At 40.7% G+C, this 71366-nt stretch overlaps 3 protein-coding genes, 1 long non-coding RNA gene and 1 pseudogene across 9 annotated transcripts; 4 read left to right on the top strand and 1 right to left on the bottom strand.

The window, feature by feature from the left end:
• Window positions 1–20638: 20638 nt before the first annotated feature.
• On the bottom strand, window positions 20639–31849 carry LOC144070350 (cystinosin-like). 5 transcript variants are annotated; one of them, XM_077594913.1, is made up of 12 exons: window positions 31600–31673; window positions 31376–31431; window positions 31221–31302; window positions 30775–30865; window positions 30616–30719; window positions 30388–30528; window positions 30224–30323; window positions 30030–30149; window positions 21704–21874; window positions 21512–21629; window positions 21060–21192; window positions 20639–20696 (listed from the first exon to the last, which is right to left on the bottom strand). In XM_077594913.1, exons 1-12 carry the CDS (start codon window positions 31620–31622, stop codon window positions 20654–20656), a joined length of 1182 nt encoding a protein of 393 aa, XP_077451039.1. In that variant the 5' UTR covers window positions 31623–31673; the 3' UTR covers window positions 20639–20653. The 5 variants fall into 5 exon arrangements, with proteins under 5 accessions (XP_077451039.1, XP_077451037.1, XP_077451038.1 ...); XM_077594911.1 differs by lacking the exon at window positions 31600–31673 and adding an exon at window positions 31708–31849 and having other exon boundaries at window positions 20682–20775; XM_077594912.1 differs by lacking the exon at window positions 31600–31673 and adding an exon at window positions 31788–31842 and having other exon boundaries at window positions 20682–20775.
• On the top strand, window positions 31758–33137 carry LOC144070353 (large ribosomal subunit protein mL55-like). The gene is made up of 3 exons (XM_077594917.1): window positions 31758–31920; window positions 32542–32704; window positions 32903–33137. Exons 1-3 carry the CDS (start codon window positions 31883–31885, stop codon window positions 33053–33055), a joined length of 354 nt encoding a protein of 117 aa, XP_077451043.1. The 5' UTR covers window positions 31758–31882; the 3' UTR covers window positions 33056–33137.
• A 134-nt stretch (window positions 33138–33271) lies between these two features.
• LOC144070352 (NADH dehydrogenase [ubiquinone] 1 alpha subcomplex subunit 11-like) lies at window positions 33272–38343 on the top strand. The gene is made up of 4 exons (XM_077594916.1): window positions 33272–33433; window positions 34605–34697; window positions 34796–34918; window positions 38139–38343. Exons 1-4 carry the CDS (start codon window positions 33355–33357, stop codon window positions 38249–38251), a joined length of 408 nt encoding a protein of 135 aa, XP_077451042.1. The 5' UTR covers window positions 33272–33354; the 3' UTR covers window positions 38252–38343.
• A 129-nt stretch (window positions 38344–38472) lies between these two features.
• On the top strand, window positions 38473–39779 carry LOC144070354 (sodium/glucose cotransporter 4 pseudogene; annotated as a pseudogene). The gene is made up of 3 exons (XR_013299221.1): window positions 38473–38511; window positions 38925–39152; window positions 39486–39779. The product of XR_013299221.1 is annotated as a sodium/glucose cotransporter 4 pseudogene (transcript).
• Window positions 39780–44918: 5139 nt separating this feature from the next.
• LOC144070355 (uncharacterized) lies at window positions 44919–46734 on the top strand. Its single transcript, XR_013299222.1, has 2 exons — window positions 44919–45093; window positions 46589–46734. It is a non-coding gene; the product is annotated as an uncharacterized LOC144070355 (long non-coding RNA).
• The last annotated feature ends 24632 nt before the right edge of the window (window positions 46735–71366 follow it).

The raw sequence follows: 71366 nt of genomic DNA on the forward strand, positions 1-71366 counted from the left end.
ACATAGTATAGTAAGGCTTTTTTTCCTAAAAAACGACATAGTATAGTATGGCTTTTTTCCTTTAAAAAACGACATAGTATAGTATGGCTTTTTTTCTTAAAAAACGACATAGTATAGTAAGGCTTTTTTTCTTAAAAAACGACATAGTATAGTATGGCTTTTCCCCCCTAAAAAACGACATAATATAGCATGGCTTTTTTTCTTGAAAAACGACATAGTCGAGGAAGGCTTTTTCCCTAAAAAACGACATAGTATAGTATGGCTTTTTTTTGTAAAAAACGACATAGTATAGTAAGGCTTTTTTCTTAAAAAACAACATAGTATAGGCTTTTTTCTTTAAAGACGACATAGTATAGTAAGGCTTATTTTCTTTAAAAACGACACAGTATAGTAAGGCTTTTTTGTCTTTAAAAACGACATAGTATAGTAAGGCTTTTTATTTACAAAAAAGACCATGTAAAGTAAGGCTTTTTTCTTAAAAAATGACCATGTATAGTAAGGCTTTTTTGTTTAAAAAAGACCATGTATAGTAAGGCTTTTTTTCTTAAAAAACGACATAGTATAGTAAGGCTTTTTTTCCTAAAAAAAACGACATAGTAAAGTATGGCTTTTTCCCCCTAAAAAAAACGACATAGTATAGCATGGCTTTTTTTCTTGAAAAACGACATTGTAGAGGAAGGCTTTTTCCCTGAAAACCCTGATAACTCGTCCATGGCTTTTCCCCCTAAAAAACGACATAGTATAGTATGGCTTTTTTCCTTTAAAAAACGACATAGTATAGTAAGGCTTTTTTTCCTAAAAAAACGACATAGTATAGCATGGCTTTTTTTCTTGAAAAACGACATAGTAGAGGAAGCCTTTTTTTCTTAAAAAACGATATTGTATAGTAAGGCTTCTTTTCTTAAAAAACGACATAGTATAGTAAGGCTTTTTTTCTTTAAAAAATGACAGCAAGTAAGGCTAAGAGAGTCGGAGAATAAATCTGACTTCTGATTCTTCACCTTCTAGTTGTTGCTGTGGTCCACTGGCAAAATCATTGGGTCAGAACATGAGGTGGGAATCAGGAGTGAGTTCAATTCCATTCGTTGCAATTCTCAAATTGTTTATTGAGGTAATTGTAATATATTGATAATGATAGTTGCCTCGGGTTATGGAAGTGTGTTTAACCACGCCACCTGGAGCCGTGGGGTAGCACAGCGTAACCCGGACGTAGTAGTGTTGTGTGTCCGGTTTGTTTGTTTGTGTGTGTGTGGTTGTCGTTGGACAGTGGCGATAAAGAGCTACACGTGTTTTACCCTGGCTCCGCCGTCTATTGCTGTTATGGATATATTAACAGTTATATAAACTGCAAAGTTATTACAGTGGCGACGCGTATGGGATCCCTTTCCAGCGGTAGGGATTAAAAGTTTCGGACGAGGAGATTAAGGCGTTACAAGCGAGTGCTAAGCTAACGGCGGCGCTGCATCATGGCCAGATTCCTGGGAAATCTCGGCGAATACGAGGCACTTAAAGAAGATTTTGAATCTTATTTGGAACGTTTTGAGCAATGGATGATCATCAACGAAGTGGAGGAAGGTAAAAAAACCAACGTGTTCCTGTCTATAATAGGTGCAGAGGCCTACGGACTGTTGAAGGGCCTTTGCATACCAGAGAAGCCTAGTAGCCTCTCATATGAGGTGCTAAGTGGAAGATTAGCATCTCATTACAACCCGAAACCGCTGGTGATCGCGGAGCGATTCAAGTTTCAAAAGAGGAATCAGAGAGAGAAAACGAGTCTGTGTCGGATTATATTGTGGCGTTGAAGCAGCTATCCAGCCACTGCGAATTTGGTCTCCATTTGGACGAAGCAATGAGAGACAGATTTGTTTGTGGATTGAGAGTGGAAGCTATTCAGAGAAGATTACTCGCGGAGCAAGATCTAACATTTAAAAAAACATGTGAACTGTCGTTGTCCATGGAGATGGCATCAAAGAGTACGTTGGAGTTCGCTAGCAAAATGGAAGAACCTGCCACATTAAATAAGATTGACCAGGAAAAGACAAGCAAAAGTGCGTGGAAATACCAACCAGCCACCAGCGATTGGAAAAGTAAAACCACAATTGGAAAATTCAGACCACAGAGAAAAGAGAATCACCAACCCTGTTACAGATGTGGACTGAGCAACCACGCCCCTCAGGAATGCAGGTATAAAGGAGAGACATGTTACAAGTGTTCAAAAGGAGGACACATAGCAAGGATGTGTAAAACGAAAAGTTGGCAAGGACACACAGTATGTAAACGGAAATCAAAATGAGACAACAGGAAGTGCGGATGATGAACTGTGGGAGTCATATCGCTTGAATGCCGTGTATCCCACAAATGCTGTCTGGAATTGGAAGAAGGAAATGACAGTACAGGTCATAGTAGAAGGAACTCCTCTAGAGATGCAACTGGACACAGGGGCGGCGGTAACACTTGTTTCGGAAATTGTGTATAAGAAGCATCTCTCTCATCTGCCTTTGGAAGTAAGTAAAGTGCAGCTGTCAACTTTTTCCGGAGAGAACATTCCTTTGATGGGACAAGTGACGGCCAAGGTAAAATATGGGACCCAGGGTGGGGAGTTAGCATTAGTGATCGTAAAAGGTGACAGACCAGCCCTACTTGGCCGTAACTGGCTCCAAAACTTCAAACTGGACTGGGCACGCATCTTCTCAGTTATACCAGCAAGGGGCGGTAACGACGCAGATGTGGATACAGTGTTGCAGAGACACAAAGCAGTGTTTGCTGAGGAGTTGGGCACTATTCGAAATTTTAAGGCCAACATTACAGTAAAGCCAAATACCAAACCGATCTTCAGGAAGGCCAGACCAGTGCCATATGCATTAAAGAATGCAGTTGAGACTGAGTTAAATCGCCTAGAGAAAGCTGGCATTATCTCAAAGAAAGAACATAGTCAGTGGGCCGCGCCCATAGTAGTGGTACCCAAAGCAGACAAGTCAATTCGTATCTGTGGAGACTATAAGGTCACAGTAAATCAAAGTGTGGAAGAGGAGACCTATCCACTACCAAACGTTGAAGACCTTTTTGCCACCCTAGCTGGAGGCATTCTTTTCAGCAAGTTAGACTTGTCACAGGCTTACCAACAGCTGGAGTTAGGAAAAGACTCAGAAAAGTATTTGACAATAAATACTCACAAAGGACTGTATGTGTATCATAGACTTTCATACGGAGTGTCCAGTGCTCCTTCCATATTTCAGAATGTGATGGACCAGATACTCCAAGGCTTGGAGCATGTCACCTGTTTTTTAGACGACATTTTGGTCACAGGAAAGACAAGAGCTGAACACCTGAGGAATCTGGAGGAGGTACTGAGCCGCCTGGAGAGCTACGGGGTAAGAGTGAAAAGAGCAAAATGTGATTTCATGAAGGAGAAAGTAGAATACCTGGGGCATCTGATAGATAAGGAGGGACTGCACCCCACTGCGACAAAAGTGGCAGCCATCGTTAATGCACCCCAGCCTACAAACGTCACAGAGCTACGGTCTTTTCTAGGACTATTAAACTATTATGGTCGGTTCATGAAAGACCTGTCGACGGTGCTGCAGCCGCTACATCAACTACTGAAGAAGGAAGTTGATTGGCAATGGACTACTAAATGTGCAGCAGCATTCAAAGATGCAAAAGAACAGTTAGTAAAAAGCTCAGTAGTAGTGCACTATGACACCAAGAAACCCCTGAGATTAGCTTCCGATGCATCCCCTTATGGAATCGGGGCTGTCATATCTCACATAATGGAAAATGGAGATGAGAAACCGATCGCATTTGCATCGCGTACATTGACAGAGGCAGAAAACAAATATAGTCAGATAGAGAAAGAGGCTTTGGCCATAATTTTTGGCGTGACTAAATTTCATAAATATTTATATGGCCAAAAGTTCAGTTTAATAACTGACCACAAGCCCCTTCTTGCTATTTTGGGACCCAAGTCTGAAATTCCCACTTTAGCTGCTCTGCGAATGCAGCGCTGGGCGCTGAGACTGATGGCTTATGACTACAGTATAGAGTACAGAACGTCAGCAGAAAATGCCAATGCAGATGCGTTATCTAGACTGCCGGGGAAGGAAAAGGATAACACAGCGGAGGAAAACGGCATCTTCTATTTCTCAGTAGTAGATGAGCTTCCCGTGCAAGCTACAGAGATTGCACAGAGGACTCTCAGGGACCCAGTCCTATGCAAAGTACTGGAGCTGACTCGGTCTGGATGGCCAAGTCAAAACAAGGACGAGAGACTGAAACCATACTTTTTCAGGAAAAATGAACTGTCGGTGGAACAAGGTTGCATATTGTGGGGAATTCGAGTTATCATTCCACCAGCACACCGAGAGCGACTACTGCATGATCTTCACCTAGGACACCCGGGAGGGTGCAGGATGAAGGCCTTGGCCAGGAGCTATTTGTGGTGGCCGCAGTTGGACAGTGACATAGAACATACAGTACAACAATGTGACGCCTGTCAGAGTGTGAGGAAACTACCTGCAACCGCACCTCTACACGTCTGGAAATGGCCGACTAGAGTTTGGCAGAGAATACATATTGACTTTGCAGAGAAAGACCAACACCACTTTTTAGTACTAGTGGACAGTCATTCAAAATGGCTGGAGGTCATCGCCATGGCAACAACCACAGCAACCAAAATGATTGAGGCGTTGCGGAATATTTTTGCTTCCTACGGGCTTCCTGAGGAGATTGTTTCTGACAACGGACCTCAATTCACTTCGCAGGAGTACAAGACATTCCTGCTGAGCAACGGAATAAAACAAACTTTGGTACCAGCTTACCATCCCGCTTCCAATGGAGCGGCAGAGCGAGCAGTTCAGACAGTGAAAGCATCACTGCTGAAACAAGTACTCGAGGAGAAGAAACAAAAGGTCACAATAACTATGCAGCACAGGCTAGCTAACTTCCTGATAGCATACAGGAGTACACCGCACACTGTTACAGGATGTGCACCAGCGGAACTGTTTTTAAAACGTCAAATCAGGACCAGGTTCAGTTTACTGAAACCAGATCTCGCTCGAGTGGTGGAAGCAAAACAAGAGAAGCAGAAACACTATCATGATAGAACCACCTCCAAGCTGAGACATCTGTCTGAGGGTGACTCAGTTCTGATCCGGAATTTCCGTGGAGGGAAGGAGAGGTGGACAAAAGGAACAGTGGAAAAGAGACTCGGACCAGTCACCTACCTGGTGTGGAATGGTGTGAGCCGACGCTCGATCCACATTGATCATCTGCTGTACAACCAACCGTCCAGACCAGAGACATTGGAGCTTCCGGATGAGCAGCTGGACATCACAAACAAGTACCCTGTGGTGGTTCACGCAGATGTGGGGGGGAAAGGCACACCTGGAGCAGTAGGTGGTAGCCCGTACTCACCTGAAGAGACACGTGTAACATCTTCGCCAGGCTCAGTGGCCTGTGACAAGACAGTTACACCTGACAACCGAGCAGTCAGTTCCCCAGAGGTGTGTGGGCGCAGGTACCCAGTGAGAGATAGAGCACCTCCGAAGCAACTGAATTTGTGATCGGTCAGTTGTGAGGAACGTCGTTCCTAAAATAAAAGAGTTCCTGTTCATACAAAAATGTGAAAAGAGTTCCTGAGATTGAAATGTCAAAGACTGGAATATTGAGTCTAATGGTTGTGTTAGCAGTAATAATTTAGTTACAAGTTGAGAAGTAAAATTATAAAAAGTTAATGAGGCAAAGATAATTGTTGGAGTTGAGTGCTAAGTCTAAATAGGAACTTCATAGTTAAAGGGGGAGGAGTGTAATATATTGATAATGATAGTTGCCTCGGGTTATGGAAGTGTGTTTAACCACGCCACCTGGAGCCGTGGGGTAGCACAGCGTAACCCGGACGTAGTAGTGTTGTGTGTCCGGTTTGTTTGTGTGTGTGTGTGTGGTTGTTGTTGGACAGTGGCAATAAAGAGCTACACGTGTTTTACCCTGGCTCCGCCATCTATTGCTGTTATGGATATATTAACAGTTATATAAACTGCAAAGTTATTACAGTAATGAAAAGGATAAATACAACTTCCAACTTTACAGTGGTGCAGTGGCAAAGACAATGGGTCAGAACTTCAGGTGGACTCAAGTTCAAATCAGAAGTGAGTTTGATTCCACTCTTTGCAATTCTCAAATTGTTTATTGAGGTAATTAAAAGGATAAATACAGACACTCCTCAACTTACGAACGCAATTGGTTCCGAGCGATTGTTCATAAGTTGAATTTGTTTGTAAGTTGATTTAGTGCTATATTTTGTATTATAATTTATGTTTAAGGCCTATATAAGTATATTGAAGGTTTATATAAGTGCATTTGTATGTTTAAGGCTTGTATAAGTAACACGCATTGGTTTGTACTGAAAAAAAAAAAAAATTAATAAAATGGAGAGAATATGTACAGTACTGTAGAGAGAGAGATAGATATATGTATTAGAAACTGGCCAAAAGAAGCGACCTAATGACGATTGCACAGTTTTCTTCTTTTTTTCATCATAAATGATGCAGTAGCACTGTATGGCATCATTCAATTGATTTGCAAACTTTGTGCAACGTTCAATATTTGGGTCCTGCTGCTCGATCTTTCTGTTTAGAAATGGTACTGAATGTGCAACGCTCACCACTTTCTGACGCGCATCAAGCTTCGTTATTATTGCCACTCGTTTCAAATGAAATGGCTTGCCTCTTCCTTGCAACTCCCTCAATAGAAGCCTTTAGCTTTTTACCAACCATATTCAATATTGGATGCATGAGATATTTAATGATACAAATGAAAAAGGTTCTTTGCACACTGGAGATACATTCACGCACTTCCGCATTGCAACGAAGAAGGTAGATGCTGGGTGAGCTGAGCTCTCACAGCGCCAGGCGTCGGTATTAGCGGCGGAAAGGAGTACTACTCCGAAAAAGACGCGAAATACAAAATTGGACTTGCGAACATTTTTGGACTTAAACGCAATTTGCAGACATGTTCGTATGTACCGTTGTTCGTAAGTTGAATGTTCGTAAGTAGGGGAGCGTCTGTATAACTTCCAATCACATCATTTCAGAAGACACTGTGGTCCAGTGGCAAGAACAATGGGTTGAAATTGAAGTTGGACACAAGTTCAAATCTGGAGTGAGTTCAAGTCCACTCTTTGCAAATCTCAAATTGTTTATTGAGGTGATGAAAATGATAAATATAACTTCCAATCATCTCATTTCAGAAGTCACTGTGGTCCAGTGGCAAAGACAATGGGTCAGACAGACCTCAAATTAGTGGATGTGACTGCCATGTGGGAGATGGGGTTCGAATCCCGCTCTCGTTTGACTAATCACTACACTAGTAGTTCAGTAAATGGGTAATCCTTTTTTCATTCAAATAAAGACTTTGTCATTTTTTTCAGCAAAACAGAAGACAGTTGGGAGGGGTGGTTCCTTGTGGTGTTCGACAGTCGGTCCAAAAATGTTCGCAAGTTCAATTTTGTATTTCGCGCCTTTTTCGGAGTAGTACTTCTTTCCGCCGCTAATACCGACGCCTGGCGCTGTGAGAGCTCAGCTCACCCAGCATCTACCTTCTTCTTCGTTGCAGTGCGGAAGTGCGTGAATGTATCTCCAGTGTGCAAAGAACCTTTTTCATTTTTATCATGAAATATCTCGTGCAGCCATTATTCAATATGGTTGGTGAAAAGCTAAAGGCTTCTATTGAGGGAGTTGCAAGGAAGAGGCAAGCCATTTCATTTGAAACGAGTGGCAATAATAACGAAGCTTGATGCGCGTGAGAGTGGTGAGCGTTTCACGGGCATTGAAGCGTTCGACCGTCAGTACCATTTATAAACAGAAAGATGGAGCAGCAAGACCCAAATATTGAACCTTGCACAAAGTTTGCAAATCAATGGAATGATGCCATACAGTGCTACCGCATCATTTATGATGAAAAAAAAAAGAAAAAACCTGTGCAATTGTCGTTAGATCGCTTCTTTCGGCCACTTTCTAATACATAAATCTCTCGCTCTCTCTCTCTCTATATACCGTACTGTACATATTCTCTCCATTTTATTAAATGTTTTTTTCAGTACAAACCAATGGGTGTTACTTATACAAGCCTTAAACATACAAATGCACTTATATAAACCTTCAATATACTTCTATAGGCCTTAAACATAAATTATAATACAAAATATAGCACTGAATCAACTTACAAACAAATTCAACTTATGAACAATCGCTCGGAACCAATTGCGTTCGTAAGTAGGGGAGCGTCTGTCTGTACTATCGTTCTTGTTTATATATCATGCTTGTGATAACTTTGCACTTTATATAACTGTTAATATTACCCTAACAGCAATAGACGGCAGAGCCAGGGTTCACAAATGTGTAGTTTATTTCAACACAACACCACACAACACCCCACCTCACCCCACCTCACCCCACCTCACCCCACCTCACCCCACCTCACCCCACCTCACCCCACCTCACCCCACCTCACCCCACCTCACCCCACCTCACCCCACTCCACTCCAGGCTCCATTGGTTTGATGCAGAGCTGTGAAGTGGTTTCGCAACTTGAATTTGAAATGAAGGTCTAAGCCAGTGGATTCGAATTCTAACGCTCGATGACATACCTCCTCCTCGGTCCGTGTGCGCCAGTTCGGATTTTAGGTTATTGTTCCTCAAACAATGACCGGAGCTCCATCTCCTGCCTGGAGTGGACAGCAGTAAACCTGCGCTTCAACATCAACACCATCCTGCGAACCTGAGAACGTCAGATGGCGTCATTTTTCCAGTCCATAGTAGGTCATCAATCAAGCAGGGTTCCCACATTCAGACAAATGACAACTAAAAACACTACTAACCCTCGACATTTCGTTCGGTGACCGCAGGCAATCCAGCACGTGCTGTAAGCGGATGCCCACGGTCGACGTTAGCTGGTGATGATGTCGAGTCACCGTACGCTGCACCACCGACTGGTGCCGGATTCGCTCCTCCAAGCGGGTCTGCACCTATGACGTGGTCCCAACAGATGGTTTGTCAGCAATCCACAAGATGGCATCGAGCAGGGCCTTACCACAGCCGAGTGCTCAAATTTAGTCCGCAGCTCGTCGCAATGACGGACGGCTCGCTAATGACCAATAGGACATTTGACTCATTCATTTTGTTGTAGCTGTTTCATTTGGATATAGTATTACCACTGTAGGAGTAAAACTATGGTTGTTAACTCGATGACAATGAACAAAAGGTCTACTGTCTGAGTTTGTTCGACGGGACCAGACGGAGTTAAGGAATTAGGGATAGGTGCTAAAACTGCACGTCTAAGACTAGCGATAGCCAACTGGTTTGACTTCTCGATTCCCAGCGCAGAAGCGCCACTCTTTCTTCGGTCTTCTCAGAAAGCATCTAATGGCACATTAGGACATGGACTAGAAACAAAATCTCATCCTCATCTTCTCTGGGCAATGTTAAAGGTTCATTCCAATTTGGTATCTTGACAGTGGACATAAAAACCCACCTGTTCTAAATCCTCCTGTGTCTTCGCCAATTGAACCTGCAGCCTTTCTTTTTCTGCCTGTGACATAAAGACAACATCATACATGTCAAGTGATACATTTTCCCAGTGTTTTATACCTTTTGTAATCATTTTAAATGGTGTACGCCGTATAACAACTTTTGTGCGAGAAAAAAATGGTTTTTAAAAAAGGGCCGTTATTTGTAAAAAACGCCAGCCCTTATTTTGAAAATGTGCTGCAGTTTCACTCCAAGCCAGCTAGGGTGTCCCGAGCAATGTGTTCATGAACATGTGGTCCAATGCAGGTGCTGTTGCCCCCCGCCCGCATGAGCCAAAAGAGGATGAGACAGTTGAATCACGCATCACCTGGAGCAAAGTCACGAGGTCACCCACGTATTCATTGACTTGCTCGACCGTGGCCCGTGTGAGTGTCAAAGACAATCTGGTGACGCTGGAAAACTCGTCGCTCGCCACTATGCTCAATTGGGCTGAGCCGTCCAGCGAGGGAGAGTCGGAGGAGAGCAGCAAGTCATGCCTGCGGAAGAAAACAAAAGAGAAAAAGACTTGTTGGGGTGCACATTCCTTAGGAGATGAAACAAAAGGAGGAGAACCTAGGGTACCTGAACTCGCTGGAACTCTGTTCGCTCCCACATTTCCCAAAACACTTCATCAGCGCTTCAGGAAACGACTCGAATTGCATTTGAAGGTTATACCTCACTTTTAAACTGCACACAAAAATAAAATAAAGGTGTTTTAAAATGACACACTGAATGGAATGGAATGCAATGCTGGTCAATTCTTCCCAGACAGACCTCAGGAAGTCCTCTTGGCATAGACGGCAGGAAAACATGAAAGAATGATCCGGCACATCCACCAATTTCACAACGAGATCCTTAAACCAAAAAGAAAAGGTCAATCAATAGACACATTGCTTACCACTCCCAGAAAGCCAACACACATTTTATGTCCAAGAAGAATTCTAATTTTATTTGCAAAATGTTTGAGTAATGATGAAAAATAAATAATAATGATACAGTACAGACGCTCCCCTACTTACGAACATTCGACTTACGAACAACGGTACATACGAACATGTCTGCAAATTGCGTTTATGTTGAAAAATGTTCGCAAGTTCGATTTTGTATTGCGCGCCTTTTTCCGAGTAGTGCTTCTTTCCGCCGCTAATACCGACGACGCCTGGCGCTGAGAGCGCTCGGCTCACCCAGCATCCACCTTCCTCTGCCCAGTTCGTTGCAGTGCGTAAGTTGCGCAAGTGCGTGACGTATCTCCAGTGCGCAAAGAACCTTTTTCATTTTTATCATGAAATATCTCGTGCAGCCATTATTCAATATGGTTGGTGAAAAGCGAAAGGCTTCTAGTGAAGGAGATGCAAGCCATTTCATTTGAAACCAGTGGCAATAATTACGAAGCTTGATGCGCGTGAGAAAGTGGTGAGCGTTGCACGGGAATACAACTTGAATCGTTCCACCGACCGTCAGTACCATTTATAAACAGAAAGATGGAGCAGCAGGACCCAAATATTGAACGTTGCACAAAGTTTGCAAATCAATTGAATGATGCCATACAGTGCTACCGCATCATTTATGATGAAAAAAAGAAGAAAACGGTGCAATTGTCGTTAGATCGCTTCTTTCGGCCAGTTTCTAATACATAAATCTCTCTCTCTCTCTCTATACAGTACTGTACATATTCTCTCCATTTTATTAATTTTTTTTTTTTTCAGTACAAACCAATGCGTGTTACTTATACAAGCCTTAAACATACAAATGCACTTATATTTACCTTCAATATACTTATATCGGCCTTAAAGATAAATGATAATACAAAATATAGCACTGAATCAACTTACCAACTAATTCAACTTATGAACAACCGCTCGGAACCTAACTCCTTCGTTTGTAAGTAGGGGAGCGTCTGTACATGCTATTTCCATGTGTAACACAAATTTGGCCACAAGACATGGATGGTTTAAATTGAGGTTGCAATGTCACTCATTCTCAATAATGAAGACTTTTCTCATGGCACTTTTATTTAACATGAAGACAGTAAAGCACAGGATTTTTTGATAGATTTGAAAAAAAAATGCTGTACTCACGTGTTTTTGAGGATCACTTGTGCTCGGCTGAAGTCCCATGGTGATGCGGAGGTTTTTTTTTCTGCAAGTATAAAGGACTGTTTTCAGGGTTGATACAAGCAACTTCTGCAGACATGTAGTATTTTGAAATTGGCATCGAATTGACCAGCCACAAATGTTAAATGTGTCAGTATTTTGTTGTCTACTAATACCTTTGACTAGAATTAAACTAGACACAGAATTCTTAACGGTTAAATAGTCCAAGAAATTGAAAGGTTACCGGGTACATACCTGTCAACCTGGGCCAATTCCTCCCCGTATTAATGATTGGAATCCCCCGTATTAAGCAATAGAAAACCGTACAAATGCAACGCGGCACATATTTACTCACATAGGGTGCACGTGTGCAAGTGTTATGGTCGCGCCGCGTTGTCGTGACGCGACCGTGAATGTATTCGGACCCATAGCTGCTTAAATAACGAAACAGGAAATGATTTAATCCTTTCCTGTTTCGTGTGAAAGGGGAATGCGTGTGCGCATATCATGCTTAAAGCATGACAATATTAGCAGTTGACGATGGCGTTTTCGTCTGCTACCAGTGACCGAGACGATCCGGATTAGAGCCGAAATGCGTCAAACGAGATCCGTTTTACAAAAAACGTACTTAAAAAAAATCCCGTACAAAAGTTGTTATACGGCGTACACAATTTGAAATGATCAAAAAACGTATAAAATAAGGGGAAAACGTATAAGTTGACAGGTATGCGGGGAATAGTCACCGCCATTACTTAGACACAGAATTCTTAACTTTAAAATAGCCCCGGGGACTAAATTGACAGGTCAAAACTTGACTATCTTTGCTAAAACAACAATAAGGACCTCAAAAAGTAGGCTTTTTCTCAGATTACCTGTCGTTGGAGCCTTCACACTTAACGGTGACTTCAAAAACTTCAGTCAGTCTCAAAGCCATGGCGATAGATAGCGTGACTTATCGCGAAGATTGCCAGGGAAATTTATACGCTCCACTTCTTCTTCGTCTTCTTCTTCTTCTTCTTCGTCTTCTTCTTCTTCTTCTTCTTCTTCTTCTTCTTCTTCTTCTTCTTCTTCTTCTTCTTCGTGTTTCTCTTCTTCGTCTCCTCCTAGCGGTTTTGTTGGGAGTTTGCAAACAACTTCACAATGTATCACTACGACTAACCAGAATGGATGATTGATCTTGCAATTTAGTCAAATGACATTGAAAAAGTAATACACAATAATACTATGTATTTATTTGTACCATAAAAAAGACAACAATTGAGAAAAGCATTGATGATAATCCGATTTTATTGTTATTACAACATTAATGATAATAATAATCATAAGAATCCAAATGACAAGAAAGACAAGGCACGACTAAAACACTACCTTGATAACGCTAAACCTGAAGAAAGTTTGGCTCTGATCCGGATAGTCTCGGTCGGTCACTGGTAGCAGACAAAAACATGATCGTCGATTGCTAATGGTGTCAGGCTTTGAGCCTGACATGCACCCGCGCGTCAGTCACTACTGCCCTTTTCACTATAGAAATATAGACAGTGTCAGTAAGCAATGTACATAGACAGTAGTCAAGGTGAATAATGTGGTTTTATTTGTGTGTTTTTTGTGTGTGTCGGTCTGTTGTGGTGTGGATCTTTCACTCTCACAGTGGAACATTTTTGCTCCGTGTCTAACTTTTCCGCCAGCCCTTATTTTGAAAATGTGCTGCAGTTTCACTCCAAGCCAGCTAGGATGTCCCGAGCAATGTGTTCATAAACATGTGTGTCAGGCCCCAGACGAGATTGGTGGCTGGTTGCGCCCGCCACCCAACCACAGGTCCTGCCTCTAATGCAGGGCTGTCAAAGTCATTTGGCATGGTGGGCCACATACGGCGGCCTAGGGAGATGTCAAGTGGGCCGCACCATTAAAATGATACCATGCTCTGCTATAAATAACCCAAATATCATGTCTTTCCTTTGTTTTGGTGTAAAGAAGCACAAGAACATTAGGAAAATATTGAAATGGAATGAACTATCCTTTCATGAAACACCTCATATTTCCTTAGATAAATGTGCAATTGACTTTTATCATTCACAAATAGGCATTGCAACGGATCCCACTGATTGTACAAAGGCACAAAACTTGAATTGGTACTGAAAAATATAGTCATGCACTTTAAGATTAAAAGAGACTTTTAATGAAAGGAATTTTTAAACCACTTACACATACGCATATAAAATCAAAATGTAATCTTTGCGTGCACCTTACAAACTAAGGAGAGTGATTTGAAATGTGTAATGAAGAAAGTTTCTGTCTCAGTGATGCAGCTTGTCTTCTACTCTGATGGAAAGAGTGCGCCCCTTAGCGGATAATCCGTGAATTGCAGGGAATTAAGAATATGAATTCCATGTCTTTGATGCATTTTTTTCCACTTTCAAATGATCCTGCGGGCCTGATCGAACCTCCTTGGGGGCCGGTTCCGGCCCGCGGGCCGTATGTTTGACACCCCTGCCTCTAATGACTCGAGGGCTGCCAGGTGTGAGTCATTAGCCAGTGAGGAGTATTTAAGGCCACCAAGAACAGGACCACACTGCGGGATCGTCTGATCTGCTCACAGTGAGGTACGTACCTGCTTGTATTTTCTCGCCTTCCTTCGTTGATTTAAGACCTCTTGTTTTGCTCCCAGGATTCCGACTACGCTCGGCCTCCACGACCACGGATACGCCTAACGACACGCCGACGCCATCCCGACGCCATCCCGACGCCATCCCGACGCCATCCCGACGCCATCCCGACGCCATCCCGACGCCATCCCGACGCCATCCCGACGCCATCCCGACGCCATCCCGACGCCATCCCGACGCCATCCCGACGCCATCCCGACGCCATCCCGACGCCATCCCGACGCCATCCCGACGCCATCCCGACGCCATCCCGACGCCATCCCCTCTGGTGCCTGGCCTTTCACTTGGATCATTCTAATCAAGATTGGAGAAGCAGACTCCCACCCTCGCCTGCTTTGGGCTCTTCCACCCCCGATCATAACAGCACGATCCCGCGGGCGCAGGCCAGGCCCCCTCCGACCCAATTTGGCAACATCTTTGCCTTTGTCGGCCATCTTGTTTTTGGACTGGGCGTCGTTCTTCTTCCTGTGGGGCGCCGGGCTGAACAAGGACACGCGAGCGGTCTTCGCCACTTTGGTCTCTTGGGCGGGTGCAGGTGCCATCTTCTTGCCCTTCTTCCTCTGCAGGTAGTCGTCGATGGACTCCAGCTTGTCAAAATGGGCGTTGTGGAGTTTTTGGAAGTTTGGAGTGACCGCTTTCAGAGCAGTCCCTTTGGAACAGCATACCCAAGCTATTGCGTACCTCTGTTCTAAGGTATCGAGCATGGCTGAGACCCCTGGATGACATACGAGCACTACTCAATTCTTTGCCTCATTCACCAAGTGCACAGCTAACCCCAGCCGCTCCCCTGGTAACACCGATATCGCCGCAACAGGGACCTAAGGCCCCCCCCCCTACGGTGGAGATCTCGGCACATGCCGGCGCTTCCTGGTTCAATGGCAGTTGGTGTTTGAACAACCGAGCCTCACCCACACCTCGGACCGAGCCAAGATCGCTTACCTGATCGGCTGCCTTCGTGATGAGGCCCTAGCCTGGGCGAGCGCCGAATGGGAGCGGGGCTCCCGCATTTGTATGCGATGTTTTTGCTTGTGCTTTACTTCTGCCTGCCGTTGGACGACTTTTGACAGTTGTCAGCCGCGTCTTCACTGCTCTGGTTGCCTGTTCTTTTCTCGCTCCCTTGCGAAACTTGATGGTAGAGCATGTGAAGCCGCCCCGCGTTCACATCTGCGTCATCTGCCCCCTCGCAGCAACAGATCCAGGGCTGAGGAATGACCTCGATGCCATAGTGAGCTCCAGCGATGGCCCCCGCCATGCAGGCTATGGTGTCTGTGTCCCCTCCAAGCGCCAAACTGTAGGCTATTGTCCGCTCCAGTCCACCGTAGTTTTCTGGAAGGTATTCCCTTGGTTGCAGGCAGTGGAGAACACAAAAGATGGCAGTTGGTACTGATTGGAGTGCTGCAATGCCATTACCCAGCTCTGAGATGACCTCCTCTATGGTGACCTTGCCAGTGTTCATCAAATCTCTGACTCGATGAAGACGGTTGCAAAATGGCTTCTCTGTTTCCTTCAGAAATCTGGCATCGTTGCGTGACATCTCATCCCCTTCAACCTCGCAGAAAAACAAGATGGCGGCGCACACGGATGCAGCGGCTTTTGGCTTTCCAGTTTGGTGTATTCTTTTCTCAATCCTATCGTTATTTACCAACATCTGCGAGGCAAACTTTTCCTACAGTCGCCACGACTTAATTGCTCCTACGACTTATTGACCGCAGAGATGCGAAAGATCTTCGACCAGCCGGTGGTCGCTTAAGAGCTCTCAGACAAGGCGTCCGGAGCGTGGCAAAAGACTGGGTCGAATTCCGCATCTTAGCCGCCGAGAGTGCCTTTAATGACTCCGTCCTCCCTCCACGACGGCTGAATGTGGAGATGCGGGAGGAGCTGGCGATCCGAGAGGAGCCAGGGTCCCTCCACGCGCTCGTGGAATTGGCCATCCGGATCGACAGCCAACTAGAAAGACAACGAGGGCAGCGGCAAGGTGACTCGCAGGTGGTCGCCATGCTTGGACTTCGGCGCCTGCTTCCGGGTTCCCCCGCAGCGGCTGCGCCTCCCCCTCCTGTGGTGACGTCAGAACCCATGCAAATTGGTCGCGCTGGAGCGTCCGAGGAGGAACGCGACCCCCGATCATAACAATGTGCTACAATGCAGGTGCTGTTGCCCGCCCGCCCGCATGAGCCAAAAGAGGATGAGACAGTTGAATCACGCATCACCTGGAGCAAAGTCACAAGGTCGCCCACATATTCTTGTTTGACCTCCTTGACCGGGGCCCGTGTGAGCGGCAGAGACAATACGGTGGTGCAGAACCACTTGTTGGTCTCCATTATGCTCAATTCGGCTGAGCGGTCCAGCGAGGGAGAGTCGGACGAGAGCAGCAAATCAAGCCTGCGGAACAAAACAAAAGAGAAAAAGACTTGTTGGGGTGCACATTCCTTAGGAGATGAAACAAAAGGAGGAGAACCTAGGGTACCTGGACTCGCTGGAACTCTGTTTGCTCCCACATTTCCCAAAAGCCTTCATCAGCGCTTCAGGAAATGAGCCGAATTGAGGTAGAATGCCATACCTCTCTTTCAAACTGCACACAAAAATCAAATCAAGGTGTTTTAAAATGACACACTGAATGGAATGGAATGGAATGCAATGCTGGTCAATTCTTCCCAGACAGACCTCGGGAAGTCCTCTTGGCAAAGACGGCAGGAAAACATGAACGAATGATCCGTCACATCCACTGATGTCACAACGTGATCCTTTAACCAAAAACAACAATGTTGATAAACATGTGGTACAATGCAGATGCTGTTGCCCCCCGCCCGCATGAGCCAAAAGAGGATGAGACAGTTGAATCACGCATCACCTGGAGCAAAGTCACAAGGTCGCCCACATATTCTTGTTTGACCTCCTTGACCGGGGCCCGTGTGAGCGGCAGAGACAATACGGTGGTGCAGAACCACTTGTTGGTCTCCATTATGCTCAATTCGGCTGAGCGGTCCAGCGAGGGAGAGTCGGACGAGAGCAGCAAATCAAGCCTGCGGAAGAAAACGAAAGAGAAAAAGACTTGTTGGGGTGCACATTCCTTAGGAGATGAAACAAAAGGAGAACCTAGGGTACCTGGACTTGCTGGAACTCTGCTCGCTCCCACATTCCCCAAAACACTTAATCAGCGCTTCAGGAAATGAGCCGAGGTCACACATGTGTAGTTTATTGCAACACCAGAACAACCGGACATAACACAACACTCCACTCCACTCCTGGCTCGATTGGTTTGATGCAGAGCTGTGTTCAGAGAGGCTGGCTATCTTGCACTTTCAGCCATGTTTGATGAATTGGATCCGGAAGTGGTTTCGCAACTTGACTTTGAAATGAAGGTCTAAGCCAGTGGATTCGAATTCTAATGCTCGACGACATACCTCCTCCGCCCGTGTGCGCCAGTTTGAATTTTAGGTTATTGTTCCTCAAACAATGACCGGAATTCCGTCTTCTGCCTGTTTTTCAGAGTAGCAAACTGGCGCTGCAACTTCGCCACCATCTTGTGAGCCTGAGAACGTCAGATGGCGTCATTTTTCCAGTCCATACATAGTAGGTCATCAATCAAGCAGGGTTCCCACATTCAGACAAATGACAACTAAAAACACTACTAACCCTCGACGTTTCGTGAGACGGTAACCGCAGGCAAGCCTGCACCTGCTCTAAGCGGACGCCCACGGTCTCCGTTAGCTGGTGATGTAGTTGCATCACCGTACGCTCCAGCACCGACTGGTTTTCAATTTTCTTTGCCAAGCGGGTCTGCACCTATGACGTGGTCCCAACAGATGGTTTGTCAGCAATCCACAAGATGGCATCGAGCAGGGCCTTACCTCAGCCACGGTCGACATTAACTGTCCTTGTTGTTGCACCATCTTACGCTCTACTCTTGAAACTCTTCAAAAAAACTTTAGGGCCTCCAGCCGATTATATTGGACTGGATTCCGGGTCCATGGTTACGTTCACCGCCTTGATGAGCTGCTCACACATGACGGCGACCTCCATGGTCCAAGTCGCAGCCGAGTGCTCAAACTTCATCTGCAGCTGCGATAGGGTTAGGGTTTGACGCGCCAACTCTTCGGTCTTCTCAGAAAGCATCTAATGGCACATTAGGACATGGACTAGAAACAAAATCTCATCCTCATCCTCTCTGGGCAACGTCCAAGACTGCTGCTGCTGCTGCTGCTGCCGCTGCTGCCGCTGCTGCTGCTGCTGCTGCTGCTGCTGCTGCTGCTGCTGCCGCTGCTGCTGCTGCTGCTGCTGCTGCCTTGAAGCATAACGGTGACTTCCATAACTTTTGTTGACTGCTCCTGCCTTGAAGCCATTGCGGGAAATATCCGTGACTCGTCCAAGGTCCACGTGAGGATTGCCGGTCGAAATTTAAACGCTTCCACTTCTTCTTCGTCTTCGCCTAGCGGTTTTGTTGGCAGTTTGCAAACAACTTCGTGGCTGTTTCAAATGAGCCACGCGAATGTCAATGGCTGTTAAAGCGCATCTCTCTAGCAGTGTGCCGCAGCAACGCAAACAGTGTCCTCGACTGTGTGAAGAAGGTGTGAAGTTATGTGATGTGTCATGTTTCATTTATTTTTTTATTATTTTTTTATTTATGTTATTTATTTATTTTTTTAATTATTATTAATAAAGCAACATACTTCACAATGTATCACTACGACTAACCAGGATGGATGATTGATCTTGCAATTTAGTCAAATGACATTTAAAAAAAAAAGTAATACATAATAGAATTTTATTTGTACCATAAAAAAGACAACAATTGAGAAAAGCATTGATAATAATCCGATTTAATTGTTATTACAACATTAATGGTGATAATAATAAGAATCCGAAAGACAAGGCACGACTAAAACACTATCTTGCTAACGCTAAACCTGAAGAAAGTTTTTTGAAGAATATTCTCGAACTGATTCCAAAACAAAAACCTTCATTTTGAGCTCCACAAAAGCATCTAAATCCAGCACCAAAGTTCCTCATATTTTTCCAATGGTATTTATAGTTTTTTTATTTTTACAGGGGAAATGACACTGGTTGTGTTAAATGTGTATACAGACAGAATGGGTCCAAAAATGAGGACAATGAAACACATGTTTTTCTGTTTGAAATGAAGTGTAGTAAAATTCGAAATAAATGTTCAAATGGAGATGTACTTTTGGTCTGCCTGGCCCCTGATTTGAATCAAATTGTGGAAAATGGACTAACATTGCATCATTGTCCAATGAAACCATATCGTAACGTACATTTGATGATATACAGGCCAAATTTTTGGAATGACTGATACTATGAAATGATGAATGCATTTTGAGGGGTATTGGGGGGTCATTGTGGGCGGGCGGGCGGGGCTGAAGGGCGGAGCAGACGGCGGGCGGGCGGCTCTCGTCACCCTCTTCGTCCTCTTGGCCACAGACAGATGTTAGCGAGTTAGCCTAGCCGCGCTGAATATCTGCAGGATACCCAGAAAAAAGCCACACAGGGAGGGCCGGGGAGAACATGCAAACACCACAGCGAAACGTCTGTCAGCGCCCACCAATGCCTCCCATTTGAAATGGATTGGACCTCTTGTAGACAATGAGATTTAAAAAAATCCATTTTTTCCACCCTCTGGCCAAGGTGGACCTTCCCACCAGTGTGTTTATCATTGGTAGACGTCCAAATTCATTTGAAGTGGGAGGCCAGCAGCAAACGAACATTGTTTTTGCCCTCCCACGTCAATTGGATCGGGAGTCTAGCACCCTCTAACCGCATCAAAGAAGCTTGTTATGACTTGATTTGAATGACAATGCATGGGAACGTCGCCCCTACCAAGATGGCCGACCGGAGGGCATTTACTCGGTAGGGCGCAAGAAATGTTTCTTCATATCGAACGGGGGAGGGTGGCCGGTTTTATAAACATGTCATTTATTCCCCGCCGCCCGCCCACGCCCGATGGCTTGGACGTCTCTGGCTGTCAAATGAGTCTTTAGAATTGTTTTGTTTTGTTTTTTTTCTGAGAGGAATCCTTCTGCCAATAATAATTGCGTCAAGTACATTTTTGAAAGGATAAAAAGGAAGAAGGAAAAAGCCCTGATTCGGTGTCATTTAAAAATGGAAACAAGAAGGCAAAAAAAATAAAGTCACCTGAGAAAATGACGCAGACGAGACCAAGCATGACGATCCACGTGAGCGACCAGTCGAGGGATTGACGACGAGCGGGCTTTGTCCTGCTTGAAGTGCAAGAAGAGCGTTTGACACCGCCCCCTCCTTCTCATCATCATCATCATCATCATCATCATCATCATCATCATCATCATCATCATCATCATCATCATCAGGAGGAGGAAGAAGAGGCCAAACGGGTCCTGTAGCGCCCTCTAACGGATGAGCACCGGAAGTGCCAGCATTAGGTGGACGTGTTTTGATTGACGGCTCGACGGTGGTTTGTTGTTGACACTTTTGGAGAAAACATTTTTCATGTTCGAAAGAAAAACGGGGAAGGGGGAAAAACATGTTTTTGGCAAGGAATGGCCAATTTATCTCATAATCATATTTATTTCATAAAGGGGAGCAATTCTTCAGAATCCACACCAAAAAAAAGTTCATTCCCATTACCGATTTGATTCATTTTTCAGTGTATTTACAGAATGTGCGTGGCTACATACGTGCAGGAGGAAATAGAAAAATCAAGTTTTTTTTTGAGCCTTCAAATGCGAGGAGGTCAGGGGGTGGGGCTTCACCGGCACTGTCGGATCTCCTGGTAAGGCGAGCGGTACAGGCAGTAATGCTGAACCACAAAGAGCACGTCAAAGCAAACCGAGAAGAGACCCAAGCCGAACTTGGTGGGGTCGCCGAAGATCAGCTGCCATTCGTCTGCGACAAAAAAGAAAAAGAAAAGAAAGAAAAACAGACTAAAATCATCCAAAACGGGCAAGCATCTGACTCCAAATTGGACGTCCCACGCCAACATCGGTTGAGAAATAAGTTTGAGTTTGATTGATTGAAGCAGATTTTGATGCAATTTCATGAATGGGAACGTTGCCCCATCCAACATGGCCGTTGGAAGACTTCAAATGAAGTCGTAACTCGCTCGCTACTCAACTGACTTTGGCGCCAGGCGTCCAATCAAGCGGTGTCCAATCACATGAGTATCTTTTGGGGCTCTTTTGGGGCTTTTCAATGAGTACATTACCGTTGTTGTAGGAATCCAAGATCATCTGCGCGATGCTGAGCAGGCCGCCGGTGAAGTCCAGCAACACGGTTCCGATGCTCCACCCCTCCGTGCTCTTGCGCCGGTAGTTCATGAAGGCCTGGCGGCGTCCCATCGTGTCACGCCTCACGCGTGCCGGGAACGGGACGCCCGCGTGGGCCGGGCGGGACTCACCTGGGGCACGTATTTGACCAGCGTGACGGCCAGTTTGATGTAGGAGAAGTAATAGAGGTAGTCCAACCAGTCGATATGTTTCAAGATGGCCAACAACAAGGTGACGCTGGCAAAGGACCAGCCAATCAGGAGTAGGAGGCGGGCCGTCCACGACACCTTCTGACCGCCCCTCTACGGCGGCCAAAAAAACGTGTTAGTCGTAGAGGGGGTGAGAGTGCAAGAAGAGAAACATGAGAGTTGGCGGCCATCTTGGTGCAGTGGACAACCTGTTTTTTTTCTTCACTCAAATAGTTGACAAAATCTTGATGTACAGACGCTCCCCTACTTACGAAGGAAGGAGTTAGGTTCCGAGCGATTGGTCATAAGTTGAATTTGTTTGTAAGTTGATTCAGTGCTATATTTTGTATTATCATTTATGTTTAAGGCCTATATAAGTATATTGAAGGTTTATACAAGTGCATTTGTATGTTTAAGGCTTGTATAAGTAACACGCATTGGTTTGTACTGAAAAAAAAAACATTTAATAAAATGGAGAATATGTACAGTACTGTATAGAGAGAGAGAGAGAGATTTATGTATTAGAAAGTGGCCGAAAGAAGCGATCTAACGACGATTGCACAATTTTCTTCTTCTTTTCATCATAAATGATGCGGTAGCACTGTATGGCATCATTCGATTGATTTGCAAACTTTGTGCAACGTTCAATATTTGGGTCCTGCTGCTCCATCTTTCTGTTTATAAATGGTACTGACGGTCGAACGATTCAAGTTGTATTCCCGTGCAACGCGCATCAAGCTTTGTTATTATTGCCACTCATTTCAAATGAAATGGCTTGCCTCTTCCTTGCACCTCCCTTACTAGAAGCCTTTCGCTTTTCACCAACCATATTGAATAATGGCTGCACGAGATATTTCATGATTGTTGGAATAATGATTCAAACCTTTTAAATCATTATTAGTCATATTTAATTAAAAAAGGAAAAACATCTTTCCACAAACTCTGCGGCGAACTTGCAAGGAGATACAATGTGGCGTCGTCTTAGCCCCCAGTGCATTCTGACGAGCGGCATACTCTTCGGTACATTTAGCGGCACATAACCAAAACATTCAAAGGTAATCTGATTTAAACAATTGCCATTGAAAGAAAAACACCTGCGTAAGAATTTGCAGTATAAGGTAAACTGCCGGTGTCCCAGACAAAACAATTTATGAGTCCTTCGTAGATCTCCCAGTAAACAGTCCTTGGAGGGTGAGGTGTTATGTCAACAAGCTGGAGCCAGCAGGGTGACCTCGAGTTTGTCCCAGTCTTATACAAAAGTAATTAAAATGCCTTATTACTTATTAAAAATGCTTACAACACATATAGAATATTCCATAATAATTCTAACATTCCCTCCTTTTACTATATGTTTGTTATTCATTTTATGACAAAATCAAAAAAGACAGGGATATCTCCGTTGGCTGTTTTAATTTTACCCGCTTAGGCTCTACTCGTTCGGCAGGTCTGAAAATCAGAAAATAAGATCATTTTCGTCCAATCCATCCTCGTAATTACCATGCTCCTGGAATTCACTGTTAGTGTCAGCACGTCTCAGTAGGGGATATAATTCATGCAATTTGGAATTTGTAGGGGCAATCGCAGTGGTTATAAGTCGGCTTATCAAAGATCTTAAGCAGGGAATAATACAACACCCACACAATGTCAAAATCGTAGCAAAAAGGGCTACGGAAACTGCAACGGATTGAGCCAAATTCCGATATTCTCCAAACATATCCCGCCACCAGCGCTGCCAGACGGATTCACTGACTCCAGAATGCTTCTTCATATTGCGGTTGAGGGTCTGCAGGCCATCAATGGCGTCGGTGAGGGACCCCTCGGGTGACGTGTTGTTCGGTATGTAAGTGCAACACTCATCTCCGAACATTGCACACACGCCCCCTTTCTCCGCGAGCAGCATATCCACTGCTATGCGATTCTGGAACGTCATTAGGCTGGTGGCTGCTAGTTGTTCCTTTATCGCCACAAATCCCTGTTCAGTATAATTTCCAAGTTTTTGGACATTGTAATGCAGGTAATTTATCCAATCAACATTTTTGTTTGGAGTAATTAAAAGAAAAATATACTCCCAACCTGCTGCGATCTGATTAGCCAACTTATACTCATCCTCGTGGATGCCAATCGCATCAATGTATCACCCTCTCTCCATGCGACGCCGTCGCGAGGGGCCCGCCATCATACCGGATTTCTGTGCAGCCAATTGTATCTCCTCTACTGTAGATGGAAAAACAGACACTGGTAATAGCAGTGAGACCAAGGCACAAAGTCCTGCTGTCATTTTGGCAGGAGTCGTATAATTTGTTTTGACCCCACCACCACCATAGGTCAGAACGTGGAATCAGGGGTGTAGTCTGTTTTAGGACGTGGGCACACCACGTCACATTTATCGCTCCCAGTGCCGGTCCGTGCCCTGTGAGGACTAAGCAGGTAAAATGATTAAACGCGACATGTGTTGAAAAGTTAGGCTTGTCCTTTGCTGCCGTTGTAACTGGGTAGACATTATTCCATTTCATACATTTTGGGCTTACATCTTTTGTCAATATCAATTCTTTGAAAAACGATACAGTATGTACAGATATTACAGTCTGGCATTATTCCTTTATGCCACAATAATTGGTATAAATTATTGTAATAAATATTGGTATAATTCTAATTATAAATTATTTCCTCTTTTGTGTAACACTTCTAAACAGAACTTGTAGTATGAGACCTTTATATAACACTAAAAATTTTGCATTATCTCCTTTACACAATCAGGGGTAATTTGCGCGGGTACTACTCTTAAGAGAGGTCGGCCCCCCATACATGTTATACAGGTTTGATACAGGTTTGATACAGGTTTGATACAGGTTTGATTTATAATAGCTGCATTTTCCATCAACAATAACCAATTATTTCTTACCGCCTCCCGTTTGGGAACTCCCCGTTGCAGAAATGAATTCTGGTCATCTCAGATTTTAATTTTACTATGGCGGATCCGGGTGTTTCCATCTCCGACGGCCTTCTTACCCATGGACTTAGGAAAAACGTCAGACAAAGATTCACAAGTTAATTTGTCAGTCTGAATTATGATTTGTAATGCCCCACCGTATGGGTTAATTTTATCGAAGGCCTGATGGTTTTTCGCACACGTGTGTCATCCAAGCTTGCCAATCTAGACCAGTTTCTGCAACAAGGTTTCCCCAATCTGTTTTAGGACTGTTATGTACCACACATATTCTATAAAATCCATGTGTATCCTTTGAAATGGATATGTAGCTTTTGTAGCTTGACATAAGGGGGAATCGCCCGTGTTTTGGCCATATATCTGCATATAGATTGAATATATAACCTCCCCCTTTTTTGAGGCATGAAATTTACCATGACTCAAAATGGCAGCCCTCCCAGATAAGTCTTTTGTTTTTGTTTAGTCCCCCAGGTTCCCAAAATTTCCCATTACAGAAATTAAAAATTTCATTTGGCGAAATTCTTTTCTTTTTTGTTTCTGTCCTACTCTGCCACCGCCGTCCTCGAAAGGCTTATCAGCGATTTCAGAAATATTCCACCTTGATATTAGAATATTGATATATCTTGGTGGCTAGCCAATTGAAACACAAAAGACAGACACTCATCCACGCTGGCACTCATAATCAAGGAATTTGCTTTGAGTGCTCCCCCAATCATCCACAATTTTGGTTTGTTGGAGTAAAACTGGAGTACCCAGAGAAAACCTACGAATTCTTGAGGACACCAGGAATACTCCACACTCCGGAAGGTCTGGATCCACTCCGCATTAGTAGATCCTCGAACCGCAAGATTGATGCCTGAAGAAACTAGATAATTAATGTATTAGATTCACATGCCACATATCTAAAAATAGAAATTTGTTCAATTGCCACCGCCCCTTACCCCATTCAGTCAGCATGTAGATTGCCATGCGAGTGGCTGTGATTAACTATCTATTCGCCAATAAGGCAATAACGGAAAAGTTGTGACACATTGAAACACACACACACCCCCTTTTTGTATTTTAACCGTTTGTAAAAACTTTATCTCACCCCCTTTCAATGTTATCGAATTTTGCCCATTCTAATCAACCCATCTACTTAAAGCATTTCCCCAAGGTTGATATTTTATAATTTGGAGATGTTATTTTTAAAACATAGACATTATTTCATCACTTGTTTCACACCATGGAAGGCCCTACCTGAATTTAGATTTTTTTGTTTGTTTGTAGATATTCCCCTTTATCTAAGCTTGTTATTGCCCATCGTTATCACCGTAACATTCAGTTGTATTAACCCCATAATTGCAATGCAGTAAGTTTTGGCTAAATTCTTAATTTGTATGCCCCTAAAGCAATAGACAGTAATAACGTCCCAATAGTCATCAATATGACCTACCAAAGCATACGCCCCCTTCAGGTCAAACAAGGAAAGTCTTTTGTGCACCTAAAGACGCTCCATGTTTCTTCTAGGGAAACTATGCCTATCCTTAACCAATTATCTTATCTACCCCAGCCAGGTTCAATTTACCTAACAATTTGGACGAATGCCATGAAATTTCTCATTTCCGCATTGTTAATTTCATGTCTGATTTCTTTAACAACCAAATAACCCTTAATACCTAAGACATAAATTGCAAATCACCCCATACTATGTTTACTTAAGATAAGAGCCATTTCTTATAGCTCCCTGTTACCACAAGAAAAATCTACAATAATTAAATTAGAGAAATCCACCTTTTACTAGGCATTTCCTAATTACAATTTTCAATGCTTAATAAAGGACCCACAAATTGTAACCAATATGCCATAATATTGTAAAAAAATCCATTCATTTTTCTTTAACCAGCCAACCATTCAAAAACAGTAATAATATCGTTTTATCCTCCAAAACTAGCTCTCTTCAATTAAGAGCCCTTTGAACTTCACAAAAAATAAAATAAAATAATTATAATAGTATTATTCCCAATTCCAAAGCTTTCCCCAAATCAATCTTTGCCAAACAGATTCTCTATCACCTCGAAAGACATTTCTGATTAAATCCCAAAAATAAATGCGAAGATAATCGCGGAACTCTGCATCCCTTGCAGACCATGTTTTGTTCTTATTCTGAAATGTTTAAACGGAAGCGCGCCCTTACCCGCTGACTGTGACCTTCACGCTCGCTGCAGAAGCAGCTTATCAATGTTGACATTCCTAAGTGCTCTCTTTTTATTTCTGCCCAATGCTTCCCCTCTTGTGCCTCCTGTGAGCAATTATTTTTTAGAGAAGACTAAATTACAATATGCTGCAAGCACAACTATCTCATAGCAAAACCCATTTCTGCCCTCAAGTTTGCTTCAGCACCCCCAAGGCCAATTATTTTAATATTCAGCCGCACCAAAACAGAGCGCTCCCCCCGCAATCAAAGCATTATTCGGCAAGTTTAGAGTCTGACCAAAACGCAGTTTTGGCAACCCCGCTAAACATTTAATTTGCTGTTTTGTATTTCTGTTAACCAAAATATTCCCGCTAGCAGACGGGATACAACCAAGATAATCCGCAATAAGCCATTTCATTCCATTAAATTGACAGTATATTTAGGTACTATTAACAAGTATGCCTAGCAGCATCACACAAAAATTTTAATTGCATCCCATTCACGAACAGTGTGATTTCAGGTTTAATTGTATCAAGTGCCAATATCTCCGCTAAATTTAGTTCCACTTCCCTCTGCTCAAATCCATTTCTCGTTTTGAGCAGGCCCCCCGACTAGTCATGCCGATTTGCCTTCACTTTTAGAGGCCCTGTTATTTGGGCAATCGCGGGATATATGTAATATATATAAGTATAATTTGAATGAGAATGCAACACATTTGAATGAGCATGCAACACATTTTTTAGCTGCTCCTGATAAATGCTGCCCACCGCGTGGTCTTCAGCGAGGCCGCTGTTGGCCTTAAAACAAGCCGTCATCCTTATTTGATATTCTGCAAAAGGCTCACCATCCCTCTGTTTAGCTCTGCTGATCACGGTATAATTAACTTTTGTTTTAAACTTCCCCGTAACCCGATCAATCAGTTCATGCACTCTCAAATTCAAATTACCACCGTCATGACACAACGGGCCACCATCAGCTTATGGATTCGAACATCCAAATTTATTAGGAGCCTGCTCCTTGCCCACATTAGTATTAGCAACTTCGATCATGGGATATTGTTCAATAAACACATCACTCATTGGCGGCGCCCCAGGCTGGGGAGATAGCGTTTTCTCCCCATGTCCCCCACGGGCCCTCCCGACCTGGTCATATTTGTCGGAGGGGGCCCTCCTTTTTAACAACAACATATTTCTTCCCCACCGGGCAAGTCTCCCCGTCCTCTTTTCTGTGGAATAACACAGCCTCTGTGTTTCCAGTCCCAACGTTATCAACTGATTTAACCCATGTATCATAAACCAATAATAGGTATCATTATATCCCTCCTGCTCCATTTTGTTAAGATTTCCCCCATGCTTAGCACGTATTTTATCCTGCAGTATCAATATCTTATGCATATTAAGCTGGCCAGCAAATCCATTATATTTATCCATAAGTTTAGGTGTTTAACCCTTGTAGCGCTTTGATTTTCAACAAATTTCCAATCTTTACACGGCAGACGCATCTTTGGATCGTCAATAGCCGTTTTACTGTTTCCACTACCCATTTTTGGAGCGGATTTGTGTGCCCCCGTAGTACCTGTTTTTTGTACACGGCAGACGTTTATAGACCACACCGTGTCTACCTGCTAGTGACTAGTATCCACAGGGTTTTTTAAAATCGCTATCCCCAGGATGCGAGCCTTACTTCTCAAAATAAGGCCTTCGCGTGTGATGCCCTTCACGCACTCGGAACCCGTCAACAATATGCAGCCATCACACGCGGACTCGGCAGAAATGTCGAAAGATGCTTACCAAGAGGATAGTCGTCAACCGATTAGAAAACAGGCGCTGCTGAGAAATAGTCCAGCCTGGAAAAGGGATTCTCGCCGTGCACGGTCACTCCAGATATTAAACCGCAGCGTCTGGATTCCCTATCGGTTTGTTGACCCCGGCTACTCGAAGGACCAAATGTTGGAATAATGATTCAAACCTTTTAAATCATTATTAGTAATATTTAATTAAAAAAGGAAAAACATCTTTCCACAAACTCTGCGGCGAACTTGCAAGGAGATACAATGTGGCGTCGTCTTAGCCCCCAGTGCATTCTGACGAGCGGCATACTCTTCGGTACATTTAGCGGCACATAACCAAAACATTCAAAGGTAATCTGATTTAAACAATTGCCATTGAAAGAAAAACACCTGCGTAAGAATTTGCAGTATAAGGTAAACTGCCGGTGTCCCAGACAAAACAATTTATGAGTCCTTCGTAGATCTCCCAGTAAACAGTCCTTGGAGGGTGAGGTGTTATGTCAACAAGCTGGAGCCAGCAGGGTGACCTCGAGTTTGTCCCAGTCTTATACAAAAGTAATTAAAATGCCTTATTACTTATTAAAAATGCTTACAACACATATAGAATATTCCATAATAATTCTAACAATGATAAAAATGAAAAAGGTTCTTTGCGCACTGGAGATACGTCACGCAATTTACGCAACTTACTGTGGAGTACGGAATGTATTCTTATGCTTTTTGTTAGTCAATAGGTTTATTTAGTGTAATCATTAGAATAGAATTTTGCATGACCTAGCGGAAATTTCCGTCTGTGACACCTATGAGTTAGGGGCGCGTCATCTATATCACATGATCTTTTGTCAATAAAACTGGTCGACCTGTTGGGGGGGATGCAGGGAGTTCAAACTAGTCAGGCTGGAGGCTCCTGGCGCTGGCTGCTCTGACTCCCTCCTTCAGCTGAAACTAGATAAAACTCATCATGGCCGACTCTGTGTGCTTCCTCTAATTCGAAGTTATTGAATGTTTATCGATTAGATCCAACACTTACGCACTGCAACGAACTGGGCAGAGGAAGGTGGATGCTGGGTGAGCTGAGCGCTCGCTCACAGCGCCGGGCATCGTCGGCATTAGTGGCGGAAAGAAGCACTACGCGGTAAAAGGGGCGCAATACAAAATCGAAGTGACGAACATTTTTCGACATAAACGCAATTTGCAGACATGTTCGTATGTACCGTTGTTCGTGAGTCGTATGTTCGTAAGTAGGGGAGCGTCTGTATTTTAAAAGTGCTTCTATTTGATAATAAAATGTATTGATTGGGTTTTGTAACAAAGGTTTATCAAATCGAACGAGGTGGAGCGGCGCGGCGCGACCCACCTCGTAGACGGCGGCCTGCCCGACGTAAACCAGGCAGAGCAGGAGAGCGTGCAGGCTGAAAAAGACGTCGTTGGCCTTGACGGGGTTGATGCCGCTGGGGTGGCGCCGCAGGAACTCCTCCTGCCGCGGGCAGGCTCCGGGGGTTAGCCCTATCCGACATGGTCGGAGGGCGGCGCTGGCGCCACGGGACTCACCTTGATGCTGCTCACCCAGAAGAGTCCCACATTGAAGACGCTGTAGGCCAGGAAGCCGGTCAGGTTGAGCGCCAGGAAGTCAAAGTTGAGGCCCACCACGCTAGAGACAAAGCAGGCGTCCTCAGACCGGAGGCCGGGCGAGCGTGGCGCGCACCTCAAGTCACCTTTTGCGACACCAGTTCTCCCACACTTGCGGGTAGAAGGACACGGACCAGGCCAGGAAGTAGATCCAGCCCACCGTCAGGCTCAGCACCTCCAACGCGTCGCTGCGGACCACCAGGAAACGGAGACGGAACGGCGCCGGGCTGCCCGGAGACGGCGCCGTCGTTAAACGCTCGACCGTGGGCGTCCGATCCCGTCGGATGGCATGTCTCGCCCCCTCGGTCACTCACCCGCCGGCTTCCGTGGCGTTGCTCAGGAGGTACGTCGTCACCTGTCCGGCGGCGCGGGCCTTCGCCGAAAAGGTCAGCGACGTGGTACGGGGGAGCAGCGTCACCTGAAAGGCAACGTCACGTCACGTCGGTCCTCGCCATCCCGTCTTTGCGTCTCACCTGATCGGGCAAATCGATGATCTCCGAGAAGTTGGCCTTGGAGCTGTAGGTGATGTTCAGGTGGATCACCAGCGGCTGTTCCAGCGCTCCGCTGGGAACAAATACGGTTTACCATTAGTCCTTGCGCCAATTTCGATAGCATGGATTAAACAAAATAAATAAATTAAACATTTGACTGACACTCTTTTTGCACAGAAGTTTGCATTGTAAATGTATTTTACAAAAAATAGACAAGGGGTTGCATCTCTACATGACTACATCTCCCATAATGCTTATCGACAAAATAGCAATGATTCCATGACAAGTTCCTCCCCATTTCTGCCATTTTTCTTGTTATAATACGCCAACATACATTGAGTTGTTTCGCAGAAAACACTTTATCTTCAATCGGGATTATCTTTTGGGCTTTCCCATATGGCTACGCTAGTTTTGGCTGACGTTCTTACCTGGAGGCGATGACAACGTTGACACTGGACTTTTCTTGAATCGTCACCTCCTCCGGGGCAGAAAGAGACACCCGCGACTCCGCTTCAATGAAACAGACGATAAACCTCACGCAAATTGACAACAAACATGTTATTCGTCTCTAACGTTAAATCACCTGCTATGTTGGCCAGCTGCCACAACAGCAGCACCCGGGGGAGCCACATCTTGTCACTACAAAAGACGAATACAACAAGAGAAGTCTTCTAAATGCCACATGGCAAACACGTATTCCATATACAAATGATGTAACAAACTTAAAGAAATTCCGATTTAAGTCCAAATTGCTTGGAATGACGGCGCGTTAGATTTAACGGACGCCGCTCGGTTCCCTAAACGCACCAGCAAGTAAATATCGTTAGCATACACGGTTGCGTTGAAATAAACTTCGAAATTGGACTTTAATTCGTAAACAATTGGCGTTTAAGAGTGAAGCGCGCTTGGACTTACCGAAGGGTAGGTGTGCCTTGAATTTATGCCGGTCACATGACAAGTTGTTATTAAAAAAAAGCAGGAACTTATGCAGGTACCTTCTTTTGTTCCGGAAGAGCGACGCTGATATCGACACCCTGCCTGGTGGTTTAACATCCGGGTCACGCTACTAGCAGCTAGCATAGTCGAGAACATGTCGCTAATAAACAATACAGTTCGCTTACTTTCCCGGTAAGGTGACTTTGGTTACTTTTATGGTGTTAGGTTATACTTTTTTTGGTTTATTAAATGTAGAGAGAGTCACCGGACGACGTCGTTAAAGTTAATTTTCTGCACATTACTTTACAGTTGGAATTGGATGTCATGAACTATCATATTATTTGTGGGGCAACAGATGCACTTAAAATTCGTATGAAAAACGCTGCTAATATTTACTTATCTGATGTGACTAGTATTTTGGTTCGAATTGCACTGTACCTCGCTGCAATTTATATTCTAAACATTGATTTTATTGCATTGAGGAAATGTTATATTTTCATGTGTTTACGTTTTTAAGGGGAATAACCCGTTTGAGATTTTTATACGTTTGTTTACGTTTTTAAGGGGAATAACCCGTTTGAGATTTTTATACGTATACCTAATTTCGGGCGATTTTGTTTCGGCAAATACATTTTTGCAATGGTTTTCAATTTTATTCTATAGTTTTTTAAAGAATTTTCTTATTACAAAAATAATCTGTCTCTTTTTTTTGCAAACATGAACGTTTTATGTTTGATGTATTTTTCTGTATATGTCATTTTTCCTCAAATGTATGACCGCATGGTGTTTTTTTTTTTTTTTTTTTTTTTAAAGGTTTTTCTGGAGGCAAACAGTGTCCAATCGCCTCAACTCCAACAAGACGTCGGTGGTTCGCTGCAGTCGGCAGAAATACGAACGCTTGTACACGGTTTTAATGCTGCGACCCGACGGCTCCACCGTCAACATCCGATACAAAGAACCCCGGCGTATCCTCATGGTGACCGCTATCCTGTCTAATTTACATGGTTTAACCCTATCATACACGACCAGTCAAGGCTGCTCTTTCAGGGATCTTTTAACTTGAACATATCAAGAAACTTACCGCGACTTTACTTTCATTTCGGCATCCTTGGTTAATAATGAGATGCGTCTCAACTGACCTCCCTTCCAACTTGTTGTTTTTTTTCTCCCGCAGATGCCAGTGGATCCTTCCACATTGTCGGAGGAGGAGCGTCGGCGTCGTCAGAAAAAGCGGGAAGTCAAGAAGACGGTGAAGGAGGCCACGGTACACTATGAGGACGACTTCAAGGTGGACAAATACAGACAATTCTGGAACAAGAACAAATAATAACGTGTTCTGTGTTAACAAATATGGCGACTGGTTTATTTATGTGTGTGTACGTAGACATTAAACAATACTTCCAAACTTTTGGGGCATTTTGTGTGACCTGCTTTTTCCGTCACATCTCATCTAATTAAATGTTTTGACATTCGTTTTGACACTCAAGTGCGGCCAATAGGTGAGTTTAGTCCCCCCGTGCAGTAGAGGGCGCACACGTGCAAGTTACCGCGGCAAACAGTTTTCTTTGGCAAGAGTTAGCAGCGTTCCGGTGACAGCTAGCTTGTTTGTCCTTGCTAGCTTGAGCCATGGGCTACTGGGACATCCCCGACGACACAAGCTGCGTGCATAAAACATGGATAACCACCAAACTGGCTACGACTTTAGGTGAATATTAAACAAGGGCGACATTTGACGTCCAACGCTTGAAAGTTATGTTTAGGAAGCCGCGGGCATCAAATTAAACGCAGCTAATTCGCTGAAGCTAACTGTTAGCCGGAAGCTTCACGAGCAACTATTCCGAATTGCGTACCCATAAAAAATATATTCATACGGGTAATTATTGTTTGTTGCGTTGGAGGTTTAATTTAAATAGTAGGGCGTATTAAAATATTTTTTCGTTTAGCTTGAGGTAGTAAATTTCGTGTCATTTTTCATGGAGCTATTTTATTTTTTTCCAACTACAAAAGATTTGAAGTATATTATGTTTTAAAAAATTAAATTAAAATGGATATGTTGTTTTTTCAGAACTACGTACTTTTTTTCGTCAACAAACCTTTAATGCCATCATTTAGATTAAACGAATTTATTTCAAAATCATTGGGGGAATTCTTAAAATGAAAATAATTATCTCAAAATATATAAAAATTTAACTGAAAAATGCAACAATAAAAGGGGAAATTCACAATGAGACAAAGTTCAGAGTAATAAAAGAAACATATCATGATGTATTTTAGGTGGATTGGATAAGTACTTGCAATTGAACTCTTTCCCACCATTGCATTAAAATAATTAATTATGTATCAGGAAGAATTTACTACTTCATTTTGTTTGTTTACTTTTTCACCAACGACGGTTGGTCTTGGCCGAACGGATAAAAAAAAAATGGAGCCGTTGGAAGCGTTTGTTATTTAAATAATGAGCCGAATCATTTTTTTGGAACTCATATCAAAGGCTTTGCTTTTAATTTGCCGTTTCTTGTGTAAACGCCGTTGAAGGAGATCGAGGAGAATAATATTGAAATTGCGGAGCACATTCCTTTCACGTTTTTACGAGGGCGACAACTGAGCAAACTGGAAAAAGTGGGAAAACAAACTAAAAATAATGTTAACTTTTTTAATAAATTGAATTTAAATATGAAAACTAATGAATATTCTGTTTGTTACTATTTGCTTTTCTGAAATCAAACCCAAGGAAAAAATCTGAATATTTTTTTAAATGTATTGTTACTTTATTTAATATCTTGTCATGAATATATTATCCAAAACAGCAATATTATCTATTTTGCTATTACAAAGATATTTAACACAACAAATGATGGCGGTTTGTCTCTTGTCAGGCCTGGTGGGCTCGGCCTATCACCTGGTCGCGTTCCAGCCTGATACGGCCTTGGAAGCGTTTCAGCGAGCCGGCAACGCCACGATGACCATGGGTACGTACGTACGCACGTCGGCGCCGAGGCCGGAAGGTCGGCGAAGGAATGCGGGCCGCCGTGGCCCGGCTAACCCGCGCGCTGACGTCTCCCCGCAGCCGCCATGGGCGCCATCTTCGGCATGACCACGTGCCTGACCGCTCAGGCCCGCGAGGCTCCGGACGAGCCGATCAACTATTTCGTGGGCGGCTGCGCTTCCGGCATCTTCCTTGGCGCCAGGAGTAAGTGGGCCAACGACGGGGGGGCGCCGGCGTCGTAACGACTGAAACAAATACGGATTGAAAGGAAATAAATGCGATTTGAAATTAAGTAGACGGGAAGGACATTGGCAGAAAATGATCCAAAATGTACAGGAAAGAGCCCGGAAGTCCCTTTTAATGTGCAGGAAGTGACGCAAAATTAGCCAGAAGTGAGCAATGAACAAAATTAGCCGGAAGTGAGCAATGAACACAAAGTCACCCAGAAGAGAGATAAAATAAAATAATAAAATGTATGGCCAGGAGTTGACAAATTGGATTGGATTGGATTGGATTGGATAACTTTATTCATCCCGTATTCGGGAAATTTCGTTGTTCCAGTGGCAAGAGGGTGTGGATGCAGGAATAGGAAAGACATTTTAGACATAAAAAGATAGGTAATAGATAGGTAATAAGTAGGTCAAGAAATAAATACATGAATAAATATATAATCAAATAAGCGTGTTGCTTAGGACATATATACATACATACATACACATAAATGTACATGCATGCATACGGTAGGTCTTAACACACAGCCATTTTTTTGTTAAAGAGCCTGACAGCTGATGGGAGGAAGGATCTGCGGAAACGCTCCTTCCTGCAATGAGGGTCCCGCAGTCTATTGCTAAAGGAGCTTTGGAGGGACTCCACAGACTCATGCAGGGGGTGGGAGGTGCTGTCCATGATGGACATCATCCTGGTCAGCATCTTCCGCTCTCCCACTTCCTCCACAGAGTCCAAAGGACAGCCCAGAACAGAGCTGGCCCTCCTGACCAGCTTATTCAGCCTGTTCCTGTCCCTCTCCGTGCTCCTGCATCCCCAACAAAGCACTGCATAAAACACTGCAGAGGCCACCACAGTGTCGTAGAAAGTCCTCAGCAGTGTCCTGCACACTCCAAAGGACCGTAGACTCCTCAGTAGGTAGAGGCGGCTCTGGCCCCTTTTGTACAGGGCATCTGTGTTTGTGGACCAGTCTAGTTTGGGTGCTCGGTGAACAATCTCACACTGAACACCACGAAAACTAAGGAAATAATCTTGGACTTTCGCAAACACGGCACAGATCTGGCCCCACTCCTCATAAATGGAGTATGTGTAGACAGGGTCCAGTCCTTTAAATTCCTGGGGGTCCACGTCACGGACAAGCTCTCATGGTCTACAAACACCACGGCAGTGGTGAAGAAGGCTCAGACACGACTCCATTTCCTCAGGGTGCTCAGGAAGAACAACTTGGGCTCCAATCTTCTGAGAACCTTCTATAGAACCACTGTAGAGAGCATCCTGGCGTACGGCATCACAGTGTGGTACGCTGGAAGCACGGCGGCAGACAAAAAGGCCATGCAGAAAGTGATTAACACTGCCCAGAGGATTGTCGGCTGCTCTCTGCCCTCACTTGAAGACATTGCCAGCCCGCGTTACCTCAGCAGAGCCAAGCACATCATAGGGGACCCTTACCACCCTGGTCACAATCTGTTCCAGCTGCTGCCCTCTGGCAGACGCTATAGGTCCCACAAAGCTCGGACAAATAGGCTTAAGGATAGCTTTTTCCCCACATCCATCAGACATCTAAACTCGCGCTAACATACACACATTCCCTTCTGCGGCATATGAATAGATGTTTGGTTGGTGATCTGCCGCCTCCTAGCTGACTTGAAGGAAGGTAAGTGGCAGACAGTGTGCGGTAATCGAGAGGTAAGCGACCTGTATGTAATCGCGAGGTAAGCGACCTGTATCCACAACAGCGGAATGACAAATTACAAGTCCGTAACTTACACTTATTTAGGTCTTTTGCCGACTAAACGTAGCTTTGGAGAAGCACCATCAATTTCGTCACACGCAGTTTCTGCGTGTGATGACAAGTAGGCTTTTTTGTGTTGTGGTAATGACGACATGGCCTATGTCCGATTATTATTATTATTATTATTATTATTATTATTATTATTATTATTATTGTTGAGGTGAACACCCAGGTACTTAAAATTCTCCACCATTTCAATGTCTGTACCCTGGATGTTCACCTGAGTGGTCTGTTGAGGATTCCTCCGAAAATCGATGACCATTTCCTTTGTCTTACTGGTGTTGATGTAGAGGTGGTTTTGCCTACACCAGTCAACAAAGGCTGTGATGACTCCCCTGTACTCCAGGTCGTTCCCGTCCGTCACTCGTCCAACAATAGCGGTGTCGTCAGAGAACTTCTGGAGGTGGCAGGTGTCTGTATTATGTTTAAAGTCCGATGTGTAGAGGGAGAAGAGGAGTGGAGAGAGCACTGTGCTTTGTGGGGCCCCCGTGGTGCAAGCTACCACATCAGACGTACAGTCCTGGAGTCTCACATATTGTGGTCTGTCAGTGAGGAAGTCGATGATCCATGCGGCTAGGTGGTTCCTTACTAGATGTGCCCTGAAATTGTCAAGAAATGACTCCAGAAAGCCCCAAACTGTACAGGAAGTGAACCAAAATGTACAGGAAGTGACCAGTGTATAGGAAGTTGCTTAGAATTGCTCTAATATTGACAGAAAATAATCCAAAAGGTGCTGGAAATGCATCCCCCAGATTTCCCCAAAATGTACAGAAAGTGACCCAAAACTATCAGGAAGTGACTTGGAAATGAGCTCAAATCAAAAGAAAATGATCCAAAAGGGACAGGAAATACCCCAGAATGTGCCAAAATGTACAGGAAGTGACCCAAAATGAACGGGACGTGACCAGTGAATAGGAAGTCGCTTGGAATTGCTCTAATATTGACAGAAAATAATCCAAAAGGTACAGAAAGTCCCCCAGATTGCCCCAAAATGTACAGGAAGTGACCTGGAAATGAGCTCAAATCAAAAGAAAATGATCCAAAAGGGACAGGAAATACCCCAGAATGTGCCAAAATGTACAGGAAGTGAGCCAGAAAGGAGCTCAAACCCAAAGAAAATGATCCAGAAGGTACAGGAAGTAACCAGAATGCTCAAAATTTAACGGAAGTCACCCAAAATGAACAGGACGTGAGCAATTAACAGGAAATAGCCTGAAAATGGCTTGAAGTGAACAGGAAATGAGCCAAAATCGACAGGTCGCCCACTGGTCACACCCCTTTCATGTATTCGCACCCAACCCTGCCACTCCAAACGACGTCTGTCGAGGAAATCGTCGAAATGTTTTAGTGCTTTTCTCAACCTGGACGTGTCGTGACCCGTTTTTCACGTTTGTGTTTTGGGTGCAGCTCACAGCGCCGCCACCGGGACGTCGGCGTGCCTGGCGTTGGGAACGCTGGGCTTCTTCGGCAAAGTGGCCAAAATGGAGAATTGGCGACTGGTGGGACCCCCGGAAATGTGACCCTCCCTCGCCGTACAAACTTGTGGAAATGTCGTCTGTCATAAAGTAATAAAGTGGTGTTGTAAAAAAGAAACCAAAAATGGTCCAACTTTGTCGCCAAACGAGTCGAGTCGCCGCCGCCGCGCCGACTGGGAAACCAGGCCCATCCCGGCGGGTGACGTCATCGCCGCGGTCAAACTATCGCCGAGGTAATCATTGATACGCGGCAGAAGAAGAAGAAGAAGAAGAACGCCGCGGGAACATGTCCGCCGTTACGGAAGGTTAGTGGAGGTGCTCGTAACATTTTTGGGGCGACGGGCGGGCGAGCCGGTGTTTGCACGCCAAATTATTTTGTCAAATCGGTCATCGTTGAAGTGAATAGAAGCCAGTTATGACTTTTGAAAAAAAAAATGTCATGTCAATCCAATGACTTTGACGAGTTCGTTGCCCCTGCCAACATGGCCGCCCCGGGGCTGTTTTGGCAAGTTTTTCCCTCCCGCTTCTGAAAATGAGTTTATCCCGAGTTGGCGTCCAATCCATTTCAATTGGGAGGCCGACGGCGGATAATCAACACGTTTTTGCTTTTATAAAGTAGAAGAGAAGATTCCTACCCCAAGATGGCCGCTATTTTGCTTCGTTGGGCGAAATCTAAGGCACTGTTTTTTTTTTCATTTTCCTTTCTTTTTTTTGGAAGGGCGCATTTTGGGGCCTGATGGTGGGCCTGCTGGTGGGCCTGCTGGTGGGCCTGATCCGGATGATTCTGGAGTTCTCTTACGAGGTTCCAGCCTGCGGCCAGCCGGACCTCCGCCCGTCGGCGCTGGTCCGGGTCCACGACCTGTATTTCGCCATGCTCCTGATGGCACTCAGCTGCTTGGTGATGGCGCTGGTCAGCTGGGCCACGCCGGCCATCCCGGCCCAGCACGTGAGTCGTCCGTTTTGACCGCGGACCGTCAAGTCGACGTCCAAAATGTCCACATTTCAAATGGTTTCCCATGAGAACCTATGAAAACGGAAATAGAAATCAATTGGAGACAAAACCTATCAAAATTGCTTGTCAGATTTGAAATTTGAATAAAATTCAGGTATAAGAATTGATAAAAATGAATGAGCCGTTATGGGTTATGAGCCCAATATTGAGCCGGCCGGTCGGTCGGTCGGATTCCATTGCTTTCCTTTTCTGTCCCAAGATGGCCGCCGGCTGGCGATGGACAACAGCCTCAAACTCACGTGCTTGCTTGTCTTTTGTGTGTGTCAGTTGCACAGATTGACGTGGTGGTCGCGACACAGCACGTCACCGCGCGTGGACCTGACGCCGGACACCCCGCCGCCCGCCGACTCGGAAGCCCCCCCCCGCTCATGCGTGCCCCCCTGGTGGCGACGGGCGCTTTTGCGTCTGTGCGGCCTGACTTCCGCCTCCCCCCCGGGCGTTCCCGTCCAAGCCCCCAAACTCACGTCCCTGACGCAGACGCCGCTTTGGAGGACCGTCTGTAACGTCAATGCTCTGCTACTTCTGGCCCTCAACGTCTTCCTGTGGAGCTACTACGCCTGAAGGGCCTGCCCACGGCACCCCTTGCATCTTTTGCGTTTCAAGCGATTTAATCAATCAATCAATCAATCAATCAATCCATCAATAATCCAGGCCCGCCGTCTGAGTGGTTAGCCCCTCGGCCTCACAGTGGGAGACCTGGCTTCAAATCCAGGTCGGTCCAACTGTGTGGAGTTTGCATCTTCTCTCTCCCCGGCCGGGCCTGCCTGCGTGGGTGGGTTTTCTCCAGGTCCTCCGGTTTCCTCCCACATTCAAAAGACATGCATGGTACGCTGATCGGACACTCTAAATTGCCTGCCCCGAGGTGTATGAGTGTGAGCGTGAATGGTTGTTGTTGTGGTCCTTGTGCCCTGTGATTGGCTGGCCACCAATTCAGGGCGTCGTCCCCCGCCTGTGGCCCCAAGTCAGCTGGGATAGGCTCCAGCACCCCCTGCGACTCTAATGAGGATAAAGCAGTTCCGAAAATCAAATGAGATCAATCATCCATTATACTATCACCCCCCCCAGATTGGCGAACTGCTTCCACGACAACGTAAACAGTTCCAGAGGCACTTGCTCTTCTTCATGCATGCCATACGTAATATGAACTCATTTACTTTGACAGCCAGCGACAGACGTCAAATCCATTTGAACGGAGTGAGGCTGGCAGCAATCAATAGTCATTGATTGCTGCCAGCCTCACTCAGTTCATTTTGTTCTCATTCTCAATTGACAATGTTGATTCTTTTATCTCACTGCCTATTTGAATATCAATTCGAATTATAGTAGTACCGCTCAATTTGTCTGTCGACAGCTCCATTGGCAACAAACATACAGATGTAAAAAAAAAAAACAACAACAACTAGTTTGTTTGTTTAGTTCAAGTCTTGCGAGTGATTTCATCATGTCATATGAATGTAGTATTTATTCTACGATTGGTTTTAATGCACGTATGTGTTTTAGGTTACTTTTGTTGGCTTGCGTTGTGAACATTAGACTCTAATTGGTTTCAACTGGAACTACTGGCCTGGAATGCCCATAATTCAGTGCCATTGACGGCGCTAGACGTCCAATTCATTTGGACTGGAAGAGCCAAAGTAGCAAATGATAGCCGTCAGTTCTCTGTCTCGGTCAAAATGGATTGGACGTCCATCGCCGTCATTGGCAGCCAATAAGTTCATCATCGCCTTTTAAAACGTACAGCAGTGTTTATTTATTTGCGTGCTTTTCATCAAGTTAAAATGTGATGGTAACGTACGTGCTCAACGTATGCTTAAAGCATGACAATATTAGTTAGCAGTTGACGATGACGTTTTCGTCTGCTACCAGTGACCGTGACGATCCGGATTAGAGGCGAAATGCGTCAAACGAGATCCGTTTGACAAAAAACGTACTTAAAAAAAATCCCGTACAAAAGTTGTTATACGGCGTACACAATTTGAAATGATCCAAAAACGTATCAAATACGGGAAAAACGTATAAGTTGACAGGTATGATGTCTCCATCGGCAGGAGTGAAGCAGAAACAGACCGACGGACGTCATTAGCGTTCAAGGCAGCTGTCAACAACAAACCACTACGACGTACTGACGAATATCAACTGCAAAACCTTGCGCGGAGCGGGTACGACAGAAAACTTGGACTAAGTAGTTGCTTCCGCTATGGCTTCTAGGCAGCAGCAGCAGCAGCAGCAGCAGCAGCAGCAGCAGCAGCAGCAGCAGCAGCAGCAGCAGCCTGTCTTATCCTATGAGCACCCTCATACTAACGTTTTTGAAGTCATCGTTAGGTCTCAAGGCTGCAACGAAAGGTGAGGTCCTTATTGTTGTTTTAGGAAATATAGTCAAGTTTTGACCTGTCAATTTAGGACAGTCAGCCGTTTGACAAACTCAGTCGTCACTCACGTAAACAAACAAAAAAAGAATTAAAAAGTGATTAATGTCCATCTCTTTTTGATTTGGGATTATTAGTAATGGCAGTGGCTGTTAGCCGGTAGCCGTTCAAATAGTCCCTTGGGCTATTTAACCGTTAAGAATTCTGTGTCTAGTCTAATTCTAGTCCAAGGTATTAGTAGAGTACACAAAATACTGACACATTTAACATTTGTGGCTGGTCAATTCGATGGCAATTTCAAAATACGTACTACATGTCTGCAGAAGTTCCCCATCTTGTGGAAGACTTTCTGTGTGTGGTTCCAGTTTTTGTCCAACTTTACAACGTCTTTTTGACTCTATCCGTTTTTGCTACAGAAACTCGCAGCTCGTTTTTGTGTGGTTTTGCTGCTTTTTTGTCATAATGATTTGGTGATTCTTAATGATCCCATTGACTTTGATTTGCTTTGTGCTTTGTGCTTTGTGCTTTTGCTTTGTTGTTCTGCGGCCTTTGACTGTACTGTCTAACTTCTAACTATGCTAACTTTTCTTGCTACTGTCACAATGAAATTGCCCGAATACAGGATGAATAAAGTTATCCAATCCAATCCAATCCAATGTAAAACTACACTATATGACATCTTGATATAATGTATAATAGGAATAATATTATTTAGATTATTTTCTAGATTGCAGAGCACTATTTAATTTTTAAGCCAACAATCTATTTACATCTTAGTAGAGAGAAATTATTCCTGTATCCACCCTGAAAACAGTCTTTTATACTTACAGAAAAAAACACCTCCGCATCACCATTGCACTTCAGCTGGGCTACAGGACATGCGTGAGTACAGCATTTTTTTGAAATCTATCAAAAATCCTGTGCTTTACTGTCTTCATGTTAAATAAAAGTGCCATGAGAAAAGTCTTCATTGTTGAGAATGAGTGACATTGCAACCTCAATTTCAACCATCGATGTCTTGTTGCCAAATTTATGTTACATATGGAAATACCATATGGGTCCTGCTGCTCCATCTTTCTGTTTAGAAATGGTACTGACGGTCGGTGGAACGATTCAAGTTGTATTCCCGTGCAACGCTCACCACTTTCTCACGCCCATCAAGCTTCGTAATTATTGCCACTGGTTTCAAATGAAATGGCTTGCCTCTTCCTTGCATCTCCTTCACTAGAAGCCTTTCGCTTTTCACCAACCATATTGAATAATGGCTGCACGAGATATTTCATGATAAAAATGAAAAAGGTTCTTTGCGCACTGGAGATACGTCACGCACTTGCGCAACTTGCGCACTGCAACGAACTGGGCAGAGGAAGGTGGATGCTGGGTGAGCCGAGCGCTCTCAGCGCCAGGCGTCGTCGGTATTAGCGGCGGAAAGAAGCACTACTCGGAAAAAGGCCCGCAATACAAAATCGAAGTGACTCACATTTTTCGACATAAACGCAATTTGCAGACATGTTCGTATGTACCGTTGTTCGTAAGTCGAATGTTCGTAAGTAGGGGAGCGTCTGTACTGTATCATTATTATTTAATTTTTAATCATTACTCAAACATTTTGCAAATAAAATTAGAATTCTTCTTGGACATAAAATGTGTGTTGGCTTTCTGGGAGTGGTAAGCAATGTGTCTATTGATTGACCTTTTCTTTTTGCTTTAAGGATCTCGTTGTGACCTTAGTGGATGTGACGGATCATTCGTTCATGTTTTCCTGCTGTCTTTGCCAAGAGGACTTCCCGAGGTCTGTCTGGGAAGAATTGACCAGCATTGCATTCCATTCCATTCAGTGTGTCATTTTAAAACACCTTGATTTTATTTTTGTGTGCAGTTTGAAAGCGAGGTATAACCTTCAAATGCAATTTGAGTCATTTCCTGAAGCGCTGATGAAGTGTTTTGGGAAATGTGGGAGCGAACAGAGTTCCAGCGAGTTCAGGTACCCTAGGTTCTCCTCCTTTTGTTTCATCTCCTAAGGAATGTGCACCCCAACAAGTCTTTTTCTCTTTTGTTTTCTTCCGCAGGCATGACTTGCTGCTCTCCTCCGACTCTCCCTCGCTGGACGGCTCAGCCCAATTGAGCATAGTGGCGAGCGACGAGTTTGCCAGCAGCACCCTATTGTCATTGCCGTTCACACGGGCCAAGGTCGAGGAGGTCAAAGAAGAATATGTGGGTGACCTTGTGACTTTGCTCCAGGTGATGCGTGATTCAACTGTCTCATCCTCTTTTGGCTCATGCGGGCGGGCGGGCAACAGCACCTGCATTGGACCACATGTTCATGAACACATTGCTCGGGACACCCTAGCTGGCTTGGAGTGAAACTGCAGCACATTTTCAAAATAAGGGCTGGCGTTTTTTTTACAAATAACGGCCCTTTTTTAAAAACATTTTTTTCCTCGTACAAAAGTTGTTATACGGCGTACACCATTTAAAATGATTACAAAAGGTATAAAACACTGGGAAAATGTATCAATTGACATGTATGATGTTGTCTTTATGTCACAGGCACGCAATGATAGCCTGGAGCTGAAATTGGCGAAGACACAGGAGGATTTAGACCAGGTGGGTGTTTATGTCCACTGTCAAGATACCAAATTGGAATGAACCTTTAACATTGCCCAGAGAGGATGAGATTTTGTTTCTAGTCCATGTCCTAATGTGCCATTAGATGCTTTCTGAGAAGACCGAAGAGTTGGCGCGTCTGCGCTGGGAATCGAGAAGTCAAACCAGTTGGCTATCGCTAGTCTTAGACGTGCAGTTTTAGCACCTATCCCTAATTCCTTAACTCCGTCTGGTCCCGTCGAACAAACTCAGACAGTAGACCTTTTGTTCATTGTCATCGAGTTAACAACCATAGTTTTACTCCTACAGTGGTAATACTATATCCAAATGAAACAGCTACAACAAAATGAATGAGTCAAATGTCCTATTGGTCATTAGCGAGCCGTCCGTCATTGCGACGAGCTGCGGACTAAATTTGAGCACTCGGCTGTGGTAAGGCCCTGCTCGATGCCATCTTGTGGATTGCTGACAAACCTTCTGTTGGGACCACGTCATAGGCGCAGAGCTGCTTGCAGCAGCAAACTCAGCACCGGTCGGAGGTGGAGCAGGCAATGGACACCGTGGACCAGCATCTCAGACAGGCGCTGCAATGCCTGGCATTACCATTTCCCGATCCCAACAAGGTTAGTCGTGTTTTTAGTTGTCATTTGTCTGAATGTGGGAACCCTGCTTGATTGATGACCTACTATGGACTGGAAAAGTGACGCCATCTGACCTTCTCAGGCTGCCGATATATTGAGGGAGTGTCAGCTCGAGATGGCTCCTCTGCAAGGCAGGCAGAAGACGGAACTGATGGAATTGTTTGAGGAACAAAGACCGTTTTGTGACCAACAAACGGCACAAAGAGGAGGCGACCATCAGTAACCTAAAATCCAAACTGGCGCACACGGACGGAGGAGGAGGTATGTCGTCGAGCATTAGAATTCGAATCCACTGGCTTAGACCTTCATTTCAAATTCAACAAGTTGCCAAACCACTTCCGCCGGATCCAATTCATTTCATATCCAGTGCTAGCTACCTCTGTACTTTTTGTATACGACGACAATGCCCTTGTGGCAAATGAGATGAGAAATGATGAGCGCAAAAATACCGTATTTTCTCGAATATAACACGCAGATTTTTGCTATATAATTAATTCCAATAGAAGGGGTGCGTGTTATAATCAATAACTAAAATAAATTACAAATTTTCGATCGAAAAAAGCATTGTCAAACTCACTTTGACGCACGGACATTGTGCAATTTCCAACTTTGAATTCAAAATACACGCATATTAAAGATCGTCAAGCCTCACAAACATCACAATCCTGCATTAATAAGCTGGAAAGTAGAATACTACATTGTAGTGTAGTACGTACTTGTATTTAGAAATATGTCCAGCGGGGGGCAGTACATTCCCTTGTTACATGTGATAGTCTTTTCCATTGTGCATATCTTCAAATCATTTATTTATTCAATTTGTATGTTCCTTTTCTTGTTTGAGAATGACAATAGATATTTGAATTAAAACATGGTATTGTCAATTGAAATGTAGTCAATGTTCAAGGAAGTCTAAAAGGTATTGCAACATAACATGTCTACATGATATGTTTGTCCACTCTGTGTATCATCTATTGCCCTAAAATTCAAACGCATAACTCCACCAACTGCACGACACTCGACACGCTCGTACCTGAAGATTTCTCTATCCGGTTTTGAACAAAACAATCGTGAAACGAAGAAAAAAAGGTACGATTTCTGATTTTCGTCAGCGGGAAATTTTAGGTGCGCACTATATTCGATTACTGCGTTTTTCCAGATGTTTTTGGCCCAAATTTACCTGCGTGTTATTTTCGAGTGCGCGTTTAATTCGAGAAAATACGGTAACCTCTTAACAATGTACGACATTTATAAAACATGACCCTATTTTCCAGGCTCATACTCCAGTGCGACTTATGTTTTTCTCTCTGACCACCAAAAGCCTGTGTTTTTTTTTAGGCTGTATTCTGGTTCTCTGAAAAACTGTTAAGTTGACACCGATGCCTAATTAACCTCTTGTTTGGATTTGGGTTAGTTCTTGGTTTCTAATCCAATCAAATAATGCCCTCCCAAAAATGCGACTTAATACACCATTGCGATTTATACATTTTTATTTTGTCTTCAGTGTGTTTTCTTTGGCCGGTCGGTGCGACTTATATTCAGGTGCCCTGGAAAAATACGGAAATGTTAGTTTAAGTGAATGCACTACTGTTGATTTATTGCAACCTATGTGCACGAAAATGACAGTGAGAGACATCAAAGTGGTTATGCGCAATCATTTGATGTGATGTTTGGCAGTACGACATAGCTATTGTTAGACTTCAAATTGCAATTTGAGGAATATTGGTAGCGGTCACGTTGCACTTTGGTTTGTGTGCAGGAGGAATGCGAGGAGCGGCCCCGTTTGTCCCTCCTGACATGCCGTCAGAGAGAGCAGCTGCTGCGGTCAATCAGCTGATTGCTTCCTGTTTTGCCTGTTGATTTGTACATCCCAGTTGGTTTATTAAAGATGTTGTTTGAAGCTAACTGCCTCGATTCCCCTCCTGCTTCCCGCACCTGGGTCCTAACCCATTCCCGATCGTAACAGCAGGAATGCCAGCGCGGCGAGCGGGAGGAAACGTCACTGAAGTGCAAGATTGCCTCTCTGAACACGCACCAAATGGAGCAGCAAACAAATCGAGCCAGGGAGGCCCAGAGGTGAAGAATATGACATATTTTACTCCTTCATTTTATTGTAGCTGTTTCATTTTGATATAGTACCACTGTAGGATTAAAACTATTGTTCTCAACTCAATTACAATTTCTACTTCAAGGTGTGGTCCAGGTGTCAAGTGGTCCGGGTGAAACTATGTCTTAAAAACGACATAGTATAGTAAGGCTTTTTTTCTTAAAAAACTACATAGTATAGTAAGGCTTTTTTTTCGTGAAAAACTACATAGTATAGTAAGGCTTTTTTCTTAAAAAACGACATAGTATAGTAAGCCTTTTTTAATTAAAAAACTACATAGTATAGTAAGGCTTTAAAAAAAACGACAATATAGTAAGGCTTTTTTCTTTAAAAAACGACATAGTATAGTAAGGCTTTTTTATTAAAAAACGACATAGTATAGTAAGGCTTTTTTATAAAAAAATGGAATAGTATAGTAAGGCTTTTTTTCTTAAAAAACGACAGTATAGTAAGGCTTTTTTCTTAACAAACGACATAGTATAGTAAGGCTTTTTTTTTATTAAAAAACGACATAGTATAGTAAGGCTTTTTTCTTAAAAAACGACATAGTATAGTAAGGCCTTTTTTCTTAAAAAACGACATAGTATAGTAAGGCTTTTTTTCTTAAAAAACTACATAGTATAGTAAGGCTTTTTTCGTGAAAAACTACATAGTATAGTAAGGCTTTTTTCTTAACAAACGACATAGTATAGTAAGCCTTTTTTAATTAAAAAACTACATAGTATAGTAAGGCTTTAAAAAAAACGACAATATAGTAAGGCTTTTTTCTTTAAAAAACGACATAGTATAGTAAGGCTTTTTTATTAAAAAACGACATAGTATAGTAAGGCTTTTTTATAAAAAAATGGAATAGTATAGTAAGGCTTTTTTTCTTAAAAAACGACAGTATAGTAAGGCTTTTTTCTTAACAAACGACATAGTATAGTAAGGCTTTTTTTTATTAAAAAACGACATAGTATAGTAAGGCTTTTTTCTTAAAAAACGACATAGTATAGTAAGGCCTTTTTTCTTAAAAAACGACATAGTATAGTAAGGCTTTTTTTCTTAAAAAACTACATAGTATAGTAAGGCTTTTTTCGTGAAAAACTACATAGTATAGTAAGGCTTTTTTCTTAAAAAACGACATAGTATAGTAAGGCTTTTTTAATTAAAAAACTACATAGTATAGTAAGGCTTTAAAAAAAACGACAATATAGTAAGGCTTTTTTCTTTAAAAAACGACATAGTATAGTAAGGCTTTTTTATTAAAAAACGACATAGTATAGTAAGGCTTTTTTATAAAAAAATGGAATAGTATAGTAAGGCTTTTTTTCTTAAAAAACGACAGTATAGTAAGGCTTTTTTCTTAACAAACGACATAGTATAGTAAGGCTTTTTTTTATTAAAAAACGACATAGTATAGTAAGGCTTTTTTCTTAAAAAACGACATAGTATAGTAAGGCCTTTTTTCTTAAAAAACGACATAGTATAGTAAGCCTTTTTTAAAGAAAAAAAGAATGACATAGTATAGTAAGGCTTTTTTTCTTAAAAAACGACATAGTATAGTAAGGCTTTTTTTCGTGAAAAACTACATAGTATAGTAAGGCTTTTTAAATTAAAAAACGACATAGTATAATAAGGCTTTTTTTAATTAAAAAAACGACATAGTATACTAAGGCTTTTTTTCTTTAATAAAAATGACATAGTATAATAAGGCTTTTTTTAATAAAAAAAAACGACATAGTATAGTAAGGCTTTTTTATAAAAAAAAAACGGCATAGTATAGTAAGGCTTTTTTTTAAAAAAACGACATAGTATAGTAAGGCTTTTTTCTTTAAAAAACGGCATAGTATAGTAAGGCTTTTTAAATTAAAAAACGACATAGTATAGTAAGGCTTTTTTTCTTTAAAAAAACGACATAGTATAGTAAGGCTTTTTAAATTAAAAAATGACATAGTATAGTAAAGCTTTTTTCTTTAAAAAAAACTACATAGTATAGCAAGGCTTTTTTTCTTAAAAAACGACATAGTATAGTAAGGCTTTTTCATTAAAAAACGACATAGTATAGTAAGGCTTTTTTCTTAAAAAAAACGACATAGTATAGTAAGGCTTTTTTATTAAAAAACGACATAGTAGTAAGGCTTTTTTATAAAAAAAATGGAATAGTATAGTAAGGCTTTTTTTCTTAAAAAACGACAGTATAGTAAGGCTTTTTTCTTATCAAACGACATAGTATAGTAAGGCTTTTTTTTATTAAAAAACGACATAGTATAGTAAGGCTTTTTTCTTAAAAAACGACATAGTATAGTAAGGCCTTTTTTCTTAAAAAACGACAGTATAGTAAGGCCTTTTTTCTTAAAAAATGACATAGTATAGTAAGCCTTTTTTAAAGAAAAAAAGAATGACATAGTATAGTAAGGCTTTTTTTCTTAAAAAACGACATAGTATAGTAAGGCTTTTTTTCGTGAAAAACTACATAGTATAGTAAGGCTTTTTAAATTAAAAAACGACATAGTATAATAAGGCTTTTTTTAATTAAAAAAACGACATAGTATACTAAGGCTTTTTTTCTTTAAAAAAAACGACATAGTATAATAAGGCTTTTTTTAATAAAAAAAACGACATAGTATAGTAAGGCTTTTTTATAAAAAAAAACGGCATAGTATAGTAAGGCTTTTTTTAAAAAAACGACATAGTATAGTAAGGCTTTTTTCTTTAAAAAACGGCATAGTATAGTAAGGCTTTTTAAATTAAAAAACGACATAGTATAGTAAGGCTTTTTTTCTTTAAAAAAACGGCATAGTATAGTAAGGCTTTTTAAATTAAAAAACGACATAGTATAGTAAGGCGTTTTTTTTTTAAACGACATAGTATAGTAAGGCTTTTTTAATTAAAAAACGACATAGTATAGTTAAGCTTTTTTAATTAAAAAATGACATAGTATAGTAAGGCTTTTTTCTTAAAAAACGACATAGTATAGTAAGGCTTTTTCATTAAAAAACGACATAGTATAGCAAGGCTTTTTTTCTTAAAAAACGACATAGTATAGTAAGGCTTTTTTTCTTAAGAAACGACAAAGTATAGTAAGGCTTTGTTCTTAAAAAAAACGACATAGTATGGTAAGGCTTTCTTTAAAAAACGACATAGTATAGTAAGGCTTTTTTCTTAAAAAACAACATAGTATAGTAAGGCTTTTTTCTTAAAAAACAACATAGTATAGTAAGGCTTTTTAAATTAAAAAACGACAGTATAGTAAGGCTTTTTTTCAAAAAACGACATAGTATAGCAAGGCTTTTTTTCTTAAAAAATGACATAGTATAGTAAGGCTTTTTTATTAAAAAAAACGGCATAGTATAGTAAGGCTTTTTTTCTTAAAAAACGACAGTATAGTTAGGCTTTTTTCTTAAAAAAACGACATAGTATAGTAAGGCTTTTTCATTAAAAAACGACATAGTATAGTAAGGCTTTTTTCTTTAAAAAAACAACATAGTATAGTAAGGCTTTTTTCTTTAAAAAAAACGACATAGTATAGTAAGGCTTTTTAAATTAAAAAAACGACATAGTATAGTAAGGCTTTTTTATTTAAAAAACGGCGTAGTATAGTAAGGCTTTTTTTATTTAAAAAATGGCATAGTATAGTAAGGCTTTTTTTAATAAAAAAAACGACATAGCATAGTAAGGCTTTTTTATAAAAAAAAACGGCATAGTATAGTAAGGCTTTGTTTAAAAAAAGACATAGTATAGTAAGGCTTTTTTCTTAAAAAAAACGACATAGTATAGTAAGGCTTTTTAAATTAAAAAATGACATAGTATAGTAAGGCTTTTTTCGTAAAAAACGACGTAGTATAGTAAGGCTTTTTAAAAAAAAAAACGACATAGTATAGTAAGGCTTTTTAAATTAAAAAACGACATAGTATAGCAAGGCTTTTTAAATTAAAAAACGACATAGTATCGTAAGGCTTTTTTAATTAAAAAATGACAGTATAGTAAGGCTTTTTTTCTTAAAAAATGACATAGTATAGTAAGGCTTTTTTCTTTAAAAAATGACATAGTATAGTAAGGCTTTTTTCAAAAAAACGACATAGTATAGTAAGGCTTTTTTAATTAAAAAACGACATAGTATAGTAAGGCTTTTTTATTAAAAAACGGCATAGTATACTAAGGCTTTTTTCTTTAAAAAACGACATAGTATAGTAAGGCTTTTTTTAAAAAAACGACATAGTATCGTAAGGCTTTTTTTATTAAAAAACGACATAGTATAGTAAGGCTTTTTTCTTTAAAAAAAACGACATAGTATAGTAAGGCTTTTTTTCATAAAAAACGACATAGTATAGTAAGGCTTTTCTCATGAAAAACGACATAGTATAGTAAGGCTTTTTTGTAAAAACGACCATGTATAGTAAGGCTTTTTTCTTTAAAAAACGGCATAGTATAGTGTTGGAATAATGATTCAAACCTTTTAAATCATTATTAGTAATATTTAATTAAAAAAGGAAAAACATCTTTCAACAAACTCTGCCTACAACTTGCAAGGAAAATGCCATGTGACGCCGTCTTAGTCCCCAGTGCATTCTGACGAGCGGAATACTCTTCGTTCCATTTAGCGGCACATAACCAAAACATTCAAAGGTAATCTGATTTAAACAATTGCATACGCAAAAACAACTGTCTCTGCATGAAGGTTATAAAAACACGGTTGAGGTGTATCCAGTACTCAGTCCTCGGAGCAAGAACTCAGTGTATTGTTTTATGTCTCTGTGTACTTGTATCTCTCGCTGATCCCAGCTGTCCTGGAGAGCGACCTTGGCGTAAGCGTTTGTCTTCGTTGAAAGCGATCAACACATATATATAGTTACACATTTAGGATGAGCAAATATATTGATTAATATAGTAAGCATGTATATTATAAGGCTTTATATTCATTGCAAACACATTTATAATAATGATTATTCCATCATATAGTAAGGGTTTTTAAATTAAAAAACGACATAGTATAGTAAGGCTTTTTTTCTTAAAAAAAACCGACATAGTATAGTAAGGCTTTTTTTCATAAAAAACGACATAGTATAGTAAGGCTTTTCTAATGAAAAACGACATAGTATAGTAAGGCTTTTTTGTAAAAACGACCATGTATAGTAAGGCTTTTTTTCTTAAAAAACGACATAGTATAGTATGGCTTTTTTTCTTAAAAAAACGAAATAGTATAGTATGGCTTTTTTTCTTAAAAAAACAACAGTATAGTAAGGCTTTTTTATTAAAAAACGTCATAGTGTACTAAGGCTTTTTTTCGTGAAAATTGACATTGTATAGTAAGGCTTTTTTATTAAAAAACGACATAGTATAGTAAGGCTTTTTTAATTAAAAAAGGACATAGTATAGTAAGGCTTTTTTTCTTAAAAAACGACATAGTATAGTAAGGCTTTTTTCTTTAAAAAAACGACATAGTATAGTAAGGCTTTTTTAATTAAAAAACGACATAGTATAGTAAGGCTTTTTAAATAAAAAAACGACATAGTATAGTAAGGCTTTTTTAATTAAAAAAGGACATAGTATAGTAAGGCTTTTTTTCTTAAAAAACAACATAGTATAGTAAGGCTTTTTTATTAAAAAACGACATAGTATAGTAAGGCTTTTTTCTTTAAAAAACGGCATAGTATAGTAAGGCTTTTTTCTTTAAAAAAACGACATAGTATAGTAAGGCTTTTTTAATTAAAAAACGACATAGTATAGTTAAGCTTTTTTAATTAAAAAATGACATAGTATAGTAAGGCTTTTTTCTTAAAAAACGACATAGTATAGTCAGGCTTTTTTCTTTAAAAAACGACATAGTATAGTGAGGCTTTTTAAATTAAAAAATGACATAGTATAGTAAGGCTTTTTTAATTAAAAAACGACATAGTATAGTAAGGCTTTTTTTAAATTAAAAAACGACATAGTATAGTAAGGCTTTTTTCTTTAAAATAAACGACATAGTATAGTAAGGCTTTTTAAATTAAAAAACGACATAGAATAGTGAGGCTTTTTAAATTAAAAAATGACATAGTATAGTAAGGCTTTTTTAATTAAAAAAACGACATAGTATAGTAAGGCTTTTTTTAAAAAACCGACATAGTATAGTAAGGCTTTTTTAATTAAAAAACGACATAGTTTAGTAAGGCTTTTTTAATTAAAAAATGACATAGTATAGTAAGGCTTTTTTCTTTAAAAAACGACATAGTATAGTAAGGCTTTTTTCTTTAAAAAAACGACATAGTATAGTAAGGCTTTTTTCGTAAAAAAACGACATAGTATAGTAAGATTTTTTTCTTTAAAAAAACGACATAGTATAGTAAGGCTTTTTTCTTAAAAAACGACATAGTATAGTCAGGCTTTTTTCTTTAAAAAACGACATAGTATAGTAAGGCTTTTTTCTTAAAAAACAACATAGTATAGTCAGGCTTTTTAAATTAAAAAACGACAGTATAGTAAGGCTTTTTTTCAAAAAACGACATAGTATAGCAAGGCTTTTTTTCTTAAAAAATGACATAGTATAGTAAGGCTTTTTTATTTAAAAAACGGCATAGTATAGTAAGGCTTTTTTCTTAAAAAACGACATAGTATAGTAAGGCTTTTTTTATTAAAAAACGACATAGTATAGTAAGGCTTTTTATTAAAGAACGACATAGTATAGTAAGGCTTTTTTCTTAAAAAAAACGACATACTATAGTATGGCTTTTTTTCTTAAAAAACGACATAGTATAGCAAGGCTTTTTTTCTTAAAAAACGACATAGTATAGTAAGGCTTTTTTCTTTAAAAAAACGACATAGTATAGTATGGCTTTTTTTCTTAAATGACAAAGTGGTATGGCTTTTTTTCTTAAAAAACGACATAGTATAGTAAGGCTTTTTTCTTAAAAAAACGACATAGTATAGTAAGGCTTTTTTCGTGAAAAAACGACATAGTATAGTAAGGCTTTTTTCTTTAAAAAAAACGACATAATACAGTAAGGCTTTTTTCTTTAAAATAAACGACATAGTATAGTAAGGCTTTTTACTTAAAAAAACCGACATAGTATAGTAAGGCTTTTTTAATTAAAAAACGACATAGTATAGTAAGGCTTTTTTAATTAAAAAATGACATTTATAGTAAGGCTTTTTTCTTAAAAAACGACATAGTATAGCAAGGCTTTTTTTCTTAAAAAACGACATAATATAGTAAGGCATTTTTATTAAAAAAAACGGCATAGTATAGTAAGGCTTTTTTTCTTAAAAAACGACAGTATAGTAAGGCTTTTTTCTTAAAAAAACGACATAGTATAGTAAGGCTTTTTCATTAAAAAACGACATAGTATAGTAAGGCTTTTTTCTTAAAAAAACGACATAGTATAGTAAGACTTTTTTCTTTAAAAAAACGACATAGTATAGTAAGGCTTTTTTCTTTAAAAAAACGACATAGTATAGTAAGGCTTTTTTCTTTAAAAAAACCGACATAGTATAGTAAGGCTTTTTTCTTAAAAAAAACGACATAGTATAGTAAGGCTTTTTTCTTAAAAAAAAACGACATAGTATAGTAAGGCTTTTTTCGTGAAAAAACGACATAGTATAGTAAGGGTTTTTTAATTAAAAAACGACATAGTATAGTAAGGCTTTTTTAATTAAAAACTACATAGTATAGTAAGGCTTTTTAAATTAAAAAACGACATAGTATAGTGAGGCTTTTTAAATTAAAAAATGACATAGTATAGTAAGGCTTTTTTTAATTAAAAAAACGACATAGTATAGTAAGGCGTTTTTTTTTAAACGACATAGTATAGTAAGGCTTTTTTAATTAAAAAACGACATAAGGCTTTTTTCTTAAAAAACGACATAGTATAGTCAGGCTTTTTTCTTTAAAAAACGACATAGTATAGTAAGGCTTTTTTCTTAAAAAAACGACATAGTATAGTAAGGCTTTTTTCTAAAAAAAACGACATAGTATAGTAAGGCTTTTTCATTAAAAAACGACATAGTATAGTAAGGCTTTTTTCTTAAAAAAACGACATAGTATAGTAAGGCTTTTTCATTAAAAAACGACATAGTATAGTAAGGCTTTTTATTAAAGAACGACATAGTATAGTAAGGCTTTTTTCTTTAAAAAACGGCATAGTATAGTAAGGCTTTTTTCTTTAAAAAAACGACATAGTATAGTAAGGCTTTTTAAATTAAAAAACGACATAGTATAGTAAGGCTTTTTAAATTAAAAACGACATAGTATAGTAAGGCTTTTTTAATTAAAAAAACGACATAGTATAGTAAGGCTTTTTAAAAAAAAACGACATAGTATAGTAAGGCTTTTTTAATTAAAAAATGACATAGTATAGTAAGGCTTTTTTCTTTAAAAAACGACATAGTATAGTAAGGCTTTTTTCTTTAAAAAAACGACATAGTATAGTAAGGCTTTTTTCGTAAAAAAACGACATAGTATAGTAAGATTTTTTTCTTTAAAAAAACGACATAGTATAGTAAGGCTTTTTAAATAAAAAAAACGACATAGTATAGTAAGGCTTTTTTCTTTAAAAAAACGACATAGTATAGTAAGGCTTTTTTCTTAAAAAACAACATAGTTTAGTCAGGCTTTTTTCTTTAAAAAACGACATAGTATAGCAAGGCTTTTTTCTTAAAAAACAACATATTATAGTAAGGCTTTTTAAATTAAAAAAAGACAGTATAGTAAGGCTTTTTTTCAAAAAACGACATAGTATAGCAAGGCTTTTTTTCTTAAAAAATGACATAGTATAGTAAGGCTTTTTTATTAAAAAAACGGCATAGTATAGTAAGGCTTTTTTTCTTAAAAAACGACAGTATAGTTAGGCTTTTTTCTTTAAAAAACGACATAGTATAGCAAGGCTTTTTCATTAAAAAACGACATAGTATAGTAAGGCTTTTTTCTTTAAAAAAAACGACATAGTATAGTAAGGCTTTTTTATTTAAAAAACGGCATAGTATAGTAAGGCTTTTTTCTTAAAAAAAACGACATAGTATAGTAAGGCTTTTTTCTTAAAAAATGACATAGTATAGTAAGGCTTTTTTATTAAAAAAACGGCATAGTATAGTAAGGCTTTTTTTCTTAAAAAACGACAGTATAGTTAGGCTTTTTTCTTTAAAAAACGACATAGTATAGCAAGGCTTTTTCATTAAAAAACGTTATAGTATAGTAAGGCTTTTTTCTTTAAAAAAAACGACATAGTATAGTAAGGCTTTTTTATTTAAAAAACGGCATAGTATAGTAAGGCTTTTTTTCTTAAAAAAAACGACATAGTATAGTAAGGCTTTTTTCTTAAAAAAAAACGACATAGTATAGTAAGGCTTTTTTCGTGAAAAAACGACATAGTATAGTAAGGGTTTTTTAATTAAAAAACGACATAGTATAGTAAGGCGTTTTTTTTTTTAAACGACATAGTATAGTAAGGCTTTTTTAATTAAAAAACGACATAGTATAGTTAAGCTTTTTTAATTAAAAAATGACATAGTATAGTAAGGCTTTTTTCTTAAAAAACGACATAGTATAGTCAGGCTTTTTGAATTAAAAAATGACATAGTATAGTAAGGCTTTTAAATTAAAAAATGACATAGTATAGTAAGGCTTTTTTTCTTAAAAAATGACATAGTATAGTAAGGCTTTTTTCTTAAAAAAACGACATAGTATAGTAAGGCTTTTTCATTAAAAAACGACATAGTATAGTAAGGCTTTTTTCGTGAAAAAACGACATAGTATAGTAAGGCTTTTTTCTTTAAAAAAACGACATAGTATAGTAAGGCTTTTTTCTTTAAAAAAACGACATAGTATAGTAAGGCTTTTTTCTTAAAAAACAACATAGTATAGTCAGGCTTTTTTCTTTAAAAAACGACATAGTATAGTAAGGCTTTTTTCTTAAAAAACAACATAGTATAGTAAGGCTTTTTAAATTAAAAAACGACAGTATAGTAAGGCTTTTTTTCAAAAAACGACATAGTATAGCAAGGCTTTTTTTCTTAAAAAATGACATAGTATAGTAAGGCTTTTTTATTAAAAAAAACGGCATAGTATAGTAAGGCTTTTTTTCTTAAAAAACGACAGTATAGTTAGGCTTTTTTCTTTAAAAAACGACATAGTATAGTAAGGCTTTTTCATTAAAAAACGACATAGTATAGTAAGTCTTTTTTCTTTAAAAAAAACGACATAGTATAGTAAGGCTTTTTTATTTAAAAAACGGCATAGTATAGTAAGGCTTTTTTCTTAAAAAAAACGACATAGTATAGTAAGGCTTTTTTCGTGAAAAAACGACATAGTATAGTAAGGGTTTTTTAATTAAAAAACGACATAGTATAGTAAGGCTTTTTTAATTAAAAACTACATGGTATAGTAAGGCTTTTTAAATTAAAAAACGACATAGTATAGTGAGGCTTTTTAAATTAAAAAACGACATAGTATAGTAAGGCTTTTTTTAATTAAAAAAACGACATAGTATAGTAAGGCGTTTTTTTTTTTAAACGACATAGTATAGTAAGGCTTTTTTAATTAAAAAACGACATAGTATAGTAAAGCTTTTTTAATTAAAAAATGACATAGTATAGTAAGGCTTTTTTCTTTAAAAAACGACATAGTATAGTAAGGCTTTTTTCTTAAAAAACAACATAGTATAGTAAGGCTTTTTGAATTAAAAAACGACATAGTATAGTAAGGCTTTTAAATTAAAAAATGACATAGTATAGTAAGGCTTTTTTTCTTAAAAAACGACATAGTATAGTAAGGCTTTTTTCTTAAAAAAACGACATAGTATAGTAAGGCTTTTTATTAAAGAACGACATAGTATAGTAAGGCTTTTTTCTTAAAAAAAACGACATACTATAGTATGGCTTTTTTTCTTAAAAAACGACATAGTATAGCAAGGCTTTTTTTCTTAAAAAACGACATAGTATAGTAAGGCTTTTTTCCTTAAAAAACGACATAGTATAGTAAGGCTATTTTCTTTAAAAAAACGACATAGTATAGTAAGGCTTTTCTATTAAAAAACGACATAGTATAGTAAGGCTTATAGTAAGGCTTTTTTCTTAAAAAACGACATAGTATAGTAAGGTTCAACCAACTGTTTGTATCTGCCAAACATGCTACCAAATTCGCCCCACATTGAGGTGTCGATTCCAGAATGTTCTTTCATCTTGCTGTTGAGGGATCGAAGGCCCTCCAGGGCCTTGGTTAAACTCCCGTCAGCTGCTGTGTTGTTCGGGATGAACGTGCAGCATTGGTCGCCAAAGATGGAGCACACGCCACCTTTCTCTGCCAGGAGCATGTCAACAGCAATTCTGTTCTGGAAGGCCATCAAGGAGGTCGCCGACAACTGTTCATGGATGGCTGCAAAACCCTTCCTCCGTCCTGTTCTGGAGTCGTGCAATTTGGTCAGCGAGCTTATACTCATCTGGTACGCCGTGGGGAACCCCGATGCTGTTGATGTAGGTTGGGTCCCCATCGCCCCATCCAAGAGCGGACCGCTTGGCTCTTCCTCTCCAGTGATGAGGCAGGACGTTTCCTGCACTTGTTTTCCAACTCGAATCTCTGTGGGCGGGGCGTTCAGACACGCCCAGGTTGTCACTGACAACCCAGTCACTGTGATGTGGGTAGCAACAGCTCTCACTGTGGCTTCTGTATAGAGGTGCAAAGTCTATGGGAGGTCAGGGTTAAGTGAGGGGTGCTCGTGGCTGGTGAGTAGACATCAGATGAGTTTCTTCACGGACAAGGGTTTTGACACCGTCCGACTTACAGTCTACTCAGAGTCACCTGTATCTCGAACTACCTTGACCTGAGGTTGATGAATAGACTTTGACTTTTCAGCGATCTTTGCTGCTGTGGAGGTTGGTGAGTTAGGCCACGAATGGGTCTTCCCATCGTGGAGAGAACCAGGACTTCACTTTTATGACTCGGATCAGGATCCAGTCACCTGGCTACACCACCTCCTGCAAGATAGACAAAAGGATCACGGCAGCTTACATGTTCTTTGGATAAGATTCTCTTCTTCCTTAGTCTCTCGTCATGGGTCATCTTCCCATAAAGGAAGTTGGAATGGTCTTCCAATAACTATCTCAAAAAGGTGTTCATCTCAAGCTAGTTCTACCAGTTGTTTTGTTTTGTGGTTAAAGATTCACACAGAAGGGAATCTTAATTAGTCATGCAAGAACACACACAGGTGAAAAACCATTTTCGTGTTCAGTTTGCGGTAAAGCCTTTTCCCTAAAGGACAACTTAGAAGGCCACACAAGAACCCACACTGGTGAAAAACCATTTTCGTGTTCAGTTTGTGGTCAAACATTCACACGGAAGGGACACACTGGTCCCACACTGGTGAAAAGCCATTTTCCTGTTCAGTTTGTGGTAAAACATTTACAGAAAAGAGAAATTTAAAAAAACACACACAAGAACCCACACTGGTGAAAAACCATTTTCGTGTTCAGTTTGTGGTCAAACATTCACACGGAAGGGAGACTTAATTTGTCATGCAAGAACACACACCGGTGAAAAGCCATTTTCCTGTTCAGTTTGTGGTAAAACATTTACAGAAAAGAGAAATTTAAAAAAACACACAAGAACCCACACTGGTGAAAAACCATTTTCGTGTTCAGTTTGTGGTCAAACATTCACACGGAAGGGAGACTTAATTTGTCATGCAAGAACACACACAGGTGAAAAACCATTTTCGTGTTCAGTTTGCGGTAAAGCCTTTTCCCTAAAGGACAACTTAGAAGGCCACACAAGAACCCACACTGGTGAAAAACCATTTTCGTGTTCAGTTTGTGGTCAAACATTCACACGGAAGGGACACTTAATTAGTCATGCAAGGAATGCCCTCTACGACCCCAAGGAAAAGGCGTCCAACGAAAAAGCGTTGGCGGCGGCCAATAAAACCTCCGAAGTGACGCCAGCCAAACGGCAGAAAAGAAGATGAGGCTTTAACTGACTTTGTAAGTTTTGTAGAGTGCTCCAAGTCCAGAACACACTGGTAAAACAATGATACCATATTTTCTCGCATACAAGCCGTATTTGTGACTCAAAAAAGATGACTGAATCAAGGGTAAGGCTTATATGTGCACAAAACTTGCTATACTCTTTTACTCCAGTAGATATCGGCAAAGTAACATTTACTATTTGTTGGTTATTTTCTGTTTCACACTGGTGAAAAGCCATTTTCCTGTTCAGTTTGTGGTAAAACATTTACAGAAAAGAGAAATTTAAAAAAACACACAAGAACCCACACTGGTGAAAAACCATTTTCGTGTCCAGTTTGCAGTAAAGCCTTTTCTCAAAAGCACCACTTAGAATACCACACAAGAATCCACACTGGCAAAAAACAATTTTCCTGCTCAGTTTGTGGTCAAGCCTACTCTCTAAAGCAACATTTAAAAAGACACTTAATCACCCACACTGGCAAAAAAAACATTTCCTGCTCAGTTTGTGGTCGAAGAAAAAAAATAATCACAAACTAAAAGATCTATGTGTAAAAAGATGGCGTGAAAACACACGGACACGCAAAAGTTCCAAACGGGAGGTTAAAAATGCCATTTTTTGGGGGGTGTAGATTTGTCGTTCGGTGCCGTCCAATCAGGTTGTGGTTAGAAGTGACTTTTTTATCGCGACGTCTACGGTCGTTCGTCGACTGCCGACCTTTCGGGTTTGAACGGGTTAGACGGACGGCAAGGGCAGTCGGAGTGGTACGTGGAATTTGTTGGGTGGGGGGAAAAAAAACGGGATGATACATTCTAGATAAGTTTGGGGGGAAAGGAGCATAAATTTGACAGAACGAATCGACTCTGTTCTCCGAATTTGGTGGAAAATCCGTGGGAATTTCCCCTCTTGTTTTTGTAGTGTACAATACGTGGAAAGCGCTGCGACCGATCGTCACGTCGGCCTTGGAGTGGCTAGAAAAACTTTGGGCTTAAAACAATCATTGATATACGAGACAAAAGCGAGAAAAAAAATAAAATAATAATCATCATCATCATCATCAACACTCAGGGGCGCCGTGACGTGACGGAAGCCCTCGAGGAAGAAAAATCAATGACCAATCTTTGTCGTCGGCTAACGACAAAGCAAAATTAAAAAAAAATGGCGGCTGAGAAAAGCCAAGAGGTGTCTGTCTGTCTGTGTGGACGCCGTGGACAAGACAGGATGGGATGGCGGCTTCACATGACCGCGCACTCTCTGGACGCCATTCTGGCCTGCAAAAGCGTACGAGTGACCATTATTATCATCTAGAGATGGCTTTATCCTTATATATTAAAAAAAAAAAACAGATGCAATAACAAAAATAAAAACCTTTTGATGTACAGACGCTCCCCTACTTACGAACATTCGACTTACGAACGACGGTACATACGAACATGTCTGCAAATTGCATTTATGTGGAAAAATGTTCATCACTTGGATTTTGTATTGCACCCCTTTTACCGCGTAGTGCTTCTTTCCGCCACTAATGCCGACGATGCCTGGCGCTGTGAGCGAGCGCTCAGCTCAGCCAGCATCCACCTTCCTCTGCCCAGTTCGTTGCAGTGCGGAAGTGCGTGAACGTATCTCCAGTGTGCAAAGAACCTTTTTCATTTGTATCATGAAATATCTCGTGCATCCATTATTGAATATGGTTGGTGAAAAGCGAAAGGCTTCTATTGAGGGAGGTGCAAGCAAGAGGCAAGCCTCTTTGGTTTCATTTGAAACCAAAGTGGCAATAATAAAGAAGCTTGATGCGCGTTGCACGGGAATACAACTTGAATGGTTCGACCGTCAGTACCATTTCTAAACATAAAGATGGAGCAGCAGGACCCAAATATTGAACGTTGCACAAAGTTTGCAAATCAATTGAATGATGCCATACAGTGCTACCGCATCATTTATGATGAAAAAGAGAAGAAAACTGCAATCGTCATTAGATAGCTTCTTTCAGCCAGTTTCTAGTAAATCACTCTCTCTCTCTAATGTATGTATGTATACAGTACTGTATGTGTTCTCTCCATGTTATTAAATCTTTTTTTCAGTACAAACCAATGCGTGTTACTTATACAAGCCTTAAACATTCAAATGCACTTATATCAACCTTCAATATACTTATATAGGCCTTAAACATACATTATAATACAAAATATAGCACTGAGCAACTTACGAACAAATTCAACTTATGAACAATCGCTCGGAACCTAACTCCTTCGTTCGTAAGTAGGGGAGCGTCTGTACTCCTTACATCACAGGTGTCAAAGTGGCGGCCCGGGGGCCAAATCTGGCCCACCGCATCATTTTGTGTGCCCCGAGAAAGTAAATGATGAGTGGCGACTCAGTTTTTAGGATTAAATTCAAATGACAAGTATAGATGTATATTATATTTCCTGATTTTCCCCTGAAGAATGGCAATGTTTTTTAATCCAATTTTTTTTCTTTTGTGTTTTTAGTTCAAAAAGCATTTTTCAATTCTAAAAATAAATATATAAAAATGTTACACAAAATACACATTGTTTTATATCTATAAAAAAAACGGAATACTTAGGGCTTATGATCCAGTTCTTTTAATCCAATATTAAAAATTCTAAATATTATATCTAAAAAGGCCCGAGTGAAATGGAGTTGACGTTAATGCGGCCCGCCAAGCAACTCGAGTTCGACACCCGTGCCTTACATCTTCGGAAATGTGTTTTTTTATGGGTCCGCCCGTCCGCCCGCCCGCCCGCCCGACCGCCCGCACGATTACATTTTTGGGGGAAAAATAGATTTTCCTACCTTTGCCGGTCGCCCTGGGCCACGTCGTGCAGGAGCACGTAGTACTTGAGCGTGTTGGGGATGAACCACTTGGGCGTGGCGTAGTCGCCGCTGTGCTGGATGCGGTGCTGCTCCTGCGACAGCTCCGCCAAGCGCTCCACCGGCGCCGCCTCGCCCGACGACGCCACCAGCAGGCCTGGACGGGTCAAGGAAAAGCGCCGAGGGAAACCGTTATTTAAGAAATAAACGCCTTACTATACTATGTCGTTTTTTTTAAACAGCCTAACTATATGATGTCGTTTTATTTAAGAAAAAAGCCTTACTATACTATGTCATTTTTTAAAGAAAATAAGCCTTACTATACATGGGAGTATTTTATGAAAAAAATAAGCCTTACTATACTATGTCGTTTTTTAAAGAAAAATGCCTTACTATACTATGTCGTTTTTTAACTAAAAAAAAAGCCTTACTATACTATGTTGTTTTTTAAGAAATAAAGCCTTACTATACTATGTCGTTTTTTAAGAAATAAAGCCTTACTATACTATGTTGTTTTTTAAGAAAAAAAGCCTTACTATACTATGTCGCTTTTTTAAAGAAAAAAGCCTTACTATACTATGTGGCTTTTTAATTAAAAAAGCTTTACTATACTATGTCGTTTTTTAAGAAAAAAGCCTTACTATACTATGTCGCTTTTTTAAAGAAAAAAGCCTTACTATACTATGTTGTTTTTTAAGAAAAAAAGCCTTACTATACTATGTCGCTTTTTTAAAGAAAAAAGCCTTACTATACTATGTCGCTTTTTAATTAAAAAAGCTTTACTATACTATGTCGTTTTTTAAGAAAAAAGCCTTACTATACTATGTCGGTTTTTCAAGAAAAAAGCCTCACTATACTATGTTGTTTTTTAATTTAAAAAAGCCTTACTAAACTATGTCGGTTTTTCAAGAAAATAGCCTTACTATACGATGTTGTTTTTTAAGAAAAATGCCTTACTATACTATGTCATTTTTTAATTTAAAAAAGCCTTACTATACTATGTCGTTTTTTAATTAAAAAAGCCTTACTATACTATGTTGTTTTTAAAGAAAAATGCCTTACTATACTATGTCGTTTTTTAAGAAATAAAGCCTTACTATACTATGTCGCTTTTTTAAAGAAAAAAGCCTTACTATACTATGTTGTTTTTTAAGAAAAAAAGCCTTACTATACTATGTCGCTTTTTTAAAGAAAAAAGCCTTACTATACTATGTCGCTTTTTAATTAAAAAAGCTTTACTATACTATGTCGTTTTTTAAGAAAAAAGCCTTACTAAACTATGTCGGTTTTTCAAGAAAATAGCCTTACTATACGATGTTGTTTTTTAAGAAAAATGCCTTACTATACTATGTCATTTTTTAATTTAAAAAAGCCTTACTATACTATGTCGCTTTTTTAAAGAAAAAAGCCTTACTATACTATGTTGTTTTTTAATTCTAAAAAAGCCTTACTATACTATGTTGTTTTTTAAGAAAAATGCCTTACTATACTATGTCGTTTTTTAATTTAAAAAAAAGCCTTACAATACTATGTCGTTTTTTAATTCTAAAAAAGCCTTACTATACTATGTTGTTTTTAAAGAAAAATGCCTTACTATACTATGTCGTTTTTTAAGAAATAAAGCCTTACTATACTATGTCGTTTTTTAATTAAAAAAGCCTTACTATACTATGTCGTTTTTTAATTTAAAAAGCCTTACTATACTATGTTGTTTTTTAAGAAAAATGCCTTACTATACTATGTTGTTTTTTAAGAAAAATGCCTTACTATACTATGTCGTTTTTTAATTTAAAAAAAAGCCTTACTATACTATGTCGTTTTTTAATTTAAAAAAAGCCTTACTATACTATGTCGTTTTTTAATTAAAAAAGCCTTACTATACTATGTCGTTTTTTAATTTAAAAAGCCTTACTATACTATGTCGTTTTTTAATTAAAAAAGCCTTACTATACTATGTCATTTTTTAAGAAATAAAGCCTTACTATACTATGTCGCTTTTTTAAAGAAAAAAGCCTTACTATACTATGTCGTTTTTTAATTTAAAAAAAGCCTTACTATACTATGTCGTTTTTTTAATTTTAAAAAAAGCCTTACTATACTATGTCGTTTTTTAATTAAAAAAGCCTTACTATACTATGTTGTTTTTTAAGAAAAATGCCTTACTATACTATGTCGTTTTTTTAAGAAATATAGCCTTACTATACTATGTCGCTTTTTTAAAGAAAAAAGCCTTACTATACTATGTCGTTTTTAATTAAATAAAGCCTTACTATACTATGTCGTTTTTTAAGAAATAAAGCCTTACTATACTATGTCGCTTTTTTAAAGAAAAAAGCATTACTATACTATGTCATTTTTTAATTTAAAAAAAGCCTTACTATACTATGTCGTTTTTTCAGTAAAAAAGCCTTACTATACTATGTTGTTTTTTAAGAAAAATGCCTTTCTACACCATGTCGTTTTTTAAGAAATAAAGCCTTACTATACTATGTCGCTTTTTTTTCTCCACACTTAAATGATTGAAAAAGAGGGGGTCGTCTTATATTCGGGCCAATACACACTTTAATGGAATGGACGTCTGGTGCTGTCAATGACAGCTAGCGAGTTCAAAATAAAATGAAAAGCTGTCTTCCTCTGGTTAATATTTAACCTCGCACCAACAGGTTATCACTAGTAATATACGGGTATGCAGTCATTTAGCATTAAACAGGGGGAAAGTACATTTTCTCCTTAAAAAACGTCCAACAGAAATTTGGAACAGAGTCGTTTAACAGTTGATAGCTCAAAAAACAAAGTCAGTGCCACAAAATAAAAACACACAGGCTAACGAGTTATTCGGAGTTCGGCTAGGTCCAATTTTACGAAGCTGATTTAAAACAATGGCGTTCTCGAAATGACAACTTTCTCGAGTGTTTCAATTTAAACGCGGGCCTATTAGCTGTCAAACGAGCGCCGCACCGAGCCCGACCGGCTGGAGCTAAGAGCTAACAGCAGCCACAAGCTTAGGCTCGCAAGCTAGTCGCGGTGCTAACGGGGTGGCTAATGAAGCTAGGCTACTAGCAATGCGGGCAAAAGTTCGCTCGTACCTTCGGAAGTGAGGCGGCAGAAAGGGCCGAGCAGCTCGGCGAAGTCCAGGCCGTTTTTCCGGGTGAGCTTCTCCGCCTCGTCGCTGCACAACACGGCCACCATCGGCACGAACGAGTCCTGGACGAACTCTTGGACGGACTGCGCGCACTGGGCCATGGCGGGGCTGTGTGTCAACGACTGGGTCCTGCTTCGGACTGACTGGGGAGTGACGGCGAAAGCTCCGGTGCTCGGTCGGCGGCCGTCCCGTCACACCGTGCAACGGTTGTTGCACTCGGGGCGGGGGGAACTCCGGCGGGCTCCCGCTGGTGCTTCAGGCCTACTCGGCTACTGACTGACAGCCGCGCCGCTCGCTCTTCCTGTTTATGGGAGATGGCGCGAGTCATGTGACTCGCACGAGGGGCTGTCACGGGATGCGCCTGAAGAAAAAACAACAGTAGAAATCACACATGATAAATAGAAAAGGCGCCGTAAGTCAAACGGGATGGACTGTTATCACATTTGCGGCCATTTTGAGACAGTGCCATTCGCTAAACTTCACATTAATACGGTTTATAGAGCTGTACTTTAAAATAGCTATGTAGTACTCGCTTTTCAAACGGCTTAAAAAAAAAAGGATTTCATTTTTTTTTTATGAATGTTACAGATACACCAAAGTAAATGATGACAACTCTGCCTAGAACTTTGCTACTTGTGTATGTGTGTGTGTGTATATGTCTCATCATTACAATTTTGCTATTTTCAAACTGCACAAGGATTTTTTTTTTCACAATCAAAAACAACTTTATTCATGAAACAAAAAAAACAATAAACAAATAAAATATAAATAAAATAAAAATAATAATAAAAAATAAATGAAACATGACACATATCACATTACTTCACACCTTCTTCACACAGTCGAGGACACTGTATGCGTTGCCGCGGCACACTGCTAGAGAGATGCGCTGTAACAGCCATTGACACTCGCATGGCTCATTTGAAACAGCCACGAGCCGGGAACCTACCTCTAACAGAAACTTCAAAGTGGAGTCCCCACATACACCTGAAGTTTCGTAGGCTATGGGCTGGAACAAGTATCTGTCAACAAGCGGTGCATATTTGACAGACTTCATTGACTCTGCCTTGTTCGCAGCTGAGCAGGCTTTTATTGCAGATGAAGCAATTTGAGGATTGAGAAAAGGTGTCAACAACTGTCACATCCCATGTCAAGCACTTTCCCATCTTCCATGGAAAGATTGACAAGCCGTCAGGCCTTCGCTCGTCCCGTCAAGGAATTAAAGTTGGAATTTAGCCTTCGGCTATACTCTTACATCTTTACATATTTTCATTACCATGAATATTGTCGTTTCATTAATATGCACTGTCCCTGTATTAAATAAATCAAATTCAAACTAGTAACCATTGTCAGAAAATCTTTATTAACAACTTGTTAGGTTTAAACACCAGACATTTGTATCACCAATCTGAAAAAAAGTAGGAACACAAAGAATTGAGGTTATTTTATTTAAAAAATGAGAGGGTCTCGGGACCGTTCGCGTCTCAGTCCTTCGACACACTCTGAAGAAAATCTCCTCCTGCCAAGTCTCTTATTGTGTTTTGGGAGTGTCCAAGTTACAGGAAGTTTCAAGCTGATCAAAGGAGAGATAGTTCTCTCCCAGTTACAAAAGGTTCTTTGATCATGACCATATGCCCCTTCAAGATAACATCTTTATAGTCTCCTTCCCGATATCCTGCAATCCTCACACAATGGTTCAAACAGACGTCGGCCCCCCTGGGTAGTTCCTCTTTGTTGAATAAGGTGAAACTCCCCAAGGGCTCAAGACACTCTAATTCTATTAACTAACATTTTGACAGTCATACCAGAATCAGGATAACTTATATACAATAATTCCAACATAACCCTCCTGTTTATCCGGATTCTGCTATAAAATATCATCACCTATAACCTCTTCTTTTCAGATTTTCACATTACAGGATCACCAAAATAACAGAAAACGTTACACTCAAAAGTCAATAAGGCATACATTTCTGATTTGACTGGTTCTATGGCATTTGTTATTAATCTTTGACATAACGCACGAATACAGGGAATACAACAACATCCACAAGTTGTGAGAATGGCAGCAAAAACAGCGATTGACATTAAAACTGATACAACCAACTGTTTGTATCTGCCAAACATGCTACCAAATTCGCCCCACATTGAGGTGTCGATTCCAGAATGTTCTTTCATCTTGCTGTTGAGGGATCGAAGGCCCTCCAGGGCCTTGGTTAAACTCCCGTCAGCTGCTGTGTTGTTCGGGATGAACGTGCAGCATTGGTCGCCAAAGATGGAGCACACGCCACCTTTCTCTGCCAGGAGCATGTCAACAGCAATTCTGTTCTGGAAGGCCATCAAGGAGGTCGCCGACAACTGTTCATGGATGGCTGCAAAACCCTTCCTCCGTCCTGTTCTGGAGTCGTGCAATTTGGTCAGCGAGCTTATACTCATCTGGTACGCCGTGGGGAACCCCGATGCTGTTGATGTAGGTTGGGTCCCCATCGCCCCATCCAAGAGCGGACCGCTTGGCTCTTCCTCTCCAGTGATGAGGCAGGACGTTTCCTGCACTTGTTTTCCAACTCGAATCTCTGTGGGCGGGGCGTTCAGACACGCCCAGGTTGTCACTGACAACCCAGTCACTGTGATGTGGGTAGCAACAGCTCTCACTGTGGCTTCTGTATAGAGGTGCAAAGTCTATGGGAGGTCAGGGTTAAGTGAGGGGTGCTCGTGGCTGGTGAGTAGACATCAGATGAGTTTCTTCACGGACAAGGGTTTTGACACCGTCCGACTTACAGTCTACTCAGAGTCACCTGTATCTCGAACTACCTTGACCTGAGGTTGATGAATAGACTTTGACTTTTCAGCGATCTTTGCTGCTGTGGAGGTTGGTGAGTTAGGCCACGAATGGGTCTTCCCATCGTGGAGAGAACCAGGACTTCACTTTTATGACTCGGATCAGGATCCAGTCACCTGGCTACACCACCTCCTGCAAGATAGACAAAAGGATCACGGCAGCTTACATGTTCTTTGGATAAGATTCTCTTCTTCCTTAGTCTCTCGTCATGGGTCATCTTCCCATAAAGGAAGTTGGAATGGTCTTCCAATAACTATCTCAAAAAGGTGTTCATCTCAAGCTAGTTCTACCAGTTGTTTTGTTTTGTGGTTAAAGATTCACACAGAAGGGAATCTTAATTAGTCATGCAAGAACACACACAGGTGAAAAACCATTTTCGTGTTCAGTTTGCGGTAAAGCCTTTTCCCTAAAGGACAACTTAGAAGGCCACACAAGAACCCACACTGGTGAAAAACCATTTTCGTGTTCAGTTTGTGGTCAAACATTCACACGGAAGGGACACACTGGTCCCACACTGGTGAAAAGCCATTTTCCTGTTCAGTTTGTGGTAAAACATTTACAGAAAAGAGAAATTTAAAAAAACACACACAAGAACCCACACTGGTGAAAAACCATTTTCGTGTTCAGTTTGTGGTCAAACATTCACACGGAAGGGAGACTTAATTTGTCATGCAAGAACACACACCGGTGAAAAGCCATTTTCCTGTTCAGTTTGTGGTAAAACATTTACAGAAAAGAGAAATTTAAAAAAACACACAAGAACCCACACTGGTGAAAAACCATTTTCGTGTTCAGTTTGTGGTCAAACATTCACACGGAAGGGAGACTTAATTTGTCATGCAAGAACACACACAGGTGAAAAACCATTTTCGTGTTCAGTTTGCGGTAAAGCCTTTTCCCTAAAGGACAACTTAGAAGGCCACACAAGAACCCACACTGGTGAAAAACCATTTTCGTGTTCAGTTTGTGGTCAAACATTCACACGGAAGGGACACTTAATTAGTCATGCAAGGAATGCCCTCTACGACCCCAAGGAAAAGGCGTCCAACGAAAAAGCGTTGGCGGCGGCCAATAAAACCTCCGAAGTGACGCCAGCCAAACGGCAGAAAAGAAGATGAGGCTTTAACTGACTTTGTAAGTTTTGTAGAGTGCTCCAAGTCCAGAACACACTGGTAAAACAATGATACCATATTTTCTCGCATACAAGCCGTATTTGTGACTCAAAAAAGATGACTGAATCAAGGGTAAGGCTTATATGTGCACAAAACTTGCTATACTCTTTTACTCCAGTAGATATCGGCAAAGTAACATTTACTATTTGTTGGTTATTTTCTGTTTCACACTGGTGAAAAGCCATTTTCCTGTTCAGTTTGTGGTAAAACATTTACAGAAAAGAGAAATTTAAAAAAACACACAAGAACCCACACTGGTGAAAAACCATTTTCGTGTCCAGTTTGCAGTAAAGCCTTTTCTCAAAAGCACCACTTAGAATACCACACAAGAATCCACACTGGCAAAAAACAATTTTCCTGCTCAGTTTGTGGTCAAGCCTACTCTCTAAAGCAACATTTAAAAAGACACTTAATCACCCACACTGGCAAAAAAAACATTTCCTGCTCAGTTTGTGGTCGAAGAAAAAAAATAATCACAAACTAAAAGATCTATGTGTAAAAAGATGGCGTGAAAACACACGGACACGCAAAAGTTCCAAACGGGAGGTTAAAAATGCCATTTTTTTGGGGGTGTAGATTTGTCGTTCGGTGCCGTCCAATCAGGTTGTGGTTAGAAGTGACTTTTTTATCGCGACGTCTACGGTCGTTCGTCGACTGCCGACCTTTCGGGTTTGAACGGGTTAGACGGACGGCAAGGGCAGTCGGAGTGGTACGTGGAATTTGTTGGGTGGGGGGAAAAAAAACGGGATGATACATTCTAGATAAGTTTGGGGGGAAAGGAGCATAAATTTGACAGAACGAATCGACTCTGTTCTCCGAATTTGGTGGAAAATCCGTGGGAATTTCCCCTCTTGTTTTTGTAGTGTACAATACGTGGAAAGCGCTGCGACCGATCGTCACGTCGGCCTTGGAGTGGCTAGAAAAACTTTGGGCTTAAAACAATCATTGATATACGAGACAAAAGCGAGAAAAAAAATAAAATAATAATCATCATCATCATCATCAACACTCAGGGGCGCCGTGACGTGACGGAAGCCCTCGAGGAAGAAAAATCAATGACCAATCTTTGTCGTCGGCTAACGACAAAGCAAAATTAAAAAAAAATGGCGGCTGAGAAAAGCCAAGAGGTGTCTGTCTGTCTGTGTGGACGCCGTGGACAAGACAGGATGGGATGGCGGCTTCACATGACCGCGCACTCTCTGGACGCCATTCTGGCCTGCAAAAGCGTACGAGTGACCATTATTATCATCTAGAGATGGCTTTATCCTTATATATTAAAAAAAAAAAACAGATGCAATAACAAAAATAAAAACCTTTTGATGTACAGACGCTCCCCTACTTACGAACATTCGACTTACGAACGACGGTACATACGAACATGTCTGCAAATTGCATTTATGTGGAAAAATGTTCGTCACTTGGATTTTGTATTGCACCCCTTTTACCGCGTAGTGCTTCTTTCCGCCACTAATGCCGACGATGCCTGGCGCTGTGAGCGAGCGCTCAGCTCAGCCAGCATCCACCTTCCTCTG

Source organism: Stigmatopora argus, unplaced genomic scaffold, assembly GCF_051989625.1.
Source record: "Stigmatopora argus isolate UIUO_Sarg unplaced genomic scaffold, RoL_Sarg_1.0 HiC_scaffold_40, whole genome shotgun sequence".
In the NCBI taxonomy this organism is placed as follows: Eukaryota; Metazoa; Chordata; class Actinopteri; order Syngnathiformes; family Syngnathidae; genus Stigmatopora; species Stigmatopora argus.

Coding starts and splice junctions, on each gene's coding strand:
- LOC144070352 (XM_077594916.1), top strand. CDS start 33,355: ATGGGCTACTGGGACATCCCCGACGACACAAGCTGCGTGCATAAAACA. Junction 33,434..34,604: donor CAAACTGGCTACGACTTTAG/GTGAATATTAAA, acceptor GTCTCTTGTCAG/GCCTGGTGGGCTCGGCCTAT. Junction 34,919..38,138: donor CATCTTCCTTGGCGCCAGGA/GTAAGTGGGCCA, acceptor TTTTGGGTGCAG/CTCACAGCGCCGCCACCGGG.
- LOC144070353 (XM_077594917.1), top strand. CDS start 31,883: ATGTCGCTAATAAACAATACAGTTCGCTTACTTTCCCG. Junction 31,921..32,541: donor ACAGTTCGCTTACTTTCCCG/GTAAGGTGACTT, acceptor TTTTTTTTAAAG/GTTTTTCTGGAGGCAAACAG. Junction 32,705..32,902: donor AACCCCGGCGTATCCTCATG/GTGACCGCTATC, acceptor TTTCTCCCGCAG/ATGCCAGTGGATCCTTCCAC.
- LOC144070350 (XM_077594909.1), bottom strand. CDS start 31,622: ATGCTAACGATATTTACTTGCTG. Junction 30,866..31,220: donor AACGTTGTCATCGCCTCCAG/GTAAGAACGTCA, acceptor ATTTGTTCCCAG/CGGAGCGCTGGAACAGCCGC. Junction 21,630..21,703: donor TGGTCAAATACGTGCCCCAG/GTGAGTCCCGCC, acceptor GGACGCCGCCAG/GCCTTCATGAACTACCGGCG.